Here is a 72,089-nt window from a genome sequence, read left to right as displayed (position 1 = left end):
TTGGAGGCCGAAGATATACAGATCAGGGAAGACCTCACCGTGGAAGTATCATCCATCGCTCTTGAGGATAGTAAGGTTGAGAAACGTCGAGGAAAGACTGTCAGTCTTGTCAAAGTCATCTGGGATCGGTGGACGGGTGACTCGACTTGGGAGCTAGAGGAGGACATGAGAAAATCACACCCACATCTGTTTACCTGGTGAGTCTTTATTTTCGAGGTCAAAAATTTTTCTTGTTGGGGAGAATGTGAGGGCCCCTTTTTATTTCTGCCCTAAAAGTTAGTGGGCTGCCCTTGTAAGTGGGCCTAAGGCCGGCCCAACAGATAAAGTCATTAGGTCTACCCTAAACATTTCATTTCTTCGCATTTTCAGAAAATTGTTATCCTTGCATTAGAGCCGCAGCCGTCTTCTACCTCTGCTAGGGTTTGGGGACCATCGTGAGCACGCCAGTTCGAACCCGTTTCCCTTCCTACGTAAGTGCTCCTTCTGTTTGTGTCTGTTTTCCCCCACTGTCACCCTAAGTAACTAATGTTTCCGTTGTTGGTCATGGTTTCCAGCTCTTGGAGTCGCCTCTTGAGGACTGCGTTCCGCTGTTTAGGGTCAAGCTCGTGTCGGGTCTTTCGTTAGCTTAATCCCAGGTAAGGGAAGCTAGAACCCTATTGTTCGGTATAAAAATGGTTGCTTTGATGTTATTCCGTGATTTTCGTGCTTATATGTGATTGTGAGCGTATGGTGTGAGCTGATTTGTTGTTTGGGTAGGAAACTGTGCTGATGGCAGAGAGGAAAAGTGGCGGAGTCTGATAGACTCGCCCAAGCGAACCTGTCTCGCCTAGGCGAGAGTTACAGGGGCTCGCTTAAATATTTCCTCGTGAGGGGTCGCCCAAGCGACCCACTATACATTTTGGGCGAGCGAACCACTCGCCCAAGCGAGAGGGGTCTCGCCTAAGCGAGATCCCGCAGTGGTTCCTGTTTCCGGTTTCGGGCCCTCGCCTAGGCGGAGGGGGCCTCGTCTAAGCGAGACTCCTCAGCCTAAGCGAGGTGTTGGGCGAGACAGTGCTGTGATTGGATGTTTGTTTGTTCCTGAATGGTCTGTTTTGGTTGGGTATGAATGTATGATGAGTGATATGCATATAATTGAGTATGAGGTATACGTAGTATGATGCCTGGATTACAAATGATGGGTTTGGTATGAAAGTTGGCATGATCTCTACATGACTTGTATATGATGAGTTGGTTACATATGTACGTGTGTGGGGTCACAAACTTGGCATGAGCAATAATGAATCTTGGTGGTTGGTAAAGCTTTAGTATGGTTGGCATGAGGAGAAACACCTTACTCATGATCGAGAATAACGAGTTGGTAATGATTCAACATATGAGAAATGGAGACTTGTTATGGGTTTTGGGTTGAAACCTTATGTGCAATGTATGTATAAATCCAGGTTGTTTATGTATGTTGGTCCGTGTTAGTGCATAATTCCTTGGGGTCTCTAGGTGAGACTTTCAGGGTTGCGCTTCAGTGGTCGGGACGTAATTCCAAGGCCCCTGTTAGTGGGTGTCCATAGTGGTGCCCCATCTGTATAACTAGGTAAGGATTCAAGGTAAGGTTGCATCCTGACACTTTGAGGAGCCAGTTAGTCTCACCTAGAGCGGACTGACTCTTGTGGTGAGAGTAGCAGGAGGCCTGAAATCCATTAAGGGCTAACCTTGTGGTGAGGGAAGTTTGATTCATCGTAACACTTGTAACACATAGCTCATGATCGAGCAGCTCGGGAGTGAGGAGAGGTATCCACCACAAGTGCAAGCATCCGTTGAATCCGACCAGGTTATACGTATCCGGATGAGTCGAGTCGAGTCGTAGTGTATTGATTGAAAAGTCTTAACATGCTTGGGTGTTATATTAATATTGGATGGGAATGTATATTTAACTGTATGAGATAAATGTTGAGTGGCTCTAGCTTACCCTTTCTGTTGTTTGTTGTATGTTCCGTGGTGTGGCTTTTTCTGTTGCGATGATTATCAATTTGATTGATGGGAGCAGATGGGCGAGGTTCCAGAGGTCAACAAAGAGATGGAGATTCCGCTGCATAGTCCGCGTGGACTGGTTTTTATGTCTGCATGAGTTTATTTAGGGTTACGACCCATGTATCTGTTCGTCCTTAGATTTATGCACTCTGGTTAACTTTTTCCTCTGGTTTCTTTCGGGCATCGTGGTGTGCATGGGTTGTATGGAGTTGAGTTTAAAACTCCCAGACCGCGCTTTTATGTTATCTTTCCCGTAACATTCCTTTAATTTTACGTACTTAATTAAATGGGGTGTTACACATAGATCGTCACATACACTATATTACAATCAAAAGAATTTCCTCATGAAAATACCTTATCTTCCACATGTTATCTCATTACCAACATGTTTCATTCATAGTTTCATACATCCTATTTCATAATTCTCACAATCAATCACATGGTAAAACAAAAGATTAAAACAACACAAGTTTTGCTTAGGTAAGATCCTTGTCGCTTGAGCAAAATGGTTTATAGAAACTAAAATAAAACTCTGAAACGTTCTCACCTAGGCGAGAGATTCTAGCTTGGATGACAGGGGCTCTCGCTTGAGCGACAAAATTGTTGCTTGAGCTAAAATTTAAGAGAAACAAAATAATTCTAGTGGCTTTCTCACCTTAGCGACATCTTACGTCGAATGGGCGAGACGTTATCTCTTAAGCAACAACTCAAACAAAGAGCAAAGTAGAAATTTAACTATTTTCACTTGAGCTAGATTTCTCTCCCTTGGGCGAAAGTTACGAATTTTTACTCTGTTCTCAGCACCTAAACTCAGAGAACCCAAACTCAAAGAAGACAAACCACCAAAATTTCACATGCACTCATCAATTCAACACCTAAAAAACACAATTAAAGACTAAGATAAGCAGTTCATTTTGAATTTACAACAAAACCTAGCTTCCCTTACCTCAAACGTGGATCAAGCTGAAACAACAAAAACCCCAAGACAAATTTTGAGCACTAAAACCCCAATTCAACCTAAAAAGCCAAAGCGCAAGACCACATAGAAGAAATGAGGCTCTAATCATGATCAAAGCAAAATAAAAAACCCAAAAATTAAAAAAGAAGACAGAGGTTCAATTTTTAACTTACGAGGAGAAATGTAATGTTTGGTTGTATTCAAAGAAGACTCTGCCACGAATCCAAATGTGGTCTTTAATTCAAAAAAGGATGAAGAGTCAAATGCAAAGTGATTGAAGTTGAAGAGAAAGAAAAGGGATATGCATTTTAAGAAAAGAGAAATGAGGCTACTGTGATTTTTTTTTCCTTAAAGAAATGAGTTTCCCATAAAGGCTTCCTTAATTAATTATAGGGATTTTTCTTTAAAAATTATATTATTGTTATTGGTAAAGGGTTTAACATTTGTTCATCAAAGAGTTTAGAAAATGGAATATTTTGTAAATGCCTAGTAGTTGTGAATTATGACTAATGAGTGAAAAATTAACCATTGAGGTGTACATAAACATGCAATCACAATGTTGATGATAAGCAACTAAACTATTTATTAGGTAGACCTATCAATTTGACTAAACTCACAAGATTTGGTTATGATCCACATGAGTTAGACTAAAACATGTTCACAGATCAAAAAATTTAGATAGAAAAAGTTCATACGATTAAAATAGAAAGGGTTAAATATGTTTTGGTCCATCAAGTTTAAGTGAATTTTGGAATTAGTCCCTCTTTAAAACTTTTGACCAATTTATTCCTTCATCTTTAGAAATGCGTGTATTTAGTCTTTTTAATTAAAATTTGTTAAGTTTATTTGACATTTAAAACGCATATCATGATAGTATTTGAATTGTTTACACTGTTTGACACATTTTCATTTTAATGTTAACTCAAATATTATTGTAAAACACGTTTGAAAAGTTAAATAAACTTAACAAAATTTGGTTAAAAGAACTAAATTCATGCATTTCTAAAGTTTGAGGATTAAATTACGTCAAAGTTTTGAAGAGTGACTAATTTCAATCTTCACCGAAAGTTAAGGGACCAAAAACATATTTAACCCAAATAAAAATAAAAGGGTTGTGGGATATGATCAACCCATGGACTAACCTGTGTAAGTCAATCTTTGGTCGTGATAGACAAGATTGAGTCGGACCCAACTCAAGTAGGTCATTTGGGTTAGGTGCAGGTTAGGCTGCATCCATGTCAAGCCAAATTTGATAGAATAAACATCATGCTTAGTCGAATTGAGCTCACATTGGACATAGATGAGTTGGACTCATAAAAGGTTGAATTTGACCACGTAAGACCAAGTCAAGTTGAACGCACCTTAGGATGAGCAAGTTGGACACCCCAAATTGAGTTGAGTAGTGTCCGCTTGAGCCCATTCAAGTTGAATCAAGTCAAATTGGACTCGTGTCAAATGTAACATCCCATTTAATAGTATAAACTACTAAGTAAAATATTAATATTCTGACAAAACAAAACATAATAGTTATGAATATATATATATATATATATATATATATATATATATATATATAACATTAATACATTTATCCAAAAGAAATCACTATGTAATATAACATATACACAACTATATCATAAACATCTAGGAGTATTTCAGAAAAGGACATTATTCCTAAACATCTTCACATCATCCAATTCTATTCAGTAGCCTCACCTAGGGATGATAACGGTTAGGTCGAGCATGAATAGTGTTTACTCGCTACCCAACTCGTAAAAAAAAAAATTCATTCGCTACTCGTCTGTTTACTGTAAGATCTGAGAAAATTAAATAAATACATAAATATTTATTTAACATAAATGCGGGTAGTGGGATCTTTATAGTAATAAATGAGAGGGAGGAAATCCTAAGTTAATTAATCTGGAAAGAGAAGACAAGGAATAATACTAAATTAAGTGGTTGAGAGAACTTAGGCATGTTGAGGGGACTTGGGTTCAAGTCATGTGTATGACATTAGTAAAAAGGCATGAAATGACCTTTTAAACTTGTTTCTTTTTCTCTTTTGTGATTTGATGCTTGATTCTTGTTGTTTGCTATGATGTATGAACATGTCAAAATGCTTGAATGTCTTTGGTATTCTTTCCGTTGTTTGTTTTTTGTCTTTCGGGTGTGTTAACATGTAAGTGGGGTGGTGGGTTCTTCTTGAACCTATGTGTGAACGCGCGTTACAGTTTTGGGTTTCTTTTTTTATATGTGCATGATTTTTTTATTCGTTGGCTTGGTATAGCAATTGTTGGGTTGATCTGGTGCAGCAAGTGATACAACTATGAAGGTTTGGAGTGGGTCTTTCCACGTTAATTGATGGGCAGCATTAGAGTGTGTATGTGTGGTGCAATTTTGATTAAAACCCTATTTATCAGAATTTCATGGGTGTGGGATGGAATCACTTGGTGGGAAACCTTTGTACCTTTTATTCTTTGCAGGGGTGGGCAAAAAATCTAATTTTCTTGATCCAATCCACTTTTGCTCCAATCCAATCCATTTATAATCCATTTTATTAAAAATCCAATCCATTTAAAATCCATTTAATGGATCTGGATTTCAATCTAATTTACATTTTATATATCTTATGGATTGGATATCCATTTTATAAATCAAGATTTTTAAATGTGGATAATCCAAAAAATCCAATCCAAATTTTCAATTTTAATTTTTAGTTGGGTTAGACTAAAGGTTGAGATGGACTATGCTAAATTCAGACTTGGACGGGCCTTGCTCGACGACCTATACGGATCGGGCAGGCCCGACGACCATAAGAGGTTGGGCGAGCCTAAAGATATGAATGGGCTAGGCGGGCTCAATGACCTGAATGGGACCAACGATCCGAAAAATTTGAGTGAGCCCGATGACCCGAACGGGGCAGGCGGGCCCAATGACCAGATGAGCCAGGTGGGCCCGAAGACCCGAACAGGCCAGGCAGGTTCGAAGATCCGAACGGGCCAAGCAGGCCCGATGACCTGAATGGGTCAAGCGGGCTTGAAGAACCGAACGGGTCAGGCAGGCCCAAAGACCCGAGCGGGTCAAGCAGACCTAAAGACCCGAAGACCCGAACGGACCAGATGGGACCACTGACAAAAATAGGTTAGGCAGCCCAAAGACCCGAACGAACCCGACAACCCGGACGAGCCCAACGAACCGAACAGGCCTAAAGACCCGAATGGGGCAGACGACCTAGATGGGCCTGGCGACCCGTACAGGCCCGATGACCCGGACGGGCCCGATGAGCCTGACAACCTACACGGGCCTTACGACCTGGATGACACGACGAAACGAAGACCCGGACTGGCATTACGACCCAAACGCTCCCTACGACCCGGACGGGCCCGACGACCCAAACGAGCCTGACGACCCGGCATGCCCGACGACTCGGATCGGTCCGATGACCCGGACGTGCCTGACGACCTTGACGTACCCGACGACCCAGACGGGCCGCACGACTCGAACGTGCTCGACTACCTGATTGGGCTCGACTGTTTGGACGGGTCTATCCGGGTCGTCTAGCCTGTCTGGCTCATCTAGGTTGTCGGACCCATTCGGGTCGTCTAGCCCGTTCGCGTCGTTGAGCATGTTCGTGTTGTCGTGTCCGTCCGGGTTGTCGGGCCCGTCCGGGTCGTTGAGCCCATTCGGGTCGTCGAGCCCATCTGGATCGTCCGGGTCGTCGGGTCCATCTGGGTCATCCGGGCCTTAATGACACAAGTTTTAAAAAATTCAAATATTTGGATTGGATTTAAATCTTGATCCAAATATTTGGATCTGGATTTTAAAAAAAATCAAAACTACTTTTGTTAAAAATATGGATTTGGGCCAAAAATCTAATCAAATTATTTGAATTTTAAGCGAGGAAGAGTACATTCATTGGGTGGTGGCCTACATGTTTGTTAGTATTGCAGGGGTACACTTATTGCAAATCAAATGCATAACCAAGTGGTTTCGAAAATGGTTTACGTTTTGGTTAGTTTTCGATGCAATGCTTTTGCTACAAATGTAGTTTAATCCTACTGTAGGTTATTTTACCAAGGGGCCCACGGTTGCAAAAAGATGAAACACATTTAAGAGTGTGGGGCCATTTTGCCTCTTCCATTGGTTTATATCATGTTTAGTTTCCTTTCTTTCATAATTGTGTGGTTGCAGTACACGTGAGTGCATGGGTTTCTAGCTTAAGGCTTTGTTCATTTGATTAGATGGACTTGTGAGAAAGGGAGAAAATGGATGTGAGTAAATTTAAGAGTGAATTGTGTGTTGTTTTTCTTAAGGGATTTAGTGGTGATAGTAGGTGAATTTTGAAGTAAGATTTGTGAGAGTTTGTGAGTGATTTGATTGATATGATAGATTAAAAAATATTTTAATAGATGTAATAGGTAAATTACCATATTGTCCTCTATTAATAAGTAGTATAAATTGGTATTTGTATGACTTATAACTGTTATTTTTTTACTACTAAAATTGAAAAAAAAATTATAAAAATAATAAAATAATACATTTTTTTATAGTGTATTGTAATAAATGGGATTGGTTCCAAGTAATATGGGATCGAATCCCTTCTTCCAATTTCACACATGGATCGGTTCCAACTAATATGGGATCAAATCCCTTCTAATATGGCCATAGTTGGATAGGTTCCAAGAATGAATGGATCGGATCCTTTCCGCACTTGAGTGGATCGATCCAACTTTCTTTATTTTCTCCTCCTTACACAGTTCATGAACAACCACACTTCATGCATGGATTCCAACTCCATTGTTGATAACCAGGGTCTTCTCAATTGTTGTGTTCGTTTATAAAGCATAATACAGGGTAAAATAGTCTTTGCTCAATTAATTGTCTCAAATATGTTCTCATTAGGCGAGATCGAAAAAGTGATGAATTTCGCAAATTATTGCTTTCACTCGCTCGTGATTCAGCGCAAACGAACGTAATAAACACCTTCTAATCCATCTTCTCCCTTCCTTTCAAACAACAAATCACATCAAACGAACACATGCTAAAGTATATAACATCTTTGTACTTGATGGGACCATGAAAGCAAAAAGGGATTTTAGTTAGTTGTGGGTTCCTCCTTGTTAATTTTAAGGGAGGGATATAATATATTATATATCTATATTTTAAGATACGTTAGGTATATGATATTTGATATGCGGGTATATATATATATATAATATAATTGAATATTATAATATTATAATATTATAGGAAGGGTTAGATTTAAATTTTAAGATAGGATGGCAGTGTGGTATATTATATATTAATAATATATGAAAATTAAGAAATAGAAGGTGTAATTATTTAAATTTTATTTTATTTTCAATTTTATATCAAGATAATATAATATTTTATCTTGTATAGGAATTTGAGAATTTTAGTATACATTCTTAGAAAACCTTCGGTTGGTGCCCTACAGTATAAGTGGTAATGAATTTGACTACTGTAATTGGCCGGAATGTATATAAATATATTTATTTATTAATAGAAATATTAAATAATATTATTATATTTTAATTTACTAAAGTATGAGATAAAAGTAGAGACAATAAAATAAATGTCGCAGTTTTGGATGTTAATAGTAGGGTTTAATGTAATTGTGGAGTGATTTTTTTTATAGCATGATTTAAAATCGGTAAGAACATGTGAGTATATACGATGTATGTATATGATGGGTGATAGTAAAATTTTGGGTCACGTTGAAATGTGTAGACATGTAAATTGGTGATCTGAATTTGTGCCTATGATGTGTGATGAGGGATAACCTGAGACGAAACACAGAAAAAAAATCAGTAGTTGTCATGCTACTGGTCTGGTGCTTGGTGGTGCAGGTTGATCCGTCAGGTGATAGGCCACAAAGAGAACTCTAAGAAAAAACTCGAGAGCTGGCGCCTGACAATGTAAGGGGTACCGATTTTTCGTGAAATTGGGTCTGGACCAGAATCCAGTGGGATGGCGCTTGGCAGCACCAAGTGTCCCACTAGGCAGCCTGGAGCTCGAGTGCACCTAGCGACACAGGGGGTGGCGTCAAGTGGTTCCGGGTGCAGAGTTGGATTGCGTGTGGAGGGGGTTCCCAGTTACGAGTGGAGCTTGTATTGGGGTAACAAGTGACCACTCGAGGTTGTAGCATGATGGTTTTGGAAGTCCAGTGGAGGGTGCGAGATCGTGGCTCGTATGGATGGGTTCCGAAAGATTGCCCTCCTCGGTGTTACCCGACGAGTTTGGTAGTCTTGGGACAAATACGAACTGCGATTCGTCTTGGCAAACTCCACTTGGTGTTGCGAATTGTGATTGTGACAAGTTTATTCCCGCGTGTGGACTGTAGGTGGTGGCTTGTAGTCGGAGGGGTGAGTAGACACTCGTGGCAGCAAGGATCGATCAATGTACTCATCAAAGGGTGTAGAATCAAGAGGAATCCAGAGAAAGATGTGAAAATTTGGGTCTGAGATTAGAGTGTATCAGTAGTGTTAGGGGTTTTAATTTGTTATTATAATGTACCTTGTGATGTATATTTTATTTTCGAGCTCACCCTATCTGTGTGTGTTTGGCGATGATCATATAACTCGTTACATGAGAGCAGATGTTGATGCAGGCGAGCATGTAGATACTTAGAGTCGGAGTGGGGTTAACATGAGAGTTTTTACATAGAAATACTTTTATGCATTTTATGGATTATTTTTGTAATCAGTATTATGAATCGTTTTATATTTATAAGAGGTGAACATGTTTATGGATTTTGTTTTTGGCGCATTTGAAATAAAGTTTTACTTTTTCTCGTGGTTTGGGAAAATGATTTCATTAATAAATGCAGTTTATTAATATTTTTATTATTTTAATTTTAAATAAGTAATTTTCGGTTAGGATGTTACATTTACTTGTCGGATACCAGTTTAAAAAATACTTGTAAATTTTCTTAAAACCTGCAGGTACCCATGGATACTTGCATACCCACAAATATTTAAAAAAATATATTTTATAAATTTTTTTGAATAAAAATTAAATAAATTATAACAAATATAAAATACAACATAAATTAAATTTTAAATAAATGTAACATAATAAAATATAAATTAAATTTTAATTTTAATTTTAATTAAACTTAACTTAATAAAATATAAATTAAATTTTATTTTAATTTTTTGTGGATAACGGATATTTGCAAGTATGGGTAGTATGATACTCGTATCCGACCTATTTATAAACGGCTATTAAAATACATGTTACTTACTATCCGCAGGTAATAAATACCTGCAGAAACTAACTATCTGTTGTGGATTTTATCCGTGGATACCTGCAGACGCATGTATTTTGTCATCCCTAGCCTCACTATTGTCCATCAGAGGAGCATCCTTATTGTTTTCCTTCTCTATTCACACAATTAAGTGATCATTGTAAACGAAAACAAAAGAAAATCAAACAACACAAAAAACCACAGTGTAAGTTGGCATAAAAAAGAAGTTATACATAAGAAATAACGAGTCACATCACTTTAGCATTAAAATTAATACAATACATGTTTATACACACATAGCAGTTGATATTAAACTCAATTATCCGGATACATGCCATTTATATAGGGTTCACTAGAGGTATGCACATGTGATGATTTCTAAACTTTGTAGAGTACAAAGCCACAAGGGGTTATCACCCAACCACACAATGTTAATCTCTTTTACGCCTAAAACCAAAGAACAAGTCCAAAAGCTAGAATCTCTTGCTATTCTCACCACATAACTCATTCTACTCTATGTGAGTAATGATTATTAGAGTTCAGTACCTCCTTCCATACCTCTCCTAGATCAATGCATACACTAACAACACTAACACTAAGAATTTCCCTCAAAATCCTTCAAACTTCATTATTCATGTTCACCACAACAGATTCCATTCAATTCATCGCAATAAAAACCATAAACATACTTCATTCAGTTCATCACAATGAAAACCTTAAACATGCTTCACATCAACCACAAAACACCAAAAAATAGTCAAACAATGTAAAACAAGTAAAATAAGGCATTTGACGCTCAACCCTAATGCTCAACATCATTTGCCTCGTAAAAATGTGCCCTCAGTGCCAACATAAAGCATTTAAAACATCATTTGCCTCGTAAAAATGTGCGCTCAGTGCCAGCATAAAGCGCTCAACATTAGGTAACTAAAATGCTCCTAGTCCTGCAAAGGTTTCCATTGCTCAGCACTCATCGTTAATCGGCTCGTAAAAGTTGACGCTTAATGTTGCCATGTGAGGCTCAACATTATATCACAAACCCAAAATTTGCACATTGTGATATGAGGGAATTGGACCTATTTCATAACTCAATTTGGTACTCCTCTCTTAGTACTTTGGTTCAAACACTTTTAGAAACATTGAGGCTTATACCGAATTAGTCAGTTACTCAGATTCTAATTCTTTCAAATATTACAAGATCAAACCAAACAAGCACAACCATTATAACCTACAACTTTGAACCATATCATACAATATCACTTCAGCAATACACATCACACCAAATTTTATCCATATAGTCAATTTATCCCCATATTAATCTAACAACAACTTGTATTCATTAAATAGCAAAAATATCACAAAAACAAGTCAAGACTAGTTTTCCTTATCTAGAGAAAAGCTCGACTGGCTCTAACAACACTAAAACCTTCCCCACGTCAGAAGGTACTCTATCTACACATAGAAATACCACAATGATGATCATATCATATCCTAATGACCATTGATCAATAAAGAACTAAACACAAGATCAAAGGAGCACATGCGACTTCAAAGAGAGATGCATGTAAAGATTATCAAAATCACAAAGGAAGAGCTAAAAATCAACTTACCCAAATGGAGAGATTGACCAGTGAACTTGAAGATCTCGCCTCAAGAATCACACAAACGTTCTCCGATCTTCAAACATATGATTACATGATCAGATAACTTAGAGAGAAAAAAAAAATTTGAGAAAGAGATCTCTAGAGAGATCAATTTTCTTTAAATAATAAGATCGCTTTATAAAATTTTTATTTATAATTAAATGTTTTATTATTAAAATAATAGGTTTTAAAACACTATCACTCTTAAAATACTATTATTTTTTAATTCTCACGTAAAGTCCAAATTAGTCGATACCAAGTCAAATAAAATTTAGATCAACCAAATTAAATGCACATTAAACCAATGTTTAAATATGTATTTTTTATTTTAAATTCTATTTATTTCTCTATGAGTTCTTTCATATTAAATATAAGAAAATTCGTCGGTGCATCAAGTATGACAAAATCATAAAAGATTTATATGTAAATAAATGAATTTTTCAAATAATCTATTTACGTTAAATATTTAAGGAGAGATCAGATAACTTCCTTAATTTTCATGGACTATAGATATTTTACTCATTACCATAATAAATACAAATTAATTAGAAATTAATTTGATAAATTGTAGTAAGTTTTTTTTTTTACTAAATCCATTTTATAATTTTTTATTTTGCGTTTACCTTTTTAGTCTTCCAAGGAAATAAAATAAAAAATAATACTGGAGTAGAAAAATATTTTTGTCGTGTTTGTTACATTATTTTCGTTCCATTATTTTTGTCCTGTAACTTTCGTGGCAAATTATAGTGTCTGCTGTTCTGATCCCTTCACATGCACAATCCAACATTACGGACCCCGCATGATGACTCTATTGGTACTTCGTTGTCCTTATAACAAAATTTGGACCCATCGTAATATCAATGATAATACTGTCACATATATCAATATATTCTGAACAAATTAATATGTCATCTTTCAATTTGTAAACTAGCGTGACAAAAAAAAAACATAATAATAGAGTGACTCTGTGTCATTCTTAATTCAGTAGTGAAGAGTGACTTTCCTCCATAACTGCAGCCCACAAAACCATATTTTAGGCGTTTTACAAAAATAATAACATGGGCAAAATTTTAAGAAAAATATTATTTAATAAGAACATTAAAATACAAAAGAGATAAGTTGACATCTCCTTCACGAAAAAAAAAATCTTATTATTAATAATTAATTTTAATGACAAAAAATTTTTAGATACCAATTTATAAATTAAAAATTATTAAAATAATTTCAAAATTAATCACTATAATAAATTGGTTTTCAAATTAGTCATTAATATTAAATATCAAAAATATCAAAAACGTTATTTTTTAAATTAGTCATTAATAAAACAAATTTAAATATAATTTTTTGTATCTAAATATTGCAGTCAAACATAGAGGTGTTTCTCAATTTTAGAAATTACGTATAAATATTTGTATTGGACTAAAAATGATCTTGAAGAATCTAGGTATCATTTGACAAACTCTTTGGAGCGACCAAAGAAGATTATTATCGTGAGAATACAATAATAAATATAAGGCTTAAATAGTCATTTAGTCCTAATTTTGGTTAACTTTTTCCAATTTGGTCCTAGTTTAGGATTTCTTTTCAATTTGGTCCTAAATTTCGTTCAATTAGGTCATTTTTCTTAATTCCGTCAAAATCGTTAACAGAACAGTGTTCAACATGGACTGTTAGTGTGACATGGTGCACTGTTGAATGATGTGGTCGTTATTTTACTGTAGTGCCCTTTTTAATTTTAATCAGATAGGTTTAGGGTTATAAATTGGTCGAAATTGGGTTTAGGATTTCATTAAGAATTGAGGATTTGGTTCAATTGAAGATTTGAAGACATTGTTCATTCGCTTCCATCGACCAATTGTGGAAATAAAAATCAAAACCAACCAAGCATCAAATAGTTACCAGCTTCCTCCTATTAATTTGTCAATGTTAAAGTTATTCCAAGGGACTTTTTCAGCGCCTACCATTTCTGCCATTTTTGGCGAGGCTCCATCAACATCCATGGTATCATATAAGTTGCCATCATCGAGGATCTGCATTTCATGAATAGATGATAGACTTGAGCAGTCAAGTGGCTTGCACAAACCAAAATCTGATAACTTTGTGACCGTGTTTGTCCAATAGAAGGTTGTCTGGTTTTATATCTCTGGGGGAACACGAAGAAGCTTGAGAAGGAAAATTATGATTTACAACAACAACATTATAATTTTAAGATGTAAAAGTGCTAACCTATGAATGTAGTTGTGTTTATGAATAGATTATATGGCCAAAACACTTTCGGCAATGTAAAATCTAGCCACAGTCAATGCTTCTTCCCTCATCAACAGAGTCATTATATCACCACCGACCAGATATTCCATTATAAAATCTGAGGACATCTCATATCTTCAATTGAACGAAATCTCCAATTCATAATGAAACCCTAAATCCAATTTCGACTAATTTCTAACCCTAAACCTATTTGATTAAAATTAAAAAGGGCATTACAGTAAAATAACGGCCATGTCATTCAAGAGTGAACCACGTCACATTAACAATTTCACGTTGGACACTGTTATGTTGAGTTCAGATTTTCTATTGATTTTTTTGTGTTGTCCTTTGTTGAGCATTAAAAATACATTGTATTAGTTTTTTAAATATTTTTTTAATATATTTTAAAACGTCAAAATTAGTGGTAATTTGTGTATTATGAAGGCACAATAAAGGAACAACATAAAAAAATCTAGCTGAAAATCCAAATTCCTGTTATGTTAACTATTATGACAGAGTTAAGAAAAATGACCTAACTGAACGAAATTTAAAACCAAATTAAAAAAAAATCCTAAATTAGGACCATGTTAAAAAAAGTTAACCAAAATTAGAATCAAATAACTATTTAAACCTAAATATAAATAAAAATTGAATAATAATAATAATAATATATTAAAGTGTACAATCGTGGCATCCTTTCAACGATTTTCATTTTGATACCCCTCGTTCTTATGTTACTTCTACTTTACAATTCACTATAATAATATAATAATGTATTAGAATTTTAAATTAAAAAATAAAATAAATATAATTAAAATAGTATTATATTGAGTTTTCAGTGTATTTTATTTTATTTGGTTGTTGTCAAAATAACACCAGCCTAAATATAAAGAGAGGATGAAAGTAAAGGAAGATGCAGTTTTAGCACTTTTGATTTGTTTGTGTTCGGCCATGGCAAGAAACGAAGAAAGGCTTCACATAGTAATGTTTCCATGGCTAGCCTTTGGACACATGATCCCGAACCTCGAGCTAGCCAAGCTCATTGCTGAAAAGGGTCATCATGTGAGCTTCGTATCCACCCCACGAAACATAGAGCGTCTCCCCAAAGTCTCACCAAACTTGGCCACACTCATCAACTTCGTCAAGCTTCCGCTGCCTAAAGTCCCAAACCTTCCGGAAAACGCAGAGGCCACCACCGACGTCCCCTACGACGTCGTTCAATACCTCAAGAAAGCCTACGATGCTTTGGAAGAACCCTTCACCCGTTTTCTCGAATCTTCCAACGCCGATTGGCTCTTCTACGACTTCATTCCCTTCTGGGCAGCTTCTGTGGCTTCCAAACTCGGTATCGGAACCGTCTTCTTCAGCATTTATACGGTTCCCTTAATGACTTTCATGGGACCGGCTATGTTTTTGACCGGCGCTGAGCCGTCGCCCCGGACTAAACTTGAAGACTATACTGTTCCTCCGCTGTGGATCCCGTTTCCCACCACTGTGGCGTTTCGCTACTACGAGGTCGTGAAAATCGCCGACAGTCTCTCCGACAACGAGTCCGGCGTTGCAGACACGTACAGGTTGGGTCGTACTATCCAGAACTGCGATTTCGTCGCCATAAGAGGCTGCACCCGATTCGAACGACAATGGTTCCAGGTATATTCTGTTCATGCTCATCAAAAAACAAAAACAAATTGTAAAACTAAATTTTGCGAACTTCGTTTTACATACGTTAGTCTACATTTTTTAATAGGATTTCTATTCTTCTATTTTTTTCATTCTTAATACATTAAATATTTACATAAGTATGTAATTGTTTAAGTTTATATTCCGTCTAAATTCATATTCTCGTATCTATCAATAATTTATAACTTTATTTTCAAAAAATAAATCAAGTCATCTAATTTTATATTTTGTTAGATTTTGTTATATATATATATATATATATATATATATATATATACTAATTTTATATTTTGTTAGATTTTGTTATATATATATATATATATATAATATAATATAAATAAAATAAAATAAGAAGTTTATCTTATAACATTATTTTTTATATCTTTCATATATTTTATCTCTTTCTCATATTTTCACAATCTCTACAAATCATCAAAACTCATAATATTTCATATTTCATATTATGATTATGACTCTTAAAGCTTCATAAATTCGCATTCCAATTAAGTCTGCATTAAACACTTAAAACTAAAATGCAAACGCTCAATATCAAAATGCAGACTTAAAAGAGTCATGACCACCTAATGTTATAAGAGGAAGTTGTCCAAATTTAATAGTCAAAACATTATTGTCAAAACAAAAATACCATATACCTTTCTAAAGAAAAAAAATGTTACAAACTCATTTTTTCTTTTCTTATAATCTATTCACATCTTTTTAATATTAAATATTAAATTAAGTTATTGAGTTAAAATATAAATTAAATTATTTAATAAAAATTAATATGTAATAAAAAAATGGTTAAATATGTTTTTGGTCCCATAACTTTTAGTGAATTTTGGAATTAGTCTATCTATAAACTTGAGACTAATTTAATCATTCATCTTTCGAAATACGTGGATTTAATTCTTTTAATCAAATTTTGTTAAGTTTATTTGACATTTCAAGCACATTTAATAATAGTATTTGACTTTAACATTAAAGCAAAATGTGTCAAACAGTCTAAACAACTCAAATCAAATACAATCCTGAAATATACGTTTCGAAAGATGCGTACAAACATCAAATAAACCTACGTAAATTTGATTAAAATAACTAAATTCATGCATTTTGAGAGATGAAGGACTAAATTGGTTCAAAGTTTTGAAATGAATTAATTTCAAAATTTACTGGAAGTTAAGAGACTAAAAACATATTTAACCCTAAAAGAAATTGTAATAGAAAGTTCAACTTAGTCGATCCCTTTATAAGATTATGTTGAGTTATACCTTCGTATTGAAATGATTCATCAGCTGAATTTTATATAAATTAATAAATAAATAATATGTTTCTATTATTAATAATTTGATATATTTATTTATTTATAAATATATAGTCTTTTCGGACACAATTTTTTATTCTGTATTTTTAAAGTTTTAACTATTTTAATTAAAAATAAATTATATTTATTTTGATTAAAAGCTGCAAGAAGTTATATATAGAGAGGCAACGGTCATTATTCTTAATTATTTAACAAAGTTTAATTTTATTTATAATATTTTTATTTAGGATTAAATATATATTTTATTAAAAATTTAATTAGTTTCTCTTAAAAACTTTATACCAATTTAATCTTTTATCTTTAGAAATACGTGAATTTAGTCATTTAAACCGAATTTTTTAAGTTTATTCAAAATTTCAAACTCTACTAATATTGAAAAGTGAACATGTGTCAAATTGTGTAAATAATCTAAAATATTATCCTAACATGTGTTTGAAACATCAAATAAACTTGATAAAATTTGGTTAAACAGACTAAATCAATGCATTTACAGAAGTGAAGAATTAAATTGGTTTAAAGTTTCTAAAAATAACTAATTTCAATTTTTACTATAATTTGATGGACAAAAACATATTTAATCCTTTTAATTACTTCACTAGAAGACTAAAAGAATTGGACGTAAGAATATAAATAAAAAATATAAATTCAGAATTATATTTGAAAAATAAATTTTTTAAATTGATTTTAAATAATTTAAAAATAGGTCAAAAATATCACTTAAATTAAAAACAATAGAAAGAATGAGTAATTTTAAATTTTGGGTATAAGATAAACTGATGTTGGGAGAATAAAAAACTTCATGATGTACGTTGAGAGTTCTCAGCTAAATTATTAGTCGATTCTAGGGGCGATAAATAATACGTTAAATATACTAAATGCACTATGGTATTATTAATTTATCTGGTTACATTAAAATTTTTTTAGAAAATATAACAAAGTAAAAAAAAATTATTTTGGTAATAGATTCTTTCGTGATCTCTATTTAACTGTATAGTCTAAAAGATTACGGGCAGTCGAGTCCGTTGTATTGGGTCATTTTAGGAAAATGAATTTTTAATCACTCAAATTTAACAATTTTTTTAATCTAACATAATATTTTTTTAATGGTTTTCATTTTTTTCATTTTTTTCTACATTTAAAATAATTCAAAAAGATTATGGAAGATTGTGTGATAACAGGTACATTTTTCATATTTTTCTATCTTATAGTCCAAGAATTATCATTGATACCGGATTTCACTTCTGAAATATTTACAAAGAAATCGTTGATGCTACTCATAACGATTTCAATTTGTATGTCGTTTCCCATAACGACACCATTCCTATCATGTATATTTTAAGTCAATTGATCCAGATCGGTAAAACACGTTTCAAACTAATCCAGTTTCGTAATTTTACCAATTTTAATGTATAAAAGAATAGAAAATAAAAAAATACTTAAAATATACCATCTCATATGGTAAAAAAAATTATCAAAATTTAATCGTTTAAAATTTATTTTTCTTTTATAAATAAGATATATAATAAAAATCGGAATATTGTGAAAATACTGTGTTTTATAAATAAGATTTAAGATCGACAGAAATCGTGACATTTTAATTAAAGTGAAATCATAGACTTCAAACATTGAAAATTTAGTTGTCGTGGAGGGAGGGATTCGACGACTTCTATATTGTGGTTCCTAAAACATGATCCCATGCTTGGAAAAGAAGATCCTATCTAAATCATAAACATAACAAATTATTAAAAACATAATTTTGTATGTAATAATTCCACGACAGGGATTTCTTTAAAATAAGCAGAAGTGGATAACTAATAGCTTTTGTTTTACTATCATATTTTGATTTCACTTGGAAACTCTTATGAATCAGGTGCTGGAAGATATCTACCAGAAACCTGTTATCCCGGTGGGTCAACTCCCAAACACGGTGTCTAAGGAAGGTGAAGAGAAGGACACGTGGCAGTGGATGATAGATTGGTTGGACAAGCAGGTAGAAGGCACAGTGGTGTACGTGGCATTTGGAAGCGAAGCAAAACCGAGTCAAGAGGAAGTGACGGAAATAGGTTTGGGTTTAGAAAAATCGAAGCTTCCATTTTTGTGGGTGCTAAAGCTTCAGCGAGGTCCTTGTGATCCAGAAGTGTTGCGATTGCCGGAAGGGTTTGAGGAACGAACAAGAGGGCGTGGAGTTGTGTGCAGCACGTGGGTGCCACAGTTGAAGATATTGGGGCACGTGGCTGTTGGTGGGTTCTTGACACACTCTGGTTGGTCCTCTGTTGTGGAGGCTGTTCAAAACGAGAAACCTATGGTGCTGTTGACTTTTCTGGCAGATCAAGGGATAAACGCGAGGGTGTTGGAGGAGAAGAAAATGGGGTATTCTGTGCCCAGAGATGAACACGATGGATCGTTCACCAGTGACTCTGTGGCTCACTCCCTCAGATTGGTTATGTTTGAAGAAGAAGGAAGGCCTTATAGGGAGAATATTAAAGATGTGAAGGACTTATTTGTTAATACAGAGAATCAAGAAAGATACATTGAAAACTTGTTGAATTTGCTTAGCGAGAGAAGAGCTCCAAACTTGATGGCCTAAAATATGTTACGTTAAATTATTATTTTGGTTCTATTTTTTGTGAGAAATATAAATTTGATTTTTTCTTAATTTTTCTTAATTTGATTTTTATTTTGAAAAGTTTGATGCAATTAGATTTTAATAAATTTATTATATAAATTAATAACTTTATTATGCTTTTATATGTTATTTTATTTTAAATAAAAATATTAATTAATTTATATTATTATATATTGTTAAAAAATATCTATTATTTGAAAAATTTTTAAAAATTGTCTATAAAGATACAACACCATTTCCTATTTTTAATAATACTTTTAATTACATACAAAATATAAATGTTATATATTATAATAATGTTTTTCGATTCATGTGATTTTCAACAAACCACATCTCAATTCATGAATTTTTAACTATTTTTTAAACTTTTTTCAAAAACAAAACTCATGTGTCACGGAGTTGTACCACGTATTAGAATAATAGTGATTATATTCAATTTAATTCTTTTATTTATATTTTGATTTAGTTTAGTCTCCTAATTTTTAAAATGATCTAATTTTATCCTCTTCAAGTTGAGATTAAATTAGTAATTAAGCTTAAATTATAATTTATATATACATGTTAAAATGACATTTTAGAATTTATACATCAAATTACTTCACCTAAATATTGGAATTATTTTATTTTTTACTAGTATACAAAATTTCAAGTGTAAAAATTTACAAGTTAAAAAATGTAAAAAATAAAATAATATGAATATTTATATAGTGATTTATATATAAATGATAAAAATAGGGAGAATTGGATCCTTTTAAAAATTTGAGCTTAATTACCAATTTAGTCTCAACTATATTTGAGAGCACAAAATTGGATCATTTTAAAATATTAAGACAATAAATTAAATCAAAATTGTAAACAAATAAATTAAATTAAAAACGATCGCTGTTATACTAAGACGTGACACAACTATAACCTCATGATCCAACTAACATGTGATAGTCTAAAAACAAAAATAAAAACAATATTTTTTTTAAATCATTAATTAACATGTAACAAGACCATAGTCTGAATAAAAATTATTTTAACATAAAATAAAAATTATAATTATACTTAATTACTAATTTGATTTCGATCAAAATCAAAAGATAAAATTAGATAACTTTTAAAAAATAAAAAGAATAAATTAAATTAAAATTATAAATAAAAACTAAATTAAAAACAATCACTTATATTGAAATATAGTAACACAAACATAATCTCGTATGAGATATGATAATTTAAAAAAAAATTTAGAAATAATATAAATTAAAACGTAATATGGCCTGACACCTAATCTTTTAAACAATTTAAAATGAAATTTTTGTCGCTGTTTTTTAGTTCATTTCAATTTTGAAAATTTTAGTAATCCGATCACAACCGTATATTTTGTCATTTACTTATCTTGTCGGATTGTTGTATAATTATTGCCCATCCCATCACTGCATTCAAATTTGATGTGACAACGCATACGAAATCCTAACCCACGCCAAAGAAGCCAACATTTCATATCTATCATAGATAGAGTACCACGCATCACTGCCTGTTACAATAACATTATTATTTATATATAATTTTCTCACCGATTCTTTCACTTTTAATTAAACAAAAATATTGAATATAAATTACTTTTTCCCAACCGTGGAGATAGAATCATTGGAATTCTTTCTTATCGTGAACCACAATTCACATTAACCATTTGAAAGGATTATTCGTGTGAAATAGCTCAATTTGTATAAAAATTAGTCTCTTAATTTTTGTGGAAAAAGTTTGTATAAAATATATTTTCTATTTCTGCAGTCACACCTTTATATTCAAACTTTTATCAAAGCTAGTCTTCCACATTCTTGTCAAACAACTACATATTTGTTTTTAAAACTTTAATAGATTTTTGAAGCTCATTTTTTTTATATTTAAGTGATCATAATTACATTAGTGTGAAATGGGTTTTTGAAATAAATTTTATAGTTTCGTGTTTCTCATGATATTATGGATTCAACCACATTTTCTAGATGAACTTTGGATGATGAGTTTCTTCATAAGTGTGTCGTCTACCCTTATGGATACAACCAAAGTTCTATGGATGAATGTTTGATACAATTTTATGTATTATTGTGTCTCTCACACTCAAATAGATGCAACCATACCTCTATAGTTAAATTTTATATGCAATTTTGTATACATACATTAGGTGATCGTATGAGGAGTTTGGGTAGGTTCAAACCCAAAAGTTCAAACCACGTCAACTCATTTCATAAAAAAGATTTGTATCCACCAACTATACTATCAAGTCGATTAGGTGTTGAGTTTGAAAGTGTTGATAAAGATCGAGGGGATTGATAACATTTGGACCTAAATTGCACCAAATTCCAATTCTAAACCAAACTACCTCTCTTAAACCTTTTGTAGAAAAAAAAAGTTATTTTTTTTGTATTGCAGTATTGCAGTATTATATGAAATCATGAAGAAAACAAATGGAATTAAAAACCCTAACTTCCCTTGTGTCGAAGTTATTGTGTCGGCGTTACAAACACAATATCAATTTATAGTCAATAAATTAATAAAAATGATATAAGTACATTGTTAGTCTAGTTGCTTTAACCATTAAAGTTAAATAAAATTGATAATCCTTAAATATTGTTGCAAAAGGAAATTTATGAAGTGACAAAAAGTATACATAATACCACCAATCGGAATATTGTTTTTTAATTCCATTCTGTTAGCCCTAAAAAAATCATGAAAAAAACTCCAGTCCAGATGGGTAAGCAGCGAAATCACCATTCTCTTGTTGACCACAAAAATTTCGCCCATCTGCTCCCATCAATCAAATTGATGATCATCGCAAGAAAGAACAACCACATACAATACAATCATGCAACAAAACGGGCAAGCTAGAGCCAACAACATATTCATCATACAGTCAAATATATTTTCATCATCCCATATCCATATAACAACCAAGCATGTTATGACTCTTCATCTAATACACTACGACTCGACTCGACTCATCCGGATACGTATAACTTGGTCGGATTCAGCGGATGCTCGCACTTGTGGTGGATACCTCTGCTCACCCCCGAGCTATGTGTTACAAGTGTTACGATGGATCAATTTTCCCTCACCACAAGGTTAGCCCTTAATGAATTTTAGGCCTCCTGCTACTCTCACCACAAGAGTCAGTCCGCTCTGAGTGAGACTAACTGGCTCCTTAGAGTGTCAGGATGCAACCTTAACTTGAATCCTTACCTAGTCATACAGATGAGGCACCACCATGGACACCCACTACCAGGGGCCATTACGTCCCGACCACTAAAGTGCAACCCCGAAGGTCTCTTCTAGAGACCCCAAGGAATTTACACGTTGACACAAACCAACATTCATTAATCGGAAATAAAAGAACATGAAATCATATTTACAATCCCGTACCAACCCCTGAGATTAATTCCTCATACGTATCACATTTCGAATCCATACCTCTGATCATCACCACCCCATGAGTCTAGGGCCTCATCTCACATCAATACCATGTTCCTTTAGTTTCAAACCACACATTCATTTCACATTCCAAGTTTCCCCCAACACCCATCATTCATCATTTATGAATCATGTCCCGCATATATAGTAAACCATTAGGCATATATCCATACACATGTACATGCATCTCATCATGGCAGTCATACCCAAACAATTCCAATCACAAGTGAGTAAATACACAACCCAACACCACACTGTCTCGCCCAATCCCTCGCTCAGGCTGAAGGGTCTCACTCAGGCTGAAGGGTCTCGCTCAGGCGAAACAGTCTCGCTCAAGCGAGCCCCCTTTGCCTAGGCGAGGGCTCAAAAAGAGCATCAGGAAGCAATGCGGGATCTCGCTTAGGCGAGACCCCTCTTGCCTGGGCGAGATGCTCGCTTGCTCAAAAATTTGAGCGGGTCGCCTGGGTGACCTCTCGCGCAAACTGGTTTGGGCGAACCCCCGTTTGTCTCACCTAGGAGAGACTGGCTCGCCTAGGAGAGACTGGCTCGCTTGGGCGAGATTAACAGGTCTCGCCACTGTTTCACCTACAGTAGCCATGTTTTTCAAACCAACCAAACATACAAAGTATTCTCACGCATCAAAACGAAGGATTAAACCATACAATCAGCAACCAACTCAACGCAGACCAAAACGACTGGAATTAAAAACCCTAACTTCTCGTACCTGGAAAAGGGCTAACAAAACTTCGACACGGGACCTCGGAGCACATCAACTTAAAAAGGCGGACTTGCAGAACTGGCAGAATAGCGGAGGACACGATTATTTTCGAACTTTAATCGGTGGAAAACGAATGTAAAGCTTTAGAAGGTAAGTACAATAGGTTTAGAGTCACTTACGTGGAGTAGAAATCGCTACTTGAGCTCTTGGGACGGACTGGTTCGAGACGGGAACAAACCCTAGAAGAGCTCTAGCGTACCAGTTAGGAAAACGGCTGAAGGTTCTGTGAAAGAGTGGAAAGTGTACGCATTAGGGCAGACTAGGATCAATTTTATCCTTTGGGCCAGCTCTTAGGCCCATTAAATTTGGGGCAGCCCTACAAGTTAAAGGCATAAAAGAACAGAGTCTTACAATGTTGACTTTCATATAACAACATCATTCTTACATGAGTTTAAAGTCGTTGTTTTTTTATGACAATAATTATTTTTCCTATGACTTTCTAGTTAACTATGATGTGATATCTAATTCAAATTTAATCTCTAACCCATTTCCAATTTGATCTTTAAACTATTTCTTTAATTTCAATGAATTATTTTATATATTTTTTTCTTGTCATTCCTATATAACATTCACGTCATTTCATGATTTGATATTGTAAAGATGTTTGAATGATAACCCTTGTCATGCCTTCGATATAACCTTAACACTATTTCTATTAGATCAAATGTTTATCATTAAGTTAAAAATTATATTTGTCTTAAAAAATATAATAGCCTAAGTATCATGATTTAATAGTAATTTAATATACTTAACCTATATAATTGATGTCACTTATAAAAATTTTTCTCCAATATTCATTTTGTTAAGAATTGAATTCTTCAATTATGACATATGATGCACAGATACAATATGTATATCGAATATGAAACGTATCCTGATATGTCAATACGTTTATTTTCAAAATAATAGGATACAATACGTGATAGATACGTGATATATGAATATTGAAAAGTGTTCAATAATTCTTAAAAAAATATAATAATTATATGATTGTTATTGTGTGAATCAAAATTTCCAAATTAGAGACAAATTATTTTGGTAGTCAAAACCTAGTAGCTAATGTTAGTGACAAATTTAGAAACCAATTCATAATTGAAACTATTCTAAATATCAATTTAGAGACCAATTATAATTATTTTTTGTCACTAAAATTAGTCATTATTCAAATATTTTCTTGTAGTATACTACGACTTTATAAATTAGATATTTCATTGATAAGTATAAATAAAGTATTCTAAAATATTAGACACAATATATGTCGGACACAAATACATAATCACAATTAAAATATCGGTTATCATAGATTATTTTATCTTTCCTAGGACAATAAATGTAACTTACAACAATTTTATAGTATTCTGTTATAATAACACTCGTCAAAATTTGAAATTTATTATAAAATTGAATAAATTGTACAAGAATAACCGTTTCGTTTCAAAAAAAGTCATATTCTATAAGTATGATTTTAATTATTTTTGGCTTAAATATCTTTTTCGTCCTCATTTTCATAGTGTTTGTTGCAGATAATTCTCATTTTTACCAAATGTTTAAAATGGTCCTCATTTTCGCAATTCGTATTTAATTTAGTCTTTTTTTTGTGATATTGTTTAAATCAGTAACGGAACACTGTACATGTGACATTGTTTGTATTACATTGTATTGGAGTATATTATGTGTATTTTACAAGTGGATTATTAACGTTAACTCTTTAATTTGAGGCAAAAATTTTCCAATTAGGTCGCACTACAATTAGGAATTGACGAGTACAGACGATTTCTTCATCTCCGAGTTTCTTCATCTCTGATTTGCAAGGAAGCAACAATTGGACGTGATGATTTGTTCGTTTGATTTTAATTTTCCAGTTAGTCATCATCGTCCCCCATTTCGCGTTGAACCACCAACATTGCACGAATTGCTACAACACTATTGCCTCCAACGATTACAACCAGATGTAAAGGAAGAAGATTAGACCGTGACATGGGATTGCAGGAAGAAGATTACAACAACACAAATTGGGAATGGAGGAAGAAGATTGCAGCAACTGACCAACTGCCCAACAATTCATTTTCAAAACCCTGGCTCACCTATTTGTCCCCAAATATCTAATTACTACACTTGTACAGTACATGTAATACACCCCAGTACAATGTAATACAAACAGTGCCACCTGTACAATGTTCCATTACTGATTTAAACGGCGTCATAGAAAAGGACTAAATTAAATACGAACTGCGAAAATGAGGACCATTTTAAACATTTGGTAAAAATGAAGACCATCTGCAATAAACACTACAAAAATGAGGAGATTTAAGCCTTTTTTTTATCATGAACAGTATATTTAGCATACAAGGTTTTATTTTATGTAATTTATTATTATATATATATATATATATTTTAAATAAACAATTACAAAAATGACAAAATTACTGTTTATCATGCATAATTTTTATAAAATGACTACAATACAAAAATTTTACTTACAAGATAATGATTTCTATAGAAAGAACATAAAGTTATGGTAAACTCCACACTCTCAATAAATAATAAAAAATTTATGCACTACTTCACTAAAATTATAGAAACATAATTTATGCTAAATATGACTTTTTATGACAAATAAAAAATGTTAAAATGGTCTTAATGGACAACAACTACTTCTTTTATTTGCCAGGTGTTTTCCAACTTACTAATCTCGAAAATTTTCAAATTGACAACTTCGTATAATAATAAATTTTCTGCTGGATTTTCGTATTTTGTATTAGGTTAATTCTTTCGAGAGATTTCTATTTTTTTAACGAAATTTATGTACGTCATCTCATTTTATTTGATTTTATTGAATTTTTGTTTTGAAAAATTTATTATAATTAGGTTCTTTTTGTTAGCGATACTGACGGTGTTAAGCATGTGTCATGTGTTAGCACATTTTTTTTTTCTTTAAATAAAAATTTGTCACGTGTCAATCTGATATTGTGCCACGTGATAAAGACAGTATAATATAGTGATAGTGTCACGTGTTACTATTGGATATGAAAAGTCTCAATGTATTTGTATTCGTTATTTTGTCTCAATTTAGTCCTAATTTTTTTAAAATCGAATCAATTTCATTTCTATGTAAAATTTAATTTTTATATAAATTTTACGATGGTATTTTTATTATAATTGATATTCTTAATAAAATTTATTTAAATATATATTTTGTATTGAATTTTATTAAAGTTTTGTTTTAAATATTTAATATTTATAAATTTATAGATAAATGTTATAGTTGCTTTAAAAATAAAAACTTTATAAATCCAAATATAAAATTTTAAAACAATTTTATAACAATTTAACATAAATAAATTTATTTAAAATTTTACGATTCAATTTATAAAGTTGTTATTTTTAAACTAATTCTAACATTTGTATATAAATTATTAATATATAAATATTTAAAATAATATTTAAATAAAGTTCATTGTAAAATACACATTTAAATAAACTTAATTTTCTTAAAAATATTAATTATACTAAAAATACTGTTGTAAATTTTATATAAAAAATAATTTTGATATAGGGATGAATTTAGAGCCAAATTGAGATAGATATTTTTAAATAATGACACATGACAATGCTACCATCACATCACACTGTTTTTGTCACATAACACAAAATCAGATTAATATGTGACAATTTTTATTTTTTGTTAAAAAAATAAAAATTAAAAAAATCACCTACTGACCATAACACATGTTTAAAACCGTCAGTGTGATATTAAAAAAAAAAAAAGCTAATTACAACGAAATTTTTAAAATAAAAACTTAATTAAATCAAATAAAAAAAAACTTATTTAAGATTTCGGTAAAAAAAATAAAAAAATGAGACCTATAAAATAATAATTAACTTTTGTTTTACTTTTCATCGTTAAATATCTTCTATCATTGTCACGAAAATACTATAATTTTTTTGGACAATAACATTCTCTGTACCTTTTCTGTTAAAATTAATTTCCAGTTCATTTGGTCGTCAGAGCTATCCCTACCTCACTGTCCACGAACAATAAAAACTGAGAAATATCAACATATCTCGCATCGTCAGAAAAAGGAACCACTACCATACGCAGTCTGCAAAAATGTCGAAAGATAAGGAAAAGGTTCTACACATAGTAATGTTTCCATGGCTAGCCTTTGGTCACATGATCCCAAACCTTGAGCTAGCGAAGCTCATTGCCGGAAAGGGTCACCATGTGAGCTTCGTATCCACTCCACGAAACATAGAGCGTCTCCCCAAAGTCTCACAAAAATTGGCCACACTCATCAACTTCGTCAAGCTTCCGCTGCCCAAAGTCCCAAACCTTCCAGAAAATGCAGAGGCCACCACCGACGTCCCCTACGACGCCGTTCAATACCTCAAGAAAGCCTACGATACTTTGGAAGAACCCTTCACCCGTTTTCTCGAATCTTCCAAAGCCGATTGGCTCTTCTACGACTTCGCTCCCTTCTGGGCAGCTTATGTAGCTTCCAAACTTGGCATAAGGAAGGCCTTTTACAGCATTTGCACTCCACCCTTCCTGGGCTTCTTAGGGCCCCCTTCCGTTCTCATGGGCCACGACGATTCATACCGCCAAAAACCCGAAGACTTCATCGTTGCTCCTCCGTGGGTCCCCTTTCCGACCACCGTCGCCTTCCGTTACTTCGAGATCATGCGAATCGTGGACAGCATCTCCTCCCAAAACAACTCCGGCGTTTCCGACACGTACCGGTTCGGTGCCGGTATTCAGAACTGCGATGTCATGTTCATTCGAGGCTGCACGGAGTTCGAACCGGAGTGGTTTCACCTGCTGGAGAGCATTTACCAGAAGCCGGTTCTCCCGGTGGGGCAGCTCCCCAGCACGGCGCCTGTTGGCAGCGAGGACAACGACACGTGGCGGTGGATGAAGGACTGGTTGGACAAGCAGGCGCGTGAGAGCGTTGTGTACGTGGCGTTCGGGAGCGAAGCGAAACCGACGCAAGATGAAGTGACGGAGATAGCTTTAGGTTTGGAAAAATCGAAGCTTCCGTTTTTGTGGTTGCTGAGGGTTCAGCGTGGGCCGTGTGACCCAGACGTGCTGCGTTTGCCGGAAGGGTTCGAGGAGCGAATTAAGGGACGTGGAGTTGTGTGCAGCAGTTGGGCGCCGCAGTTGAAGATATTGGAACACGTGGCTGTCGGTGGGTTCTTGACTCACTCCGGTTGGACATCTGTGGTGGAGGCTGTTCAGAACGAGAAACCGTTGGTTCTGTTAACGTTCTTGGCAGACCAAGGGATAAATGCGAGGGTGTTGGAGGAGAAGAAGATGGGGTACTCTGTGCCCAGAGATGAACGAGATGGATCGTTCTCGAGTGACTCGGTCGCTGACTCATTGAAACTGGTTATGGGTGAAGAAGAGGGAAAGATCTACAGAGAAAGAATCAAAGAGATGAAGGATTTGTTTGTGAATGGAGAGCGACAGGATAGGTATATCGATAATCTCATACACAACCTTAAAAGCCTCTCTAAATGTTAGTCCCTACTATCATTGTTCTTATGTTTGATTTATGCTAAGGTTTTACCTGTCGTTTGTAATGGAAAATCATAATAAAAAAGAAACGTTAAAAATTTTAATTAGCAATAATATGGACGACAATATTAGGTTTTGTGGTGGATTGGTATGGTTATTCTTTCCTCATCCTGCTCAAATGATTTATTTTGAAATTCTGTTATTAGAATTATACTTATTTGTACATCTAGAACATTTATGAGCATGAACTGCTTTCCCAGAAGAAGCCTTTCTCAGGAACAACTTCCTCTCACATGATGTTCACGTGGAGTTCTCTTTTGAACCGACCGTGACCCATAGTGTCCTGAAACGATTAGGAGACAGCTTCATGACAACACCAAAAAGCTCATGTTTTTTACCACAGGCGAGGGACAAAAAAAAAACATCTAAACTGTCGGTTATTTTTTAAATTCGTATTGATTTAAAGTATTTTAATAAATTTATTTTAAACATAAACTTATATGTTTTCTAAAATTGATATGTTTAGATTTGAATATCAATGTAATTAATTGAATTTTAATTTTAACATGACCTTATTGGTTAAGATAGGTTCAAGAAAAAAGGTCTTACAGAAATGGAACACAGTTTGCAGATTGGAAGGTCATACGGAAATGGACCTAATTTTAATTTGACGTGATTGGTCGAGTTAATTTCTATATTTGAATATTACTATTTCATGTTTAACTCTTTTTACCACTTATGCATTATTGTTAAATCTGTAGCATTGTTTTGATTGCAAGATGAAGATAAAGTTCATGTTGAATTATGAGAAATTGTCGTACACTTTATCCCCTGAAATTAATGTTCATGTACAAACACGTTTTTAATGTTGTATTGCTTTATTTTGTTAGGTACTTTATTGGTGTCAAACTAATGTTGGTGTACACGTTCTTAATGTTGATCATGTTTTATTTTTGTGATGGACGAAGACTCCAAAATGATTCGATCGAGGTTCAAAGCTTACTTGGCTTAAGTTGGATACAAACCAAATCAACTCAACTTAAGTTTAAGTTTACTAGATTTAGCTTTGATTCAAACTAATTTGTCGAATCTCGCATAAACCTAAACTTGCGAAATTGAAATATTTTATCAAAAATTAAAAGTAAAAGTTCACTCAATTTGGATTGTATTATCCAAATAAAATATTTAAAAATATAATAATTTAAAATAAAATCAATTCAATTTCAATGCATTTAAATATTTTAAAAATTATAAATTTTCTTATTCAAACTAAAGTTAAAAGTAATAAAATAATACATTAACTTCCAACTTCCATTAATTTTCATTCACGATCCTTTGTTTATGCATAATACTTTATAACTTACATAAGTATGTTTTATTATAATATTTTTATTTTTCTAAAATAGTAACAATAACTTTGATTTCAAATTATATTAAAAACTAAATTATTTTTTATTTTATAATCCTTTTTAAAGTAATTTAAATTTAGTATATTTTAATTATTATTTTTGTAATTTATAATTATTTTATTTTTTATATTTTAAAAAATTAAAACAAACAAAAATAAAAGATCAAATAGGATTTTAAGAAAATAACGTTTCAATATATCTATTGAAAAGTAATATTCATTTGACCTATTTAAAAATATTTTCTATAAAAAATATATTATTTTCAAAAGAAATCTTCAATAATATCCGCAACATGCTTATTTTAATGAAAATCTCGAATTCCATCATTATTTTATAAGATAAGAGTATAAATTGTTGGTGGTTGCTGCATCTAATAATTAACGATGACTGTATCATTTTGTGATGGCCCCAGCCAACTACTACAAATTAATGAATTATAGCACCGCAACTATCCAAATATAACTATAAAACAAAACATATATCTATCAAATGATCCCATCACTTAAATAGAAATTGAATTTAAAATTGTTTAATTTAAAAGATTGATATTTTGTTTGAAAAAAGGGTGATTACGAAGTTTGATAATTTCAGTTTGTTTTTTCTCTATTTTTTTTTCTATGATAGAGATAAGTTAGACAATATGTTGTCACTTTTCTTTCCAGATGTGTCAATAATGCTATCATGAATAATCATTGTCTTCATTATATGTCTAAAATTTCCAGAAACTAACATGACGTTAAGTTTTTAAACTAAAAACGATTCGTTAACAATTATTTTTTTTACAACTTTTTTATTTTCTCAGATGAATTAAATTACAAGTTTTTACAACTTTTTTATTTGTTAAACAATTTTCTTTTTTACAAATTAAAAAGCAACAAAACTCTTGCTTTGCTGTCAAGTTTTCTATTCACCTTTTATGTTTATTTTTTATTAGGAATAACAAGGAATCAAATTATGGACAGTGTTTATCTGCAATTTAACTTGCGACAAAAGAATTTACTTGTTATTCGTTCTATTATCTGCATGGATATTCGTTTAAAAAATATTCACAAATATTTTAAAATTTATGGATACTCGTGAATACCCGCACATATTAAAAAAAATAAAATTTTATAAATATTTAAAATTAAATTTAAATAAAATTACAAAAAATGTAAAATAAAATATAGATTATATTAAATATAAATTTAATCTAATCTAATAAAATATAAATTAAAATTTAATTTTTATTAAATTTAATTTAATAAACATAAATTTAATTTTAATTTTAATTTTTTATGGGTAACGAGTTTATAAACGGGTATTAAAATATCCACTACATATCATCCACGGGTAACAAATATCCGCAGATATCAACTATCTATCACGGATTTTATCTGCAGATATCCATGAATACAAATATTTTTGTCATCCCTATTTATGATCTTTCTCGTTAACCAACAATGACAACGTCTACAAAAACAAGACAATATAAAATGTCTAGATGACAGATAAATAACAAAAACAGTAATTTAATTTAACATATTTGAATAAGTAAATCACAAGAAACACAACCAAGTAAATATATTTATTTTGTTACTTGCCTTTATTTATGAAGACACAAAGACATACAGATATATGATTTTACAAAAGAAAATATTATCATTTCTCCTAGTCTTTTTATAAGTAAACTTTAGTTCAATACTCATTCCTCATTATTAGAATTATCTAAAACAACGTCTTTGCCTTATCTTATTACTTTCGCATACTAATCAATTGAATTTCATATATTTTGTTAAAGAAATTGAAAACAAATATTATCTTTTTGGATAACTTGGGATGCATTTATTTTATTTTATTTTCTTTAGAATGTATATTTTAGAAAATATTATAATTTTGTTTCGATATATTGTAATTATCATGCAATATTTGCCTTTGGAGTTTTCGGTCAACATTTATTGCGTTGGTCCACCTTGCTCAAATAATTTATTTAATTGATCGAAAATACACAAATGTACTTCAAATATGCCTGACAATATTATGTGACAAAATATTGCAATGCGAACAAGGTTTAGAAGGATTTTATTAAATTTGGAACAACTCAAAGCCAAATAAATAAATTATTTTTCTATTTAGATGACGTTATTATTAAGATTTTGTTGTATTTTCCTGCCCGTAACTTGTGATACTATTTCACCATATTTCGTGTTATATTTTACTATTAATTATGAGTATGATTAAAATTTCATGTTGATAATACTATAATATAAATATATCATCGCCTGTTGACGTTGATTAAGATTCCTAAAAAAATCGTTAATCAAACCAACTAGTAACTAACCTTAGTCTCTGAACTTGACAAATTTTTTGTAATTGTAGTACTTTGAACTTACCCACCATCATGAAGAATTGAAATGATAATGAGAGGCTAGTTTCACATACCAAAATGATAATAAGGTCGTAAAAAAAGGATTTTTTTTTCAATTGAATACCTTCACGAACTAAATCATGATGAGCGTAGTAGTAACAAACATTGACGTACGTGCATGTTGTTACAAGGTTTTGGTGCGTAATGTGTGCAAAAATGTGGGGCGTTTGTCTGAGAAAAATTGAGGAAAAACAAAAACATAAAAAGAAAGATCGAAGGAAATGAAATGACATAAGATAGGTGCATAAATATAGTAAAGATTCGAAACATCCTGTGAGTTGGTATGGTCTCCTCCTCCTCATCATAGAATAACCACCACTCAAAGATATACCAATTTTGAATTACTCCACCTTCTTCTCTCTTATCCCCGCTGCTCCAATCCACCACCGCACGCCCTCATCAGACGGAAAACTGAAGCAAGGAATTTTCAGCGTTGAAATTCGCCATTTTTTTTTTCTTTTCTGTTGGGGGCGTGATCATCTTCATCCACTTCGAATCTTTCCGATAAACCCTTCAAGGGGAAAACTAACACAATCAACCATGCCTCCTTGACAACCTTAACCTTAATTCCTTCACCCTGTCAACTCCCTCTTTCTCAAATACGCCATATATTACATTCTGATGATAGCAACATAAAAAATAACCCGCAAGCCTTTCCTCGAAGAAAACGAGACCGTACGTACGACAGTCCGTACGAGGTAGAGGTTTGTTTTCTTTTTCTGTTTCATTGCTGTTGTTATTATTATTTAGATGGAGAAAGTAGAGAAAAAGGGTAAAGATACGAAAGAAAAGAAATGGACGCGGAAACTGGAGTTACCGTCGATAATGGGGAACCCGAAGAAAGAGGTTGCATCTGACGACGACGTATTGACGTCGCCGAGGGATGTATTTGGGGTTCCCGTTTCGGGAACGGATTCGGACAGCACGGGGAGTAGCAACTATGAAGTGCTTGCATCGCCCGGATTAGTCGCCAATCGGGGCCAAGTGAGAGACGCGCAAACCCAGCAATGGAAGACGATGATCGACGTGTTGAGGTTCAAGTCCGTTAGAAGATTCTCCACGATTCCTCTGCTTGGGGCGAGTTACGAGATCTCGCGCCGGAGCCTGAGGAACAAGTTGGCGCGTATTCGACCCGCCAGTGACGACGATGATTTGGATTCTTGTATTGACATTGACGGCATTGCCACCAAGCCTTCTTGGAAGAACTTCAATTACGCTGACCTCGTCGCTGCAACCGACGATTTCAACCCAAGTATGAATCAACGCCAAATTATGCATTCATTTTTCTTTCTCACTTTTCAATTTATGCACCTTCTTTCTTCACAATTTAAGGGTTATTTGATGCCAGACTTAATTTATGGTTAAGAAATGCTTGAAAAAATGGACGTCTTATACACGATTTTGGTTGAATTGAGCGTAGGATATGTAATAGAAATCATTAATTGGGACGCTTTCACTTTCATATCATCTTTATTTAACAGATTTTTACACGTTATTGGATATTGTATGCGCATGTTTGTATTTGTGTTTATGCAGAGAACATGATCGGAAAGGGTGGTCATGCTGAAGTGTACAAAGGAAGCTTACCGGATGGTCGAGTTGTAGCAGTTAAGAGGCTAATGAGAAGTGAAAAGGACATTGAGGACACAGCTGGTGATTTCTTGTCAGAGCTTGGAATCATCGCTCACATTAACCACCCAAATGCAACACGCTTGATAGGGTTTGGGATCGACCAAGGTCTCTATTTTGTTCTACAATTGGCCCCACATGGCAGCCTTGCCTCTCTGCTCTTTGGTGCAGCTCTGCCTCTATCTCCCACTTCTCATTTCATCTCTTCTATGAATCTTGTTAAGGTTACACGGCTAATCAAAGTGACATGTAATAAATATTTCAGGACCTCAATGTCTGGAGTGGAATAGAAGGTTTAAAGTGGCTGTTGGGGTTGCAAAAGGATTGCAGTATCTCCACCACGATTGCCCAAGAAGAATCATTCACAGAGACATCAAAGCCTCAAATATATTACTCAACAACGATGATGAAGCTGAGGTACATTGTGTCGGTCTACAGTATACTATGTATGCGTACTAGATCTTTGCTTTGGGGAAAGGTAAATTTTTTTTTTCTGTGATAAACTGCAGATATCAGACTTTGGATTGGCAAAGTGGCTCCCAGATAAGTGGGCTCACCATGTTGTCTTCCCCATAGAAGGCACATTTGGGTACGCATTGCATTCTTCACATATTTTCTTCTCACTGCAACTCCATTTACTGAAAAGCTGCATGATCTATGGCTACAGATATTTAGCTCCGGAGTACTTCATGCATGGAATAGTTGATGAGAAGACTGATGTGTTTGCATTTGGGGTTTTGTTACTCGAGCTCATAACAGGTCGTCGTGCAGTTGATTCAAATAGTAGGGAGAGTCTTGTGATCTGGGTAAAGTCTTGATAAGCTCTAATCCTCTGCACTACTTAAGATTCTTAAACAGGGAAAAAGTATATGTTGCATATGGTAATAGTTTTAGAAAGACAGAGAGTGACTAAGTTGTGCTTTGATCAGGCCAAACCACTTCTGGATGCAAAGGTGGTGAAAGAATTGGTAGACCCCAGATTAAAAGCTAATTATGATCTGGCAGAAATGAAGTGTTGCATGGCAACGGCTTCCTTGTGCATCCATCACATGTCCTCTAAGCGGCCATACATGGATCAGGTAAACAAATGAGAACTCTTCCTCGTTCATATTGTGTCACTAAATTCAAGTTATAAAAAAAATGACATGCCTCATTGATTATTCTTGGGTAATATGTATCAGGTTGTGCAGCTACTGAAAGGAGAAGAGGTGGCAGTAGAACTGAATCACAACTCACCTACTCCGAGATCACTGTTGATAGATGCATGTGACCTGGAAGATTACACTTGCTCTAACTATTTGAACGACCTCAATCGCCACAAGCAATTGCTGATGGAGTGATGCATTTGTGTGTGTTGAAGCCTGTGGTGAAGATGAGAATGGCACAATCTCGGGTTCCTGTTGAGGCATGGCATAATATCTTAGGTTGTAAATTGGGATGAACTTGTACTGAGTACCATTATAATTAAGGACTAAGGGCCTCTCTACAACTAACTATTTTTAAACTAAACAATCTAATGAGCAAATCATCTGCCAGATAGCGTCTACACCTTTTTGACTCTGTAGTCACCCAACCTTTCTTTTCCATTTCTCCAATGCTTTTTTTTGGTGGATTCATTTCACCAACAACACCCTTTTTGTCAATCACTTCTCTCATTTTTATTGTGAGAATGAAATTTTATCAAAATTCAAAGGGCAGCCAAGCTGCATTCACAAGAACGGATCTCAAATTTAACAAAGGCTTTAGAATACAAAGTACAAGAATTAAAACAATTATAATTAAATATTTAAAGTACCAACAACAATAATTTATCTCTCATCTGATTACCTAAACCCCAACCTTCTAAATTTGGATGCTCCTACATGTTGGACCCAAACTTTTAGATTGTATTTTTTTTAATTGTATCATAATAATTAGTCTCTCAAACCTAATATATTTAAAATAAGGATTGATTATGTTTATTATCCTTAAACTATTATAAAAGTTGTGTTTCGTCTTTAAATTAAAAGTATTTCGTCCTTACTATTTATCAAAGTCATATAAAACATTCTTTTATCAAAAGAACATGTTAAGATTATATTATAGTTCATGATAAAACTTCGTTTAATACATGAAAAACACTTTACAAATTATTTGTTGGAGAAAATATTTTGCATGACTTTTATATAGAGCAACTACAAAAAAAATCATAATTTAGTTTAAAGAAAAAATATAACTTTTTATAATATTTTGGAGATAGAAACACCACAGGAAAAACTTTATGTCGCGGTTATTTTGGTCATTTAACCTCGGTTTAAGATTCGAGGCATATGCAGCCGAGGCAAAAAGGGTCATCTTCTGCCTCGGTTCTCAACTGAGGCGTATTTCATCATTATTGCCTCGGTTCTGATGGCAACCAAGGCGTAATATGCGTTAAAAATAAAAAAAATTGCAAAAATGATATTTCTCTCCTCTTCTCCGGCCTTCCCACCATCTTCACCACATGAACGACGTCGGAACAATGTTGAAGAAGCAGATCGAGAAGCACGACCACAGATAGATCGCGAACGACATTGTACCTTTGAACTACCATTTACAGAGCTTCACGTTCCTGCACACACGAAACCAACCAGTTCTTCACTAAAATCTCGTTCCAGCAAGATGGAACGAACCCAGCGATCCAAAATGCGCCATGGATTCTTCCATGCAGACGAACCACAACGAACTTGGCCAACACACGTCCACCACACCAGAAAACTCAACGCTGCAACATTTGAACCAAGCCATCACGAACCCTAATTGCGAGATTCACTGCATAACAACGCCTCCATGAGATCTTCACAACCACCGCAACCAAAGTCACGAACACAACAACGTCACAAACCCATTTAGGATGCAACATTTTAGCCACTCCATTGCTACACTTAACCAACTCCTTGATGAAACTTACGTAAAGGATCGAAGAGGGAAATAGGAGGGTTAGGGTTTTTGCGCACCAAAGGAAGGAGATTGACTGTTTTTGGTTTTTGATATTTTTATCCCACCTTCTACCTCGGTTCAATTGAAAACCGATACATATCACCATTTTTTGCCTCGAGTCCTAACACCTGAAGCCATAAAGTTTGACAAAAAAAGAAAAAAAAATTGTTGACACTTTACTACCTCGAGTTAGTAGCAACTGAGGCATAAACTGGCTTTACTACCTCGGGTCAGTAACAATCGAGACATAAAGCTTTTGTTTTAAATTCAAAAATTTCAAGTGGCGGGTGTGGGAAAATTTGGAGAGGCTTTAGGCCTCGGGTCCATCAGAACCGAGGCATAAGACTAGTTTCTGCCTTGAGACAACTAGTAACCGAGACATAAAACATTTCATAAATTACAAAACTACCACCGCGTGTTTATATGTCTCGTTTCCATTATAACCGAGGCATAAAGTCCGAGTTAGAAAGTCCAAAATGCACTAGTGAAAATATAAAAAATTTCAAAAAATTATAACTCAATTTCATTATGTAATTTTGTTTTCAAACGATGGAATGGAATCTTTGTTCCTTTTTATCGTAAAATTTTGAACAAAACAATAGCATTTTCAATCCATCTCACTTTATTTTGTATAATCCATTCGATATTATTCTCTATCTTCCATCCAAACATTATCATTATAATTGTAATGTAATTTATCTAAACATAGCCATTATAACTCTAATGTAATTTCAGTAAAAATCCTGAAAGAAGTGATTAATACTTTTTCCCCTATTCGACTTCAGGATTGGGGATGTGTATCGACATAACAGGGTCTTCATGACAATTTATACTACTAATAGTACAAAAGAAATGTGCCTCTAATAGATAGGATATTAACCAAGTATGATTATACATCCAAATGTTTCAAGTAAGACCTACAACAGGCATATAAAAAAGTATTTTGATTTCAAGTAATTGGTTGTGTTAAGTGATCGGGTTGATCATCAATTGGGTGATAGACTTGTTCAGGCTATATGTTAAAAATATATTTAGCCAAAATTTCGAAAGTAACTTATTTCTAAAAACAAGAAATTTGATACTTTTCTAAACTAGATGCAATCGGTTTTCTACCACTCTAGATCTTTTGTAGTTATTATTTTTCGGACTCTCGTGATTATTGTATAAAAGAAAAAATATCACAAAAAAAAGTAAGCATACACTCAAATTATCCTTAACATCTTCATTCTCCTTCTCCACCTTCTTATTGGACTTTTCTTTCTCTCCTCCTCCTATTCTCTTTCTCCTCCATCGCAACTGCATCACCACTTCATTCATGATGTCATGTCTACGAAATCACCTTCTCCTCCTTCTATTCTTTCTTCTTCTTTTTTCACACATCCACTTAATTTATAATATATTTCTCGTCAAAATTGAACGAAAAATTTGCCGCAATTTTTATCGACAGATTTACCAATGATAGTATCCATCAGTTTAAGAATTTTAAATTATTGACAGATTTCACCAAAGGATATTATTTACTTAATTTATAATTATATCATATTTAGTTGACAATTTGTCGTACCCTATACAAATCCATCAGCAATAAAAATTTTAAACTACTGATGAATTTTATTGATGAAAAAAGTTGTTGCTAATTGAAATTTGTATTATCGATGGATATACCAACAAATTTCTCCATTCATTTGTAATATAAATTTTAAAATTTTAAAATTTTCTGATAGATTTATTTTTGTCGATATAATTTTTTTTGGTAACTCCAAGAATTTTTGTAGTGAAAGGGAACAAGGGTTCATCCTTGGAATTACTTTTACATTTCCTCTGATTGAAGGCTAAGTATTCTTCTTTAGAACTACTCTTTTATTCTCTCGGGAAACAAGGATGTGTTTTTGGAACCTTGTTTTCGTCCCGATAAACAACGATAATGTTACAACCTCAAGTTTGTTAGATAACACCAGTATGATCTACTACCTTCTAGAGGGGTTACCAAAAGAATCACTTATTTGAGCCATTTGGTCTACTACCTTCTGGAAGCTTCCAATTGTGGAATGAACAAAAGGATTTAACATAGTCATCATTTGACTCAACAGTAAATTGATCATCTCATAGTTATTATCATCAATTTTTTGTCTTATGATATCTAATGAGGCATTTGACAACCCTGCTTCAATAGTTTCAAATTCTACACCATTCCTTCCCAAACTTACTTTATGAGCATTTGGTGAAAGGGCATATCGATCATTTGAGATTATCGATGAGCCTACGTTAAATTTACTTGTCCCATATAGAGGTTTTGTATGTGTACCTACTATTGTAAAAGCTTACTAAAATCAATAAATCTTTATTCTTGAGGTGTGTATGATCACTATCCTTAAAGACTTATGTGTGATGTGTTGCGTAAGTCCCTCAGAATACAATAAGAACTCCCCAAATTTTTCAAGAATTTCAGAACTAGCAAGCAACTCTCAAGAATAAATAAACAACGTAGGATTTAATGAAAGAAATATAAGAGAGAAAAGAGTATGAGAGAATGAGAGAACGAGAGAAAACGTGAAAGTGTGAGTCTTTCGAAAGAGGCATCGTGCACTATTTATCGATGGAGGAGGGCCATTGTGATGAGCCAAAATCCCTAGGCTTGTGGAGGAAAACTTCCTAAGTCCAACATTCTTCATGGTTTGCAAAATTGTCAAGACTTATGAAGCAAGAACAACAACTTCCATTGTGGGAGAACCTTTGAATATGCCTTCGTATTTTCCATAACTATTACATAGAATTATGAACCAACAACTTTGTTCACAACAAAGGAATGTTGTGTTCCTTTAAAAGCCAAGAATGTGCGGGAGTTAAAACTAATTCCCTATATCTTTTGTAATATTCAACTTGTCACAACACTTACAATTGGTCCAACATACATTGTTACTAAGTTACTTACAGTCTAACCAATCATTTGGCTACTAGAAACCCCAATGGTTTGTCCCCCTTTTTGACTAATAATAGTGAAGGGAGGGGCCACTGATCCACTATTAGTGGTGGTCATCGTACTTTGTGTATTTTGAGACATCTTTAATTTTCCACTTCTTAATCTCATACATTCATTGATATTTGTTCTCTCAAAACTAACCCTTTGTGTATGGTCTTTGTAACACAAATGATCCCAATGGGCATGCCAATTTGATTAATGAGGATTGATGTTTGATGATTGCCAATAGTAATTCCTCAATCTACTCGATGTAGGTTCATTTACAATGAGCTAGAAAACTTAATGTTTTTCAATTTGATTTTAAGTGTTTAAGTGTTTCATCTACTGTAAGAACAAATTGCATAGACAATTCTCTTATGTCATGGATCAAAGCCACAAACACCTCTAGTTCACCAAGTTCATGAGATATGTTGATTATAATCAACATTGATCTTGCCATTTTCTTGTTCTCAGCGTTTGTTAGTATGTTTAAATTTGTGTCCACAATTTGTCACCACTATTTTACATTTGGTCTATCTATTTATATTTTTTCCCTATTTTGACAATTATTTGGCACAATACAATAAAAGAAAAATATACAAAATAGGAGTAGTTGCTTCTAGAATTGTCCTCATTGTGCCATACATCTTCGTTGATTTCACATTTTGTTACAGCTATATATATAACTTCCTTTTTTGAACTTCTGTGGTTAGTGCTACAACCATATTCTTTTGTAACATAGAAAAATTAAAAAGTATTATAAGTATCTTAATATTTTTTACCATATTTATTTGAGAAATACTTTACATTAAATTATCGGACAAGAACAATTAAATTATAATAATGAAACAATAAAATTTGATAGGAATAAGAAATATTCACTTGCATATTACTTACTTAAAACTTCATGAATTGATTATGATGTTAAACACTACTTAAAAATGTCGGTTCATTTTAAGTTTATAATGTTAGACATTTCTTATGACAGTCATCCAAAATGTGAGGTTAAATTTATAGGAAGAATAAATAGATAAAAATTTTAAAGTATAAGAAAAATTCGAGAATGATATTCATTAAAAGAAACATGAAACAATAAATGATAGATTTCCTTAATAGAAAGAATGATAAAGATGTTGTAATCCACTTTTAAGATGATAGAAAGGCTTGAGTTAAATAAGAAAGATGAAGGTGAACGAAATTATAGATTTAAACGTAAGCAAAGAGTATAAATATGCGTCCGTCAAAATCAAAGACATACTAAGATTGGAATAGCATATTCGAAAGTATAAATTAAATGTTCTTTTTCAATTGATGAGAAAGATGTGCAAAAGTAATCTTCTCCACGCCCAAGTTGAAACTCTTTTTCAAGAAAAAACACTCAATATTACATTTTCTATACAAATATTTATTAAGGCAAAAAATATTAAATATCTCTGTTACTAAAATATTAAATATTTTTACTTGATGTTCTTTATATAAATATTAGAAAAGAATATAAAGATATTTATAATTTATTCAAAACCGGTTTATTCTTCTAAATACACACAACTCCGTTGTTACAAGTCGAGGCGCAAATCTTGTTAGCCATGACGACAGAGGCCATGCTGCAGTTGGGCATTTTAATCATAACCCTTTCTTTGTTCTTCATCATGCACACTATTCGTAGCCAAACAACCCAAACCAGAACCCGAACCCGCAACAAGAACCGCCCACCTGAACCGAACCGCCACTTAATCCAAGCATCGCGCCACCTGGCACGGGCCAGATCCACCTCGCACCGAGCCCAACACGCCAAGAGCGCTATCATGGAAATCGACAAAGCCCTCTCCATTTGGCCCAGAGACCCGTGGGCCCACATCCTCCGAGCACAAGCCCAGGACCTCATGGGCCACCGCATCGCCGCCATCAAATCCCTCGACGCCGCCCTATCCTCGCCGGCGGCCAAGTCCCTATCCGCCGAGGAGCGAGCTGACGCGCTGGTGAGGAGGGCGGAGATGAAAGTGGGCGTTAACCGGCGGCGGCGGGTTGAGTCGGCGATTGAGGATTTGGTGGAGGCCGTGGAAGTGGATGAAAGGAAAGGGAGTGAGTGGGAGGTGATGTGCTTGCTCGGAAAGTGTTACGAATGGAAAGGAATGAAAGAAGAGGCTACGGATGCGTTCCAGAAGGTTCTTCAGGTTCATCCTCATTCGGAGGAGGCTCGTGATAGTTTACATCGATTAGGACTTTTTACAGATAAATGACTCTTTCTGATTTTTTCTGTATTTGATTTTTCCGATACAAGGAGTGAATGATCATTTATGCTTCTGTTTCTAAATTATTGCTAATAATTAAAAGTTGTAAAATATACTAAGTAACATGACTTTAAATATATGAGTTATATTTTAAAATTATAATAAATTATTTTAAATATGACTCATCTTAATTATTAGGATCTTTTTCAAATTGCTAAATAAATAATTTATAATAGATAGAGGTAAAATTGAGAGAGAAAATACAATGTACATACCAAACATAATTTTTTATTAGTGGTAAGGTCAAAATATAAACTAAAAGTAGTATTAAACATGGTTTTTTATTAGTGGATAATATAAAAATAAAAACTAAGGGGATAATATAAAAATAAAAACTAAAAGTATTATAATGTTTTATCAAATTGAATTTTTATAACCGTGATGGTATTATTACCGATGATTTATTATCAAAAGTTAGCATGCAAGTGCCACACCGTAATTTAACATGTATCCTATTTAGTTATGAGACACAAATTAGCAATTGTGTGTACTGATGAGAAAGAAATTTATGCTTACAAGCTTAGCTTTTGTAGATAAAAAATATCTCATTAATATCAAGTGAGTATTTTAATGGATAACGATGGATTCAATTACTTAGTTATTAGTGACACAACGATAAATGTAAATTTCAAACGCGGAACTCTTTGGATATTTTTTCTTTTTTTCTTGATATTCTAATTTTGTTTTGTGTCTTTTATATTGGATTTGATGCTAAAGCCTCGTTGAAGCGGCACAGAAGGGCATGGCTTTTAGACGCGATACATCGACTGATGGCTAAGAGAAAACACGAGGTGGACCGCAAAAGATAAGAACTTTATAATTGATTCTGAGTGTTTTGATGTTATATAGTAAAAGGAAAATCTAATTTAAATAAGCTTTCTGGGAAACCTAAAGAGGGAAAGGGGAAAAACATGGGGTTTAAGCAATAATCCCTAACTATTTAAATATTTTAATAACTTTCCCTTAAATTGGATGGTCTATATTTACCAATCTAAGCTTGGAGAAGATAGATTGAAACCGAACGCGATGAGAAAATTTGGTGAAGATGTCAATAAGTTGTTCGTCTGAGTGGGAGAATATGCGAAAGGTTAGCTTGGATTTTCTCTCGAACGACATAAAAATCAAGATCGATGTGCTTTGTCCTCTCATGGAAACTTTGTGGGTGATGTGTCTAACCGATTCGTTGTCACAGTATAGAGTAGTAGTGGTAGTACTTTGAACATGGAAGTCTTGAAGAAGGTAGATGAGCCATTGCATTTCACACAGTAGCAGCAAGGACACGATATTCTGCTTTAGTGGAAGATCGAGAAATAGTTCTTTGTTTCTTAGACTTCCAAGATATGAGAGAATATCCTAGAAAGATGTAGAAACCTGTAGTGGATGCAACCAAGATGATCAGAGGAAGATGCAACAGAGGTGGAGCAAGCAGCTAGAAGCGCGAAAGGTAAGAACTTTACAATTGATTCAGAGTGTTCTAATGTTTACATAGCAAAGGGGAAATCCCTAACTTAAATAGGGTTTTGAAAAAACCTAAAAAGGGAAAGGGGGAAAACATGCGGAAAATAGATTACTGCTTTCAAGCAGTAATCCCTAACTACCTAAACATCTTAACACTAACCTTCCCATCTATTCTTTTTCTATTAAATTTCACTTCCAATTTCTCATTCTTTTCAAAATTAAATTACATCATGGTGAAATTGAGGAGGTAAAGAACATTTAAGACCGATCAATTTCGTTTAAAGGGGGAAAACATGGGGAAAATAGATTACTGCTTTTAAGCAGTAATCCTTAACTACCTAAACATCTTAACACTAACCTTTCCATCTCTTCTTTTTCTCTTAAATTTCACTTCCAATTTCTCATTCTTTTCAAAATTAAATTACATCACGGTGAAATTGAGGAGCTAAAGAACATTTAAGACCGATCAAATAGATGGATCTCTATTTGGTTGTGGTCATGAAATCATGCTCTGATCGTTGATCAAGCTTTTGTTTGTATAGATAGAGCCATTATACTTTTTGAAACTATGTTGGAGAGAAACAGTGATAGGAATGTTCCTTAATGTAAGAGAAACTAATCATTTAGTCTCTTTTAATTGATAATTATAACTACAAAAGATGGAAACCTAATATGAACTCAAATTAAGTGTGAATAAGGGATTTTTACTACATTGTTTTGCATATTGTGTGGATATGGGTAATTGTTTGAAGGTTGAATTATAAAAAAGTGTTGAATGTTAATTTTTGTGAAATTGTTGAAAAATGAAATGAAAGCTTGTTTTATGCATATGGAGTAATGTATCAATGTAGAATGAAAAATGGTATTGAGAGGGTTGGCGCTTGGCCAGAAAGTTGCATTTAGAAATATATTGAAATGGAGTATATTTGATTGGATTAAATACATATAAGAAATGTGCACTAGAATGAGAGTTGGTGAATGAGATTGGATATGTTGAACAATTTAAATGGATTTTTATGTGAATGATGATGTACAATTAGTGAATAACACTTTAGTATAGATGAACGTATGGAATGGATATTGTACCTGAAATTGTTATCTATATGAAGTTTGCAAAATTTGGTTATAAGATAGATGGCTTATGAGAATTGCTTAATGAGTGTGATCTTGAAATGACATGGTACACTGATGACCTTATGTTTGAATGATTTGTGTGTCTCTGATGTGCACTGCAATTGTACTTACATCCATTATATTTCTTCGAAGTTATTGTATAAGGAGATTAAAAGCATATAAAAATTTAAGTAAAACTTAGCTGGTATGTAGAATCTATTTTGATCGATGAAAGGCATTGTTTTAGGAATTCTGTAAATTGTGGTTAATGGTTGGAGGGATATGAGAATTACCTAAAGTCATATAAGACACTTAAATGTGCACTAGAACTAGTTTTTATTGCATCACTATTGGGCGTTAAGTAAGCATCGTTGTGTGCCACTTTAAAAAATTGCTAACATAAGTGTTCCAAGGGTCTCACTGTTGGGCGGTGTCTGGCTACCGTTGGGCGCTAGCGAGACAGTGAGTCCCCGTGGCATTGGGCGGCAATTACCTGGCTTTGAGCAATAACTTTGTGAGACTTTTTCCTATTAGAGGATGTTTATATTTTATTGAATAGTTTTCTTTGCATGGCGCAAATTATATATGATTGTATTGAGTTATGTTTGATAATGTAGGAATGTTTGTGAAAAATTATTGCTATGATTGTCAAATTAGTTATTTCCAAGGAGAAATGTCAATTTAGGGTGAGTCCAAGTGTATGGAAGGAGATTTGTTATGTGGGACTATCCTGACCTTACTAATCTTTTAAGTTTAACTCACAAACAAGAAGATATCTAGGTGGAGAGAGTCGAAATAGGCTTCACAAAGTCGGTATGATATGAAAGATAATCATACTTAGGGAGACATTAAAGTTAACCCTATCCGAACTTAATGAGGAACATTGGTGAATGGATATGATTATAATCTGAAGAAATTAGTGGTAAGTGTGACGTGGAGAGTTTCAAGAGTCTACTTAATACATTAGTCTTTCGAAAGCGAAGTCTACATTTAATGTGTTGTTTGAACTGCTTTGAGTTGTATGTTGTTGGAGCCTTGTACTAATTGATTTGATGAATGTAAATTGTTTATGTTATTGGGTTGGTTTATAAAATGAATAATTTGTTGTTTGAGCCAATTGGATTGAGTTTTGAATGAGATTGTTGGATTGAGTCATAAGGATTGATGTTGGCAATTGATTTATATGATTGGAATATATATGTGTGTGGTTATTTTACTTAATTAATTGTGGATATTTTAGTAATTTAAACAGAATAAATATGTACATCCACATATCCAATTGAAAAATTCGAAAATTCTCCAAACCTATACCAAGTCAATGTGGTGATTTCCTGTCAAAACAGTGACGGGTTCGGACAATACCCGTAGGAGTAGGTTCATGCAAGTCATTCTTTTTTGGTTAAAATTCTATTTTGGTCCTCTAAATTTTACAAGAAGATTCAAGTAGATCCCTATTTTTTAGTTGGTTCAATTTAGTTTTTTAATATCTTGAAATAATGCAATTTAGTTCTTTTCGTTAGATTGACGTTAGATTTTTGTTATAATTTATACATAAAATCACTCTACCTGAAAGTGATTTAATGTATAAATTATAACAAAATTTAACGTAAATCTAAGATATATAATCTAATTGATCATTGTTTTTATAAACTAAAGAAATAAATTAAATCAAATAAAAATTAAGAATTTAATTAAATTTTTTATAACAATTAGAAGACTGAAATTTAGACTTAATTATTTTTTTATCAGCACACAAGTCATTGATGAATTGTCAAGCATATATTAAAGAAAATACAGGATTTAGATATATTCTATATCTCGTGAGAAAAAAAAAAACTACTATTATAATTAAAGTAAAAATTATAAAAATAGATCGTAAAATCCTTATACATGAGCTCCAAATTACGTACATTATAATCCTTACAAATACACTACTGAAATGCAATTCTTGCAAACCTACAAATTACTCTATCCGACTCTTATTTCTTAAACCAGTGCTAAACATTAGAGAGTAATCCTAAAAGTTTAATTGCAAATAAAAATAAAGTTTTGAACAATATTATCAATATTAATTTAAATGATGATGTATATCTCAGCATTTTTATTACTATTATCTTTATAATTGTTATGACATAATTTTCAATTATATTATTTATTAGAATATTAATTTAAATATTTCATGATATTCATTATTATTTTAAATATATTATATGTTTTTGTAGTATAAAAAAAATTATAAAAAAAATATAATTGTATATACTATATTATTTATTTCTAATATTTTCATAATTATAATTTTGATTTAAAATGAATGTTTAAAAACTTTACATAATTTGAAGAAAAATTTCCAGTTAAACACAATTTTATAGTAATAGTAATAATGTTAATAATTATGTATGTCGACCCTAAAATTATATTTAAGTTTCTCCATTACTTTTATCTTTCCGATTTTAAGATGTTAAAGTTCTAGTCCTCCAAACTTCATTCAAAAACCCTCTTTTCTTCCTTTACATACACTACCTAAATCACTTGGAATATGAGAAACAATACATTTCAAATTAGAAAGGCAGTTTCAAGAAGACAAACTAAATTAATGGGAAAAAAAATCATTACTCAAAAATACCTTTAAAAACCTTTTTGAAGCATACACGAAATATAGATTTTACGAAAAATACTAAAAATAACGCTCAACAAACTTCACAGTTGCATGAGTATTTTGTGCGTACAAGAAATGCAGAAAATCTGAATCAAATTGGGAGAAGAAAAAATAAAGTATTTATTATTCTGGTGCAAGTTATCAAGCAATTCGAAAGCTTTGTTCAAAGCTTGAAAATGCCCAACTCAATGTTCCTCATCTTTGAGTTGAGAGAAGTTACTTACACGATCCTCTCCCTAGAGTTACTATCACTCGGATTTGGTATGAGCCAAAGGGCCAGCATGCCAAGTTAAAGTGCACCAAAGACTATCTTGGAATTGTTAAAAGAACAGAAAATTAGGCAGTTCATGATTTCAGCAACTCAAAAGGACTGAGGAGGCCATAAAAAGAACCCAGGAACTGGTGGTGGTGGAAGGATGGTGAGTGAAGTTGCATTGGTCACAATTGCAGCAGATTCTTGTACTGAGCTACTTCCACCGCTGGAATGATGAAAATGGTGGAGAAGGTTTTGTGGGTACGCATTTGCAGAATCATAAGGTATAGATGCAACTGGCTGAATGGCAGAGAAATTGATGGTGCTACTCTCGTTTGTGCCCTGAGGTTGCTCATTAGTACTACCAACAAGATTTTTCTTCTCCGATTCTGGGGAGGAAAGTTTCAATCTTTTTGCTACCCCACCAACTGGAAGAGAGCTATTCAATATATTCTCCACATCGTATCTGTTCATCTCAAAATTGGTCACAGCGCTTGCACCTCTGAACTTTATGGCTGCAATATCATATGCCTCAGCTGCTTCCTCTTCAGTCGCTGCAACAACGCAACAACAAAAACTATTCAACTTCCAGCACAACAAAAACAAACATTACACAACACGTAAGTAACAAGACCAATGATTAACATTGTTAGCATTACTCTGGACTACCATGAATGAAGACTTTGAAAACTTAATTTTTTAACATGATATTATGTCACGGGCTCAAACTATACGATCCGTGTGTTTGGAAACACAGTAGAAACGTGAAAAACACAGTGAATTCGTGATGCCAAACACCCTAGATATCATTTGTGAAACATGATATTTAACCATAATCCATTAAACCTTTCCAATCACAGTGTTGAAACAAGATATAGGGTATAAACTTGCCAAATGTTCCCAGATATAGATCCTTGTTTCCCGCAACTCGGCCGATTCTTGCTTGCCATCTACCTTGTTGATGATGCCTGAAAGTTCAAAAAAGTAAAAGCATAAGAGAAATAGGGAATATAATAACAACATCAATAGTGTCAGAATTGTTTATTTTAATGCATGAACCTCGTAACACCCCTGTATGCAGAAGCTCCCCTTGAAAATCCACTACTTTTCCTGCAAGGAAACCGGTGCAATTTTAATTCCAGGATAGAAATAATGTGCTAAATATGTTTAACTGGGAAGAGTGCGCAAACCTTCGCAGTGATGCAATGAATTCTTGCTTTCCTGCATGTTTCATCTCCTCCAATTCCTTTGTATAATTGGAAATCTGAGACATCAGACAATAAAAATACCATGCTAAGCGCTAAAGATCCAAAATACAATTCCTATTTCTACATTTCAAGTGTCACCAATATAAATCTATAAAGTTCTATATTTGAAACATATAATACAAAAACCAAGTGTTTGACAATAATAATATTCATGCTAAATCATTGCGCTGAGGTTCCTGCAAGATTCTACTTATTGTTGACCACTTCAACTTTGCTGAGACCCTTCATTTACGTAGATCATTAGCCTCCAATTTTTTTATACTACCTGATGCATGTTTCTCTGAAACCAGGATGACCAAGTTTGATTTTAACTAGTATCAAGTGAGCACAATACACGAACTTCGAGTGTGAACTAAAAGCATTCCTCAGCAGAATTTCCCTCACTCTTTTAGCCCCGTTTCAATACTTTTAACTCAACTATATACGTACGATTTCATGCATACAACTAACAGAGATCTGAACAGAATATTATTAGAAGTGACTATTACAGGAAAGTTGGTGGTTGCTGTTGGTCCCCAGTACTTGATAGCTGCTAAATCATACGCTCTCGCAGCCTTTTCTTCCTTGTCATATCCACCTAATAACTCATACAATTTTACAAACACAACAATTTATCATCTCTTATACAGTATTAAGTTTAAAATAAGTTGGGAAATGACCAAGGATAAAAATTTCTTACCCAAGTACACTGTAGGAACAGTCAAAGGACGTGCGACACAGTGATGAAGTGCGCGATGCCACCACATTCCATGCAAAGAAACAGCGATGAAAAAGCCATGAAAAATCAAATTTAACCTTACGGAGTGGTCAAAATATTCAGGTAAAAACTATTTTTCTTAGCAAAAATGTAAACGACCAAAGGAAAAGTGATGAAATGCATGCAATGGCGCCTGCACGCAAGTTACTTTAATTTTTTTTTACCCTCTTTTTCTCACTTTTCTTTGGTTCCCCATTCTAGCCAAAAGATAATACACGAGACGCCATCCATCTGCGATGCCCGTCTTTTCTAATAGCAGACAGACACCGAAGGACCCCATCAAGGTTTAATAGTAGCAAAAAGTTATAAGAACCGATTGATGTGAATTTTCAAAATTTTGACTACACAAAAGCTTAATAATCCACTAGAGCCAAATAAAACCAGGCCAAAAGGAAATGTCAAATTGCCTATTCTAATGAGGAGACAAAATGCCTTTAATTTAATTTCCCTTTTCTTGCAAAAAGTGATTATTTATTATAAGATATGAACAGTTATACATGTAATTTGTGACTGCAAAAACATCCAAGGATCTGATAAATCCCGTGAATTTGTTTCAGAATCTAGACGACATTATTATTTGCGGGCCCAGACACTGTAAAAAAAACCCTTTCAGCCAACATGGGACTCCCCCCACATTCATGTAAGTGCAAATTTCAATACAGTGAGCGAGAAATGATGTTGTGGTCAAACCCAGCTTTCCTGGCGAATTGAAAGCAAAAGTAAAAGTTAAAGCCAAACTCTCACATTTGGACGCGCCTCTTCCAAACTTCCACTACGGAACACAAACAATGCTTAATTGTTTTAAAGTCTGAATGTATTGTAGCAATTTTAACGTAAGTAAACGAATTTAAAGTTTCAACATACATTTTACTAGTACAAAGTTAATTTATCAAAATCAAATTTTAAACAAATATGAAAGCAGAGGCATTTTCGCAAACAGGTCCCAAACAGGAGAGAGATTAACCATGAAAAATGGCGGCACATTGGATCAAATCAACTGAGAGAAATTGCAGACCCCACCCCACCCACAGTGACAAAACGGCGGCACATCGCATCAGAGTAAATCTCACGCTTTATTTTTAGAACAGAAAAAAATGTACAGGAAAAAAATTACTAAAAAAGAAATAGAAATTTCCATTCTATTTTGAAAATTTGAACCAAAAAGACGCAATTAAGAAATGCTTAGTACATGTGTACACATAATAAGCATTAATTTAACTGCACTTTCAAATGCATGCAACCCTCTTTTTCTGCAGTAGAGTCAGTTTCCCTATTTATTTCCTTTTGGATTGCTCCTATTTTCAAAGTTCATGATAAATTAAAATACATTTAACAAAAAAAATAAAGATAAATTGAAAACAATGGAAATGAAGAGATAATATAATAGAGAGAGAAGAACCTTGACGCCCCTTCCTGGCCTGACCCTCTCGTCTACAGCTGTTATCCCATAGATGCGCTTCATATCTACCCGTCCATCGGTGTCTGCAGTGAACATTCCCAAAAATACAAATTAATAACAGTAATACAAAAGGCTCTTCAAAACATGCCAATTTCATCACGCCCTTGACCAATTTTCAGTAAATGACAACTGAACCCTCAACTAGCCACACTGGTTCATTAATTTAACACACAAAAGGAACTTAACAATGATAGAATAATCACAATAATGATAATAAAAATAACACCATAAAAAAGAAATTGAAGGGTTGATGATGGTGGGTGGTGTTTTACTACCTTGTGACCCCTCTGTATATTGAAGTTCTCTGGCCAATGGTCTGAGAAACCTTCTTAGGTGTAGCAAACTCCACCGCAATGATGGCTTTCTCATGTGCAGCAGCATCACATAAAGACAAAGCTCCTTTGCTAGACTCTCCTGAGTGGGCACCTAACTCAGCTGGTGCAACCCGAGTGGTCTTGTCTGAGGCTGAGTCATCCAACTCGGGGCTCGAGTTGGTACCTGAGAATGGTTGAAACCCTGGAATGGCGTTCAGATCTTGCTGGTCGCCGAAGTAAACAGCGGCAGAGCCATGGTCGTAAATTTGGGTCAGCGAAGAATCGTCTTGTTGAGTCTCCGTTTGGTTCTCCAAAAAATCCTCCACTTTCGGCACCACGAGTGGCTGGTTTTCACTCTCAGAATCCATTAATCCCTTGGAATTTGTCCACCCTGCAAAAAATAAATCCCAGTAAAAAATATAATAATCATACACATATATATACGTACACAAGGAAGAACAAGCTTGCTACTCTGAATGTTGAAAAGATTGTGGTTGTGAATTACGAAGTGAGAAACGAAATTGAAGATCGTGCAGGATAAATAGGAAGGGGTTGACGTGGGTGAGTGAGTTGGGTTTGTGAAGAACATTTCCGATTCCAAAAGAGTAGAGGCATAAAGAAGAGTGATTTAGAGAAGTGGCGTTACCATTGGTGGCATAAAAATTATCGAGCATGCAGTGAGAGGAAGAGTCCGGGGATCTGAGCATTTCCATGGGAGTCAACGAAAACGTAAGCCAATTTGTGGCACCGGCCATGGTTTTTGTGTGTCGCTACACTTCGACCAGATCAGCAAAACAAGGACAGTTTCAGAAACGGGTTTTCTGTCGAAAAAAACAAATGACCCAACAAACAAACAAACAAACAAGAACAACCCCGAAACTGAAATCACCTCTCTCCAGTCACAGCTCAAGGCGTTGCACTGTGTATCTTTGTGTGTGTGTGTGAGAGCGATAGACAGAGCTATCCCAGCCCCACCATGCTTATAGTACTGCTACTCATAAATAGATGAAAGAAATTAAAATAAGGTTGTGAGGGTTGGTGATGGGTTAGAATGAAATTGGCTAAGAATGCATGCAAGAACAGTTTCTTGAATCAAAAGGAGTTTTTAATAAAGAGAGAGAAAAAAAAAGCTTAGAAGGGAAGATGAGTTGAGTGGAAAGAGCAAGGTGTTGGTTTATAAGGGGTGGGTTTAGCGGTCTTGCCTGTCAACAGAGAGAGATTGAGTGTTACTTTTCACATACAAAAATTAAGTCTAACTTTAAAAAATCAGTTTCACTTTGAAAAAATAAATTTTCTTTTCTTTTTATTATTAGTATTATTGTTCTTAACAGAAGAAAATTGTCTGACAAGAAAGAAGGTTACCAAAGATGCGGGCTGGCAAAAAATTGAAGAATTTGGCAGGGTTCCTAAGCAAATTACCAAAATAGCCTTACTTTTTGTGTAAAAATAGTTTTTAAATAGGGAAAAAACGATTCGTTTTAGTCCCACACATGTCTTGCATGCAGATGCAGACTCCTTGTTTACACTCTTTCAGTAATTACTCTATTTAGATGAATGCGTTACGGACCATAATATCATTAAACAAATACAAAGTTTAAGGTTTAATTATAAACTTCTTCTCTTAACAAAATTAATAATCTTGTTCTAATGTAAAATAAAATCATAAAATTGTTATTTATAGTTCTGTCAATATATATTCTTGCAAAGCCTGATATTTTCTTAATTTTCTAGATTTTGTACTCTCTTCTTACTCCTGTAGTTTTTTTTGTTCTAAGCTTAAGTCATTGTTACATTAAATGTTCATAAAAGACTCCAACTATTGTATCTGGATTCACTGTTTATATACTACTTATGAACCTTTACTCTGTAGACCTAATTAAGCTCAACTATTTAATAATCTTCATTATGTAATTTAATCTGAGGTTATTAATCTAATTACAATATTTGTTAATTAATGTCTTGGTGAAGGTCATTGACAATGGTTTGATACATTGTGTGTTAAACCCGAAAGATAATAATTCTCAGTGTTGATAAGTTAACTGTCCCCATAAGTAGTAACTCTACCATATATATTATTAGTTAATAATAAATTCATTTTGAATTTATATTTTCTAAATTAACTTTCTGAATAATACTTTTATCCTTTTTATGTGTTTATCCAACTAACCTCTTTATTTTTGATAAATATTATTTTATTCTAAAAATAATTAATGCAAAAATTAATTATGGATTAAACTTTTAAAAACCAATTAACATATTTTTTTTTTTAATTTGAATCTAATAAGTTGCAAACTTTATTTTGAAATTCACCACTAAATTGAAAAGTCCCCTTAAAAATATCATATACTGCATCGGTTAAAATTTTTTTCTATCTATTTATTTATTAAGTTCAATTTAACCCCTTTATTTTAAAATGGTTTAGTTTGATAGCTAATCAATATAAACTAAATCAATGACCATAAATTGGAATGTATGATCCAGTTGTTTACACTCTATACACACTAAAAATACAAAACCCGCTCTATAAAAAAGAACTAAGATATATAAATATTTAAATAAATCCATAATATTATATAATACTAAAAACTTAAACAATTAATATTAATATTTATTTACATTATATTAAATAGTTATACATTATATTAATATATTATGTTAAATTAATATTGATGAAATAATTATATTAAAATGATAATTATTATTAATATATTGTTTTTCTTAGTAACCTCGGAACTTAATAAATTTTTATTTTATAATATATTTTTAAATAAAAACACCAAAATAAAAACCAGTGAAAGTTTTAAATTTTACAATTTTAACTTACATTTTTTAAAATAAAATATATAAAACATTATTTTTTTAATTTAAAACAATGAATTTTTTTCCTTTTTGTACACATTTTATCTTTAATTATATTCTTAAACTAAAAACTATAAACTTGTCATGTATATTAAAATTGATCACATACCAACATTATAATGCACTATAAGTCACTAACCTTTTTATTAAGTATAAACATTATGGGTTAGAAGTGACTTTTTGTCACCGTCTCGTAAGAAATTTCAAAGCACTAACTTCTTATTAATAAAATACCATAATACAAAATATTTTTTTATAGTTCTTTTTCTGTAACTACAGTTATCTACAAGAATATACAGATTAGTGTGTGGGTATGTGTTTCTACTAATACAACTAATATTTTACCATATTTTATATTTTTTATTATATTTTTTAATTAAAAAATATATAAATTAATCATATATCAAAACTAATTATTCATATCAACGTCATATATATTATAAATCATTAACTTTAATATTTTAATATAATACAAATTGTTCAATATTTTATTAAACCACTACTACTATTATTATTATTATTAATAAGTGGGGTCTCCTATAATGAAAAATTATTTTGATAATATAAAGTTGTTGAACAAAAATGCTGAAGGTTTTTATTTACAATTTTGTTTAAATACCAATTTTAAAAGAATGTGTAGAAAATTGAGTAAATAATTTAATTTAAATTAAGTTCTCTTTTGTTATTTTTATAATAATTTAATTTTTTTTAAAGTATCACCAAAAAGTTTAATTTCAAAAAAATGTTAATGTAATTTTTAAATAGTCAATACAAAAGCTACAATAGTTTGTAGTTGAATAATAAATTAAAATATATTATCAGTGCACTTTGACTAAAGTTTTTATTACTCTCTACCAGTGAAATAAAACTATAAGTTTCTTCAATAATAAATTGAGGATATTAAGTATTACTATATTATTTTGTAGAAAGTTATAAAAAATATTATTGAAAGTAATATAAAGAGACGTGGAGAGACTGAATATGTGTGTGGCTGTGGAGTGAAAAACTTTGAATTGAGTTTTGGAAGTAGACTGAACTTTGTATTGTACTATGACGTAGAATTGAGTTGGTAGCATGAAATTAAAGTAGTATTTCAGTGAGAACGAAAACACGAAAGTCTTGCATGAGAGATAGCATGTGAAGTTCACACGTAGAAGAGAGGTGAAGAGATTTAAAAACACGTAACAGTATGGTATTTGTTGATTACGCGGTGTAACAAACAAACAAAGCAACGCAAGCAAAGTTGATTTTTTCCTTAAAATCGACTATGTTTGCATATATAAATGCAGTATGGTTTACGTTGGTGGTATTGGGTCCCATCCCATGAAAGTTTGAGATTGAATCTACATCAGATGAGACGTGGCTTCTCGTTAGGTTAATTCACAGACACACCTCGTGTGCTTATGCACGAGTCTGTTAAATAAATTTTTTTTTTTCTTTCAACCTATCCTATTGGTTAGCTTTACCTCGTGTTGCCTTATCTTTTACTCACGTTGCACACTCCAAATTTATATATTATAATAAAATAATATTTTTTTACTATATAATCTTCGCATAAAATATATTACTTTACTTACATTTATTTTGATCGTAAGACAAATAGATAGTGAATAAAAAAAAATTCAAATTTAAGAGTTACAAAGTTTTTTATTCAGCCTGATTATATTTCTAAAGCTTTCTTCTCCTAACTATGTCAGTATTTATTCATGTAATTAACTAACAGTGTTAAAATAGGGCAATTCTTTTATTATTAGCCCATATTGATGAAATAGATTGACCCATTGAAAATTCTAACCTGCTTAATCAATTAATCAAATGGTGGTGGCCTACCAACAAGCTAGAAACTGAAACGTCAACCTTTTTATTATATTTTTAGTTTTTTAATTGTTTTTTAATTATATATATATATATTATTGTGAACATTTTTAAATTTTAATTGACTAATAATATTTCTAATAGAATAAATGAAAATAATTATTATTTTTACATGTAAATTATTATAATATAATTAATAATTAGAACTTAAATTGTAATTGTTAATATCTTTAATCACATTATGGTATATTTAAATCATTTAAATAATGTAACAAATAAAAATCAATTTTTTATTTTAATTTCTATTTTAAAAAATTAATAGATCAACTTGCGTCTGTGCATATTTTGGTCCATCATTATGACAAGTCAGAATGGATCAGATTAATAATTTCAACCTACCTACCAAATTTTGGTGGACTAAAGGGTCAGTTCACTGGACCATATTCATTTCTCCTTATGCATATAACATGTCCATGTTTGGTCCATCATTCTGACAAGTCAGAACAGATAAAGTTAATAATTCCAACCTATCCACCAAATTTTGGTGGGCTGAAGGTCCAATCCATTGGACCAGACTCATTTTACCTTATGCATATAATATATCCATTTTTGGTCCATCATTCCGACAAGTCAGAACGGATCAGGTTAATAATTCCAACCTACCCACCAAATTTTGGTAGGCTGAAGGGCCAGTCCACTAGACCAGACCCATTTTACCTTATGCCTATAAAATGTCCATTTTTGGTCCATTATTCCGATAAGTCAGAACGGATCAGGTGAATAATTCCAACCTACCCACCAAATTTTGGTGGACTGAAGGGCCAGTCCACTGAACCAGACCCATTTTACCTTATGCGTATAACATAATATACTCATATTAACCTTTAAATTATTTTACAATACTTTATTTCACAATTTAATAATTTAAATGTCACCGCATTGAAGATTTTTTTCAACTTTTTAAATCTTTTATCTCATATTTAAAATTATTCATATGCACGTATTAACGAACACTCTTCTATAATTTAATGATTTAAATGACATCATTATTAAGATTTTTTTAGATCTTTAAAATCCCTCATCTCATATTTAAAACTTACAATTAAACATGCAAAAAATATAACTTCAATCTCCCTTTATTAACTTGATCATTCACTCATTCATTAACTTGATCACGTAGAAGGATAGCTTCAATTTGATATATTGTCTTTTTCATAGCATCATTCACTCATAAATGAATCTCTTATAGGAAAGACTTAAGTCACACAACTTGTCGTATTCAAAGATATAATGACTTGGTTTTTTAGAAACCAAAATGCATCACCAAATCTAAAAAAGTGTTACAATTGAGACTGTAGCGCAGATAAAAAATTATAACTATTAATACATCATATAACAATTCTGCTCTCAATGAAAACTTAACAAACAAAAAAAATGCAAAGAAATTCCGAAAAATTATATACAACATAACAAAAAATGTTAAATATATTTTTGGTCCTTTAATTTTAAATGAAAATTAGAATTACTTCATTTTCAAAATTTTGATTTAATTTAATTTTCTAATTTTATAAATACGTAAATTTAGTCTTTTTAAATCAAATTTTGTTAAATTTAAGAAACAAAACATTGCAATAAGAAGTTTCCTTAAAGTATCTTGGAATTCTCTTTCTTGTTATGCTATTAAATGTAACTACTTAAGATCTTTCATAAAACTATTAACCAAACATACACCATAGGAAATATTTGATTTGTTGTTGCAAACATATTGTTAGTAAAACGTGTTGTTAACTAACTTTCCTTCCTCATATTTGATTGGTTGGATGTTAGCTTTAGTTGATGTTAGTCTAATGTTGCACCCAACCATATTAAACCTCTTCAATACTTCATTCATGCATCTCTTTTGTTGTAGCATAATCTTTCTTCCAATTTGCACTAAGTTCATGCCAAGAAAATAAGTAAGTTCATCCACATTTTTCCTCTCAAATCTAACTTCATTTTCCCCTTTAGAGACTTTGATTTCTTCTAGATCATTACATGTGATGAGTAGACAATCAACACATAAAATCAACAAGATCAAATCTACAATTGTTTTAATCCTCACATTGATCCCATTTTCAACAAAACATTTAGAAAATCTAGTCCTCCTTGGTTTGACCATTATATAATATGGTAAATGATCTTTTAATAGAGTTGTGACAAAATACATAACTCAAATCACTCGTGACGCACGTGAGGTAGGGTGAAAAGCACTGTGGAATACGTACATTGGGCTTTAAAATTGTAGCTCAGCCCAGGCCCATTATTTGTTGTCTAATTTCCATAAATATCCTCCTAGATTGCAAGGTTTTTGGCACGTCCTGAAAGGTTTTCCTGAATCTATTTTTTGACTGAGAGAGAGCAGAAGGAGGTGGAGAAAGAAATTTATGGTTTGGGTGACTACGACGAGAGGATTTGATGGATGGGCAGCTTTTTTTGCACCTCCATAGTTTCATCGGCACCCCATAAATTTTAAAATTCCAAATTTATTCTTTAATTTAAAATTTTCATTTTTAGTTTTGGATTGTTTAATTTGAAGACTTTTTAGAATGTACAGAGATTATACATTCTAAAATGTAAATTTGTATTATATAATATAAGAAAAAGAAGACGAAAGAAAGAAGATAAGAACAAATAAGTCATTTACAACTCTATAGAAATGCAAGATAAAATGTATGGAAGTACATCAAAAAGTTATCCATGGATGCTGCAAGAGATGCTATGGGCTTATCATTATCAATGCGGTGCATGTCCATAAACTGAGTCCAATGGAGAACTAACTTAAACTTTTACTTCTTGCACCTCCTTATTGTTTTAAGCACCTCCACGATAAAAAATTATTAAAGAGAAGATTTCAAATTGAATGATCCGAAAACTTTACATATTACATTCCTGCGAGTTAAGAAAAAGGAAAATGAGGTTTTGACTAAATTTTCTTTTGATAAAGTTGACAAACTTTTTATAAATAGGATTAAAATAGATTTATTTTTTATTTTTTAATCAAAAAGAAGTAATAAAAATAATATTTTTTTACATTATTTAGTATTTTATTAAAAAAAACTTTGTTAATCTATCATTTTCCTAAGAAAAATATACCTTTTATCTATATTTGTTAATTAGATTATCTTTATTAGTCAAATGGTCTAACATAATTTGCCGATACTTACCTCTCACCGCAATAAAATTTGTGACACTTAAGTTAAACAGAAACACTATCGTTGTTCTTTTAACAGGTGAGTATTTTTCATATTATGGATCTGTTAACTTAAAACAAAATGTAAATTAAAAAAAAAAAATTGCAAAGATATATGTAAATAACTTTTTTATTTTAACACATTATGATTAATTAGAAAGAACATAAATTCAAAAGAATATGTGGAATATATAACGAAATCAATTGCCTCTCCAAAACTGTATTTTAATTTAGCATATAAAAAATTAAATAACAATCTGTTGAAATGTGAATCTCTGATACCAAACAAACATATAACCAGAAAAAAATGGCAGCACATCCTCCTAATTAGGAAACAGAAGGGAAAACAACTTAACTGCGGCTTGTGATTTCATCTTCTTTTTACTTTGATGAAACAAATCCATATCTTCACATAAACTCTTAGCACTTATCAAGTCATTGGAAGGCTCCATATCTTTACATGTAAATGTTGCATTATTTTCAATTGACAGTGATTCACTGCAACCCCAAATATCAACTGAAACTGCAAAAATTGAACCATTAATTGATTAAGAAAAAATATAAATGTACAAGTACAATAACTTGTCTTTTGTTTTGTTTTCAGATCACATATTGACCAGTGTAAACTAACTATAATTCACAGGCATAATCAGTGCTAAACTATTTCCTATTTGGCCCTGCTGTAAAAAACCCCAACTATGTATATATATTATGTTTGTTTATACAGTCTTCTTGATGAGCTTCAATATCTTCTAAATTCCTGAGATGAGAAGTGAATCTTAACATGAGAAACAAAGTAATATTCAGACTCCCAAACATTTGGCCCAACCGAAACACCTAGCAATTTTCCTTGGCAAAGAATATGTGGATAGCAGAGAAGGATGAGATGCAATATCTTGAGGTCGTGACCATATATACACCCCTCGTTCTTGTTGACTTCCTGGGACAGTGTTGTCTAGTATGAATGCCACCAACAGTGTAACCACCATGTTTAAGGACATAAGACCATTGATTGCAAAATCAAGCTGAAACATTGGGGAGAAAAGGAATAAGTTCTTTCTCATGCTATTTTATTTGGCAGCATAGAGATGGTGCTTACTTGTTGAATGCCAGAATGGAATGGTCCACTAGATGCAGCCCCGTAAGGTACGAGGTAAGGTGGTAGTATCAGAGTGGTTTGAGGTTTGTACTGTTGAAAATATGCAGGGATGGATAGACCAAGGAACAATGAAACACCAACTATTGTCATGTTCCTGAAGCTGCTACATTGACCAGACTGTAAGGTTGAAAGCCCCAAAGCTGCTATAAGAGCCCAGATGAAACACAGTACAGAAGCAGCCAAGGCCTGAGGAATGGAAGCAAGTAGAGCACCCACTTTTCCTGCAAGTTAAAAAGGTTTAGATTGGGTGTTTAGTAGTTTTGACATCAAACTATGGTTTATGTCGTTATGTTTTGTTGATTTACCCATAAAGGAAAAGAGAATCATGAAAGCTGCTCCAAGTTCCACCACCCTACGACTTGCTACCTTTGTTGTGTCAATAGTGTGAATGTTTTCTGTCAAGGTGGTTGAGCCAGTTCCCGAACCCCAAAGACCAGCCAATATACTACAGAAACCCTCCAATGCAATTCCTCGACTCACAACTCCTGGAGTTGGAGGCCTCAAATTGATTCGCACACATGCAGAATGATAAGTTCCAACCTGCAAAACGAACTTGTCATTCACTTAGTTACAATTTTAGTTTCTGCTCATGTTGTTTCTTACAAATACAGTATATTACATTGGTTTATAACTGTGGGTGTCACAATACCATGAAGCTAATATTTTGTATTTGCAAGCATTTAAGTAATTTACTTACTGAATCCACAGAAGCAACCAGTGATACTATGGCCATGATTATGCAAGTCCTAAAATGAAAAATAGGGAAACCCCATTGCAAAGGGTAAGGGATTCTGAGCCATGCAGAAGTTAACAACGCGTTAGATACATCAGTCCTGCAATGTTTCATGGTATAAGCATGCTTCCTGCATGCATCAGTCAGAATGTTTGAACTTGGGATTTTGGGATTGCATCCTTTGTAGTTATATGCTCCCCCAGCTGTTAAAAACGACGCATATATCCAAGTTAATGTAACACTCAAGGGAACCTGCAAATTTTCCAAAGTTTGTAAACAAAATTGGTTAGTATATGTTGGTAGAAGACTTCATTGAAGGGTGTACGGAACTTTTAATCGATACTTAATGCCTACTTCCTTAAAAAACATGGTGAAATTATTACAAGTGTATTCCCATTTTCAAACCTTAAAGCTTGAATCATGTAGCAACTTGACTATCGTTAGGAAATTTCTGATATATTATTCTTATTAATCATAATTATGTATTGATTATATTTTTATTTTAATTCTGGATATATTTTTTTTTTAAATTTCTAAAGTTGTTCAGTAGGATTCTAGAAATTGTCTGGTAAGATTCCAGTAATTGTCCAGAAATTCTTTATGCTCCTTTGCTCTTACGCCTGCAAAGCATTTCTGCCAAGGTGATGCTTGACAAATCATTGGCATTTTCCAATGAAGAAAGCTCATTTTTCAAGGGAAGTTACCAATAGTTTCTGAACTACTCTTGAATCAGAACATTTAGAATCAAGCAAATTTACCTTGCTAGTAATGTTAAGAAGTTTTTTAGCATACTCGTTAATTGTTTCATACTCTTTCATTTTCTACTTCTCAAATTCCTTAACAAGATTCAAAGCTTGCATTCCCTCATCTCCTTCACTTTGATTCTAGACGAAATTTCAGATTTCAAATGTTGATTTGACAGTCATGATGATTGTTGTGAAAATATCTTATGACACAACAACAAACAAAACCAGATATTGCTTTCTTACTTTCCTTTCCTTGTGATTTTTAATGAGCCATTGGATTGGTTGGTAGAAGAAAAACTTAACAGTCTCCTCAACTACTTCCGAAAGATCATTTGTGTCTAGCTGTACCTTCATTTTTGTCGTATCATAGATGCCAGTTGTTGGTAGAAGAAACTTAACTCACTAAAGAACTAAGGGGAGAGTAACTTCCTAAACAATATTCATAACTCTTAATAAATAACAATCCTAAAAACATGATCAAGCCGGCAGAAAGTACCAAGATACAACACTAATAAGACATGAACTAATCCATACATGAGGGATTGACACTACCTTCAATTTAAAACTTTAAGACAATAGGTTTATGGATCTTCATCCTTACATGGTATTCAACTTTTTTATTTGTACTTGATATGAAACTTAAACTCACACTTAGTTTTTCAACAGTCTGATACATATCAGAATCAATTTGGTGTGATCTTGAATTGAATTCAAGTCATTCATTCAACTAAAGTAATCATTCTTAGTAAGTGGGTTTATGATTATCTTTTCTATCCTCACAATGTGCGGTATGAGACTGAGTTTTGAAAGGATGACCAAACACAATGAAACCAGTAAATTAAAATATTGCTTTTTTGTATGCCATGTCTAAAGAAAAACCAAAATCAAATAAGGAACATATTAATTCAAGACATATACTTACCGCATAAATTCGAAATGAATGATTTCCAAAGATAGATATTCCTCGAAGATGCTTCAAATAAGAAATAGATGAAACGAAGATGAGTTTGAGAAACAAAGTTCATGGATTGTTTATTTGAGACAAACACAGAAAGTTTTTTCAATATGTAAAGAACTTTGCAGTCATTACAAAGACTTTTCACACACCAGATTATTCGATATCATTGCTTCCTGAAATACTCACCAGTGTGAATAGTAGAACTAGTGCTATCTGCGGAATGCTAATTTCCATGCAAGTGCCAGCTTGTGGAAAGCCATAGCTGAAGAATGCTAAGCCAACAGCAGCAACAGTTGGAGCCACCACAATTGGGTTGATGATCCTATAACAATTACAAGTCTTGATAACTTTTGCAATCAGTTCATTCACCAACATAAATTCAGATCACATGTGATTCAAGGACGCATTTGGATAAACAGCTTAATTTAGCAATTATTTTATAAAAGTTTATTACGGGAGAGTTTATTCATAAGTTTGACTGCAATGCATGCTGAATGCAAAGAGATTATTTAGATAGGTTTGTCCATGAAGTTTAATAACCAAAGTTTTTCTTTATATCAGCAAAAATTCAATAACAAAGTCGAAAGATCAAAAGAAAGGCTTCAAAGTTTGAATCAAGACGATTCAACAAGAAATATTTAAAACAGGATATTATGCATTAGAATTATCTTATGGATGACATACTTATTTAAATTAATTACTTAACAGCATAGCAAACTAACAAAATAAACTAAATAAAAATGAAAAGATGAAATCAATCTGGTCCTCGTGGTCACATGAAAGATCACATGCAACATGTTACCTGAGAAGAAGAGACATTAAACCACTGAGTCCCAGGATACATTGGAATACTGAACCAACAATTATAGCTCCTTGGAGCTCCCTCATTATGTGCCTAAATTTCTGCAGTTATTAGCAGACATTAACACGGAAACTGGGAATATAACAATTATAGTTTAATTTACCAGGATTTAGATTACATCATACAATTTTACAAGCCTGAAAGGCTTAAAGACAATAAACTGACATTTTCTATCAATCAGTGAACTTACATGTTGTGTTAGATTTCGAAATTCTTCAGCATTTATGATAACCAACGCTGGTGCTAAATACACAAAAGAGCTTCCCTGAACTAAAGGTAGTCTGGTGCCAAAGTAGGAATGCAGTATCGTTGTGACGCCGGAAAGAAACAGCATTGTAGAAATTACATTTGCAGTATCGTTCTGCCATCAACGATGTAAGTGAATACATATGAATACGAAAAAGTATGATATCAGTTTTTCCTAGGGTCATTACACAAAGGCATTTCTTACATCTGTTCCACCCATGGTTGGCACCATGATTAATGGGATTAATACTAGCGAGCCAATCAACGAGAGGTAGTGCTGCAGGCCGTAATAGATGAGAGGTACTGCAGTTAAAGATAGGTAAATCAAAAGAAGCTATAATTTTTTTAGCAAATCAGAAAATAGAATTGAAACTAACCGAGACCAGGATTTTCTGTGATTCCGTACTTCAATCCAGATGGTCTCTGCCAACCTCTATCAGCAGGTTCCTCCCCCTCTGGAAAAAGATTCACCTTAACATCTTCAGCTACTCCTTCCTCTTTCTTCTGTTCTGGAAGAGGAGCTACTGCAGAAACTCCATGGCTATTCACCACTCCGTTTGCATCACCATTCCCTCTTAACCCAACTTTCTTATCACCATGACCAGCCAAAGCCACAGCAGGCTCATCCCTGTTTTTCTTCTTCTGGTTTTGACTCCACATTGCCCCATTCCACTCATCCTTTGATCTCAAAACCGGTTCAATCTCATTGTCCCTATTAGGCCTCGCCAACCCCAGCACCGGATCAATCTCTATCTTGGGAGAGGACCCTCCTTCTCTCTGATCATCAACACTATCAAACTTCTCACTGGCACTAGTCCCAGCTTCCCCGGAATAATCAGACACAAACCCAGTTCTCTTAGCCCAGGACCTCAACTCTTTAGGATTGTGATCACTTTTTGGCACAAAGGCCTCAACTTTGGCAGCACCAACATCATGTTTCTTGCCAGAGCCACCCCCATAGCCTTGCTCGACCCAGTTTCCATTGAACCGTTCTCTTTAAAAAGATGGGCACACGCAATTCAACCCAATATAGCACAAGAACAAAGATGAAAGCTTTGCAACGTGGAGGAACAAACCAGAGGCTTTACATCACAGCAAAGAGCCAAATTCCGGAGAGTGAGAGAGTAGAAGCAAAGGAACAGTATGTGGAGAAAAGACAATGAAAGAAAAGCATCACAACAACGTGCTTTGGTGTAGTGATTAACGGTTAGTGTTGAAGGAAGGACATTGAACAAATTGACTCTGAGACATATCTTATCTTCACTTCAACTCATTGCAGCTAGCAAGTTGCTATCAGAGGAAAGCGTGAATGTGAGTGTGTGACCTTAATTGCATAAACGTCTCTCTGGCATGGCCTCTTGATGTTGACAAAGGACCTAGCCACCCGAGTTTAAAGCTAAATTTTCAAACGAAAGGGTAACATAGCATAACATAACACTCCTGCAAGTTCAACCTTCATTAATATTTTTGTACTTTTTTTCTCCTAATATTCTTTAAGGAAATAATAATAATAAACCATCTCCAGTTTTCACTGCTTTTTGGTGGAAACCGGTACCACAGCTCCTTGTGAATCACTTTTGCTTCAAATTGAAGTTTCTTATTCTTATTCTCCGCAGTATTTATTTCACGAAGACTGGCTTGAAGTGGAGTAATTTAACTGCTTTGCCACATTATTACAATGATGATTATGCGGTGGAAAACAGAGAATTTAATTAGTAGGTCCCAATCCATTGATGTTTTTTGAAAGAGAGTTTGGAACTGTGGAAGCCAAGTTCAGTGTCACACTCAATTGGATCACACACTAATCTTTTAGTTTTATAGATTTGAATCATTGAATGGTTCAACTGCCCTATTTCAAGAGGTTTACTTGCCCGTTTATAGCCACATTTAGACTTTTGTTGAGATAACGTTGTCTCTCTCACTCTCTCTGTAAAGCCCTCACCCAACCCAAAAATAGAATATTATGTAGTTTCTGAAGACTGTACCACAACTTTATGCATCACCCAAACACATGTGGAAGTTTAGATCTTTATGTTATTAAGTTTCATGAGGACGGAACCAGGAAGTGTAAGTTTTTCTTTTTCTCATGTCAATTGTTTTTGGTGAAAGGGTGATAATGAAAAGTTATTTTTGAGAGCATTTGGATTGTTCAAGTTGTGGAAAAAAAATTCATTGTTTGCAATAAAATAATGAAAGAAATACGCAATTATTTGTCTGCATAATTTTTTTAACACTTAATTATTTCAAATAATACTAAATGTGTATTATTACTTGGATTTTAAGGTCGAGAATACAAAACCTATATCTATTCCAAGTCTTCTTAATCGTGTTTATTGTCCTAGATTTAACCTTCTTATATTTAGGGTTATTAAGATCAGATAATAATATCGTTTAAACTTTTTAAATTAAGTTGCATATAGTTTTAAACTTTTCATAATATAAAAACAATATTAGTATACGTGTTGTAACAGTTTTCATATGAAAAGTGTTAATATAGTCAACAATTAAAGAAACTCGTTAAAAGTAGGAAAAACATTTTCCATGTATTAAATATATGATTAGTTGTTGTATATTGATTTTAGGATTTATTAAATGTGACTGAGCTTTTAGTATTAATTGAAATGGAATGATTTACTTATATCTTAATTAATAAAAATATGTGGAATGTCACATCGGTTATTGTGATATATGTATAATGTGCTACACTTATATCTATTCTAATTAAAACTTATTCTAATATTACCTACTCACAAATTTATGTGGGAATTAGTTTTTTATTATAGAAAAAATAAAACTATAAATAAGCTAATTTAAAATATTTAAATTGAATTATAATCTTATTTAAATAACCCAAAACATAAGAAGGTTAACTATATAAAAATAAACATGATTAAGAATATTTGGAACTTATAAATAATACATGAATTATTAGATAATTAGTGTAAACACAGGCGCTATCGCGCCTGCGTGTACGCATTTTTTGAATTATATTTATAATTGATGATATTGTAATGTTATTAAGTTAATGAACAAAATAAAAGTATATTTATAAAAATTAAAGTCAAATGTATGGAGAAAATATGAAAAAAATAATTGTTGATAAATAGTATGAGAAAAAAGAAAAAGGAGATAAATAAATAGTTTTATAAAAACTTGTAAAATTAACCGTTAATTTTTAAAAATTTAATAAATAATTAAATTTTAAAGGGTAAAATTGAAATTATGAAATGTGGACACAAAAGAGGGAATCCCCTTTATATATAGTTATAGATATATAAACATGATTACTGAATTTAAAAGTCCAAATAATAAATAATACATATTTAATATTATTAGAAATAATTAAGAGAAAAAAAAATATGCACATGAATTAAAAAAATGGCTACGTTATGATATATATATATATATATATATATATATATATATATATATATATATATATATATATATATATATATATGACAACTAGAATATGTGATTATGCGACATATAATAATACATTCTACCATTCTACGTAGGATATTCCGCACTCTGCATATTTTATTGATAATTAATATAAATCAATAATGGTTTTGATCATTTTTTAAATGATTTTTTTTGTTTTGTGTGTATTACATTAGTATTACTTAAGGTGCTAATTTAGATAACATTATATTATACACAACCATGAATTTCACGTTTAATTTTAAAAAGTAAAGAAAGTAAATTTATTAATGATTTGCTAAATAATATTATATTTTCAAATTTGCCTACAGGAAGGGGCACAACTTACAGGGACATGATCCGTTCTCCCAATTTTTTTTCTTTTATAAATATATAAATAACTTTTTTCAATTTTAATGTATTTCATATTTTTAGAAATTTTATTCATTTATCTTGAGTTTAAGTATATTTGTACTATTTAAACTGTAATGTAAAATTAGAATTCGTTAATATTTGAAATTTTAATATAATTTTTTTTTAATTTTAAAAATAAATAAATGTAATTATTTTATCTCACTTAGGTTAAGTATTTTTAAAAGGTTAAAAGTGTTTCATTTTATTATTTAAATTATTTATAAAAAATATTAATCTAATTAAGTTAAACATACCAAAATTTCGAAGACAAATTCCAATTCGTGGAAATTGAAGACTGAAAACATCCACAAATATCCTAAATTTTGTCTGTGCTTCTATAGTCGGTTTCCGTGAATTTGAATTTGACGGATGCAATAAAAGGACATTAAACTCATTATGACAATTACCATTATTAAGTATGATAAGATATCATAAATATCATAAACTTTTCATGATTTTCTCCGCCTTACTAAGTCTTTCAAACCGTAATGATTCTTCTTTACGAACCAAAAATTATAGAAGAAGAAGTCTACGTTCAATCATTCTCATTTCTCAAATCAAAAAAGAAATAAAAAAAATATATTAACAGTTACAATACAAATTACAAGGTATAATAAAAAAAGGTGATTATTATTCAAATTTATTAATTTTAATGAAAATAATTCACTTTTTGGTGCCCAATATAGATAAAAAAAAAATTAACTATAATAGGCTTATATCACAATTACTTGATCTAAATTTAATCTATTTATTTCTTATAGGTTATTTTTTAAGATCAAATCTATTCTATTTTAAAGTGTGACTGACATAAAACTGTTAGAACTAACTTAAACTATTTTAATTTATATAAAGACTAATATTAATATAAATTATAAACAAATGAGTCATTACTAAAAAAATAACAATAAATCGTACTCATTTACAAAATAATTAAAAAGTTACATATCAGAAGTTCACAACAGAAATGAACAAAATACTTAAAAGGGCATTACTTCATGCACCCCCATTATTTTTCTTCCTGCAACCTGTCAAAATTGACTTTTTAATTTTTTTTTTATTGTAATTATAATTTTTTCGTTGTTCCTTCTTCACCCCTGATTCTGCAGTTGCGTTTTCTTCTTGCAAGCATTCTATCATCTCGGTTGAATTTTGTGTGTTAGAGAAGAGGCAAGCGGCATGCGTTCATTCGATTTTGTCTACCCAAAAAGAGGGTAGCAGCAGACTTGAAGTGGCAAACGAGATTATGAGATTTAGGAATGACAAATATGCAAATGAAAAAGGAAATTAAACAAAATTCCATTCTCACACAAAACATTACACTGCAAATAAAAAAGGAAATCAACAAAAACTTCATTCCTACACAAACCAGTACATTGCAAAAACTCTCAACTTTTCAGAATAGACATTAAGCTTCCGATTTAGTTTTCTGGAGTACGTGACACTTATTTCTGCACCTTTCCCAAACGAAAACACATTATAGTTACGGAATAATTAATCAACATTAATCGGATTTAACTTTCCGGGATAATAAGTATTCTTCCGGAAAAAACATTCCAGAACAAATGTTCCACCTTTTCCTCTTATTCTAGATGCAATTTTTCAACCAAATTTCCAAGTTCCGGTTCAAAACTTGCTCATTCCGTCGCATACGCTGTTTAGGATCGATTTCTTCTTTCATATTATGTTTCCATCATTTTCTAACATGTTCCCAATTGTCAAGAAGGTCTTCTACGTTGGGTTGAAAATTTTATTCAGTCTTGTATTAAGTAAAAATGAAAAAATAAAGTAGGATGAATATTCATGAATCTATTATTTCTAAAATTTTGAGTTAAAATAGTATTAATTTTTTATGGGTATAAATACTGATTTAGTATCTCAACTTTTTTGAGAATGTTCAATTTGTTATCGAACTTCAAGAATGTTCAATTTGATATCCAAATTTTTTAAACGGATTTATTTCAGTACTTTCCGTAAAACACTACTTAACACGCTTGACTTTGGTTGAGGTTAAATTATGCATGTGCCAGAGATGTGATAGAAACAAAGGTTGTCAACGTGAATTTAGTGGTAAAGAAAAATTCGAAGTAAATAATAAAATCCAAAACGCGTTATTACCGAATCGGGAAAAAAATTAGGATTTGGGAATTAGGGTTGGTGGTGGACAAGGGCTATTGTTCTGAGCATATTGTGGCAATAGACTGGTCACATCTAATGTTTAGTGATGCAAGCTGTCACTGAGCTTTTACAGGAAATTTAGGGAGGATGGAACTTGTCATATATCATTGTGATTGTTCTAATTGGTGCTTTGAAGTGCTAAAATATGGATGTTTGTAAACCTCAGCACTATTTGCCCATAACTTCAAGAATTTCTTGTCGAGTGCTTGTTCTCTTAATATGGAATCTGCTACGGAAGTAGTTGCTTAGTGAGGGCTGATATAATGAGTAAAGAAGTACAAATTTCATAGAGCACTCACAACATATTAACATGGATTGTGGAGACTTCAGTGTTGAACCATTAGGGCATACCATGGATGGAGTAGTGATATGCTTACTCTCTTAAATGACATAGACTGCCCTCTATGTCTGTTCAGTTTTCTGGTTTCTGGGAACAGTTGGTTTCTCTAATAATGCAACAATTCATAGTTGGGATTGGTGTAATAATGGATAATTCTTTATTTTGACGTGAACCTATGAGTTCGTTGACATGGAAGTTGTTTGATAGGCATGATTTGGTTACATCATCTTCACTCATGATTATAAATGATCTGGAACCGTATGAAACTAATGTCAAGTCAATGTGTTGATTAGCCTAACAAGATTACATGCGCTCTTCCTTTTGCTTTACCTATTTAAGGGCAATGGAAAATATTTTACTTCTGTGTTAAAGCCTGCACATCCTAATTTTTAATTGTCATGCTTTACTGGGAGCAATGAACGGTCTTCACAGGACAATCAATTGAGTTTTATTAGAATTGGATATAGTAAGGAGTTTCAATGTTAATACTATTTTTGGTACACAAAAAACTTCTATGTGAAGATATCCCATACTACTGTCCCTGAAGTTTTTGTACTTATATGAAAATTTCCATTTTTTTTTCTAAACAAAGCCCCAATATACCCCAAGATGTAGCTTGAAAGATGAACACAAAATATCATGTAGAATATTTAACCGTGGAACAACGTAATGATTGATTCTCTGTTTTG

The 72,089-nt window shown here is 32.7% G+C and overlaps 5 protein-coding genes and 1 pseudogene across 7 annotated transcripts; 4 read left to right on the top strand and 2 right to left on the bottom strand.

Annotated features, from left to right (window-relative positions):
* Positions 1–15,037: 15,037 nt before the first annotated feature.
* Positions 15,038–19,797, top strand: LOC114176974 (UDP-glycosyltransferase 91A1-like). The gene is made up of 2 exons (XM_028062177.2): positions 15,038–15,790; positions 19,012–19,797. The coding sequence occupies exons 1-2, from the start codon at positions 15,038–15,040 to the stop codon at positions 19,726–19,728; spliced, it is 1,470 nt and encodes a 489-aa protein (XP_027917978.1). The 3' UTR covers positions 19,729–19,797.
* An 8,173-nt stretch (positions 19,798–27,970) lies between these two features.
* Positions 27,971–29,646, top strand: LOC114179421 (UDP-glycosyltransferase 91A1-like). Its single transcript, XM_028065762.2, has one exon. The coding sequence runs from the start codon at positions 28,107–28,109 to the stop codon at positions 29,514–29,516; it is 1,410 nt and encodes a 469-aa protein (XP_027921563.1). The 5' UTR covers positions 27,971–28,106; the 3' UTR covers positions 29,517–29,646.
* A 3,960-nt stretch (positions 29,647–33,606) lies between these two features.
* LOC114177301 (receptor-like cytosolic serine/threonine-protein kinase RBK1) lies at positions 33,607–36,503 on the top strand. Its single transcript, XM_028062581.2, has 7 exons — positions 33,607–34,578; positions 34,863–35,120; positions 35,221–35,372; positions 35,465–35,544; positions 35,623–35,761; positions 35,885–36,034; positions 36,137–36,503. Exons 1-7 carry the CDS (start codon positions 34,077–34,079, stop codon positions 36,293–36,295), a joined length of 1,440 nt encoding a protein of 479 aa, XP_027918382.1. The 5' UTR covers positions 33,607–34,076; the 3' UTR covers positions 36,296–36,503.
* A 5,872-nt stretch (positions 36,504–42,375) lies between these two features.
* On the top strand, positions 42,376–43,186 carry LOC114179084 (Tetratricopeptide repeat (TPR)-like superfamily protein). Its single transcript, XM_028065299.2, has one exon. It carries the CDS (start codon positions 42,459–42,461, stop codon positions 43,110–43,112), a length of 654 nt encoding a protein of 217 aa, XP_027921100.1. The 5' UTR covers positions 42,376–42,458; the 3' UTR covers positions 43,113–43,186.
* A 5,300-nt stretch (positions 43,187–48,486) lies between these two features.
* Positions 48,487–53,588, bottom strand: LOC114176637 (AP2-like ethylene-responsive transcription factor AIL6). 2 transcript variants are annotated; one of them, XM_028061744.2, is made up of 10 exons: positions 53,331–53,588; positions 53,088–53,216; positions 52,403–52,832; positions 52,068–52,150; positions 50,591–50,599; positions 50,400–50,488; positions 49,834–49,907; positions 49,703–49,753; positions 49,535–49,611; positions 48,487–49,197 (listed from the first exon to the last, which is right to left on the bottom strand). In XM_028061744.2, exons 2-10 carry the CDS (start codon positions 53,194–53,196, stop codon positions 48,752–48,754), a joined length of 1,368 nt encoding a protein of 455 aa, XP_027917545.1. In that variant the 5' UTR covers positions 53,197–53,216; positions 53,331–53,588; the 3' UTR covers positions 48,487–48,751. The 2 variants fall into 2 exon arrangements, with proteins under 2 accessions (XP_027917545.1, XP_027917546.1); XM_028061745.2 differs by having other exon boundaries at positions 53,088–53,211.
* A 7,267-nt stretch (positions 53,589–60,855) lies between these two features.
* On the bottom strand, positions 60,856–66,054 carry LOC114175969 (nucleobase-ascorbate transporter 11-like; annotated as a pseudogene). The gene is made up of 10 exons (XR_014994024.1): positions 65,426–66,054; positions 65,254–65,351; positions 64,993–65,163; positions 64,743–64,843; positions 64,127–64,262; positions 63,905–63,955; positions 62,201–62,488; positions 61,809–62,043; positions 61,444–61,724; positions 60,856–61,369 (listed from the first exon to the last, which is right to left on the bottom strand). The product of XR_014994024.1 is annotated as a nucleobase-ascorbate transporter 11-like (transcript).
* Between the last annotated feature and the right edge of the window lie 6,035 nt (positions 66,055–72,089).

The sequence above is a fragment of the Vigna unguiculata genome, chromosome 3, assembly GCF_037176805.1.
Source record: "Vigna unguiculata cultivar grain cowpea cultivar isolate G323 ecotype 2 chromosome 3, ASM3717680v1, whole genome shotgun sequence".
NCBI lineage: Eukaryota > Viridiplantae > Streptophyta > Magnoliopsida > Fabales > Fabaceae > Vigna > Vigna unguiculata.
This window is presented reverse-complemented; position numbering and strand designations above follow the sequence as displayed.

Excerpts from the sequence above, each read along its gene's own strand:
- LOC114176974 (XM_028062177.2), top strand. The coding sequence starts at position 15,038 with ATGAAAGTAAAGGAAGATGCAGTTTTAGCACTTTTGATTTGTTTGTGT. Across the intron at positions 15,791-19,011 it reads TCGAACGACAATGGTTCCAG|GTGCTGGAAGATATCTACCA; the intron begins GTATATTCTGTT and ends CTTATGAATCAG.
- LOC114179421 (XM_028065762.2), top strand. The coding sequence starts at position 28,107 with ATGTCGAAAGATAAGGAAAAGGTTCTACACATAGTAATGTTTCCATGG.
- LOC114177301 (XM_028062581.2), top strand. The coding sequence starts at position 34,077 with ATGGAGAAAGTAGAGAAAAAGGGTAAAGATACGAAAGAAAAGAAATGG. Across the intron at positions 35,121-35,220 it reads CCTTGCCTCTCTGCTCTTTG|GACCTCAATGTCTGGAGTGG; the intron begins GTGCAGCTCTGC and ends TAAATATTTCAG. Across the intron at positions 35,373-35,464 it reads ACAACGATGATGAAGCTGAG|ATATCAGACTTTGGATTGGC; the intron begins GTACATTGTGTC and ends GATAAACTGCAG.
- LOC114179084 (XM_028065299.2), top strand. The coding sequence starts at position 42,459 with ATGACGACAGAGGCCATGCTGCAGTTGGGCATTTTAATCATAACCCTT.
- LOC114176637 (XM_028061744.2), bottom strand. The coding sequence starts at position 53,196 with ATGGCCGGTGCCACAAATTGGCTTACGTTTTCGTTGACTCCCATGGAA. Across the intron at positions 52,151-52,402 it reads ATATACAGAGGGGTCACAAG|ACACCGATGGACGGGTAGAT; the intron begins GTAGTAAAACAC and ends TGTTCACTGCAG. Across the intron at positions 49,908-50,399 it reads CAGCAACCACCAACTTTCCT|ATTTCCAATTATACAAAGGA; the intron begins GTAATAGTCACT and ends CTGATGTCTCAG.